At 38.0% G+C, this 72,089-nt stretch overlaps 1 protein-coding gene across 1 annotated transcript; it reads left to right on the top strand.

The window, feature by feature from the left end:
- Nucleotides 1–24,804: 24,804 nt before the first annotated feature.
- LOC132557818 (large subunit GTPase 1 homolog) lies at nt 24,805–50,536 on the top strand. Its single transcript, XM_060222345.1, has 15 exons — nt 24,805–24,984; nt 25,774–25,900; nt 27,561–27,681; nt 28,559–28,645; nt 29,985–30,071; nt 32,449–32,592; nt 33,027–33,111; nt 33,388–33,849; nt 34,633–34,734; nt 42,937–43,080; nt 44,951–45,074; nt 45,286–45,365; nt 46,028–46,126; nt 48,398–48,445; nt 49,489–50,536. The coding sequence occupies exons 1-15, from the start codon at nt 24,883–24,885 to the stop codon at nt 49,711–49,713; spliced, it is 2,037 nt and encodes a 678-aa protein (XP_060078328.1). The 5' UTR covers nt 24,805–24,882; the 3' UTR covers nt 49,714–50,536.
- Nucleotides 50,537–72,089: the final 21,553 nt, after the last annotated feature.

Genomic DNA, 72,089 nt, shown 5'->3' with positions numbered 1-72,089 from the left:
AGCAGATGCCGCATTGAATTTGGAATCGAGTCAACTTTATGTACCTTAGTCTAAATACGCCCATGAGGAAAAATGATGTGTTATGAAAACATTATCTACATGTTATCTGTGTATTAATTGTAGTGACGTATACAATGCATGGCATATTGGTAGATCTCGTCAGAAAAGAACTTACTTGTCCTGAAAGAGATATCGGATCTAAATGTCGATTACAAACGCAACCTCGACAAGAAATCAGAGGGATGTTGGTGCCTGTCACGATCTTTATGGTTCTGTGCAGTACTTATCTTTTCGTTTTGATAACAAGGGTATCTTACTTACTTACAAAGATCAACAGAGTCTTTGGGAGAAAAAATCCAACAACACATTTAGGCTGTTGGAACCCTGATCAGACACAAACTAATACAACTAGCGACAATGGGAAGTATGAACATCACGTGCTTCTCACGAGAGCGATAATACAGACCAGGGAAACATGTAAATAGAAATCTAAGAAGGTCCATACTGTTTCCTCAAGTAAAAGCGATAACAAGAATTGTTGAAGGACAAATCGAGGACGTTTTTGACACAGCACACCGTGTGATGACAGGATTTATCCATACCTAAAGGCCCTTAGTTTTAAAACTCTTAACTTTAGTTTTGGTTATATATAGGTTAACGACCTATCGACATTTTTGTTCCTTTAATGACGGCATCCCGTTGCATGCGAAATCGTAACAAATAATTTTAGCATCTATCCTTAAGGATTTAAAAGAAAATTCGAAATATACTTGCTTTTCCAACTCTAACAGCATACAATACATAATGTAACATAACGTTGGATTGGTCAAGAATAATATAGGAGTATAACGACAGGTCAACAGCACCATAATCCAAACTCAAATCAAATAAAACGAAGGCAAAATATAAACAAAGGAAAGATTTATACACAGCTTCCAGAAAAAATACAAGGATAATAAGACCAGGTGTTTCAGAGGAGTAAGCAGGTTCTCCTTCATCAAAGACATCTGCTGTGTAAATCTAGACCAATCAAAGTAAGTAAATTCACGTTCCAAAACCAGGACGGTTAACAACAACGGAACAGAACTGAGTTACGGCCCTTTAATAAGTTTTGTTTGTTTTCAAAATACATTATCATAGGTGGACTTACTTAGGAAGGCTTCCTATGTATGCCAGCGAGTACGAGTGTTTGTTTAAGGCTCTGTTTTGTTCATGTAAGCACAAATCCTGAACTTTTTTATTTGACCTTATTATTTCGAAACTTTTCTGCAACTAGATGTATAAAAATGTCACTTCTCATGTCGAACAAAGGTTTTTTTCCAACACAGATTTCAATAGAATATAAGCTAGTTTAAGTGGTATAAACACTAGTGCTTTCATTCACACCAAGACACTTGCAATAAAATGGTTACTTTATGGGTCAGATGACCTAAGAAGATTCCGACAGGAAAATCTGTTCAACAAGGAACATCAAGAAAATCCTGACGCTGAGCACAAAATTGATAATGCCATGCACGCTTTAGGGCCAATAAGAATACAGACTGCACCGCATCTACATGTATTTCCATAACTGTGTGCCGTCCTTGATGCTTCAAAGACGTAGCTGCACCTTCCTCAAAACATGTATGTATTCCTATTTGTTTTACTTACCTTGTATAAACAAAAATATTTAATGTCCAGACAACAAATGAAGTATTTTAATGCACCACAGGAGAAAGATTTACCAGTAGAAACGTGTTTAGTCACTGGTTAGTTTTATCTCATATACATTGCTGACATAATTGTACATGATGGATACTCCAACAAAGATGTTCATTTCATTCTGAAGGACCAATATAGTTTATTGTGTCTATATAGTTTTTGTACACTTACTGTTGAATTATAATCGATAAACCAATCCAACTAAATGTCATGTGGGTGTGTTTTATAAACCTAAGGGAAAATTGTCACGTGAAGGTGTCATTCCAACAATTAGCAATTATTTCCAAGGATTTCTGTAGTCGTGCAATCTATACTTCCGTATAATTTGTACTCACAAATTTATGTACAGTTTGCTGGTTACAGATGTGCATTAGATAAGTTGAACGAGAGATTACTGGGAGTGACAGCATCTCAAGTCTGCTGCATGTGACAGACAACTGTTGGTATATATCTTTTAATGTATATTCTTCAGAGCAATAAAATGAATACTAATTTTACTTCAGGGATAGTTGTTATAACTGGTAATCTAGATATTCATCACGCTATCTACTTTTATTTGCTTTTTAATCTATCAAAAGTGTTATTAAAAATGCTCAGTTGTCTCCTAGGTTACAAAATTTAGGCACTAAGTATTATTGAAAAGTTCTAGAAATGCGAAGCAGCTGTATGAAGCAGTTCAATACATTGGGTTATAACTAGGATTTTTTGGTAAAAAGATCTATTGTTATTGTAATGTTTCTTATTATTCTGTTTATTCTTCATCTTATTTCTCCAACTCATTTGATCGATAAGAGACAAATTTCTAGTCTATTGTATATTGAAAGTATGCATCTGAAGGTGTCAAAACCACTTTTGAGTAGGTCAAATATCCAATATGGCTGTCGTGACGTCATATTGTCCAGAGTTCGTGCAATTACATAATTTGTAGATTTTTTCCATGTCTAAATTTTTCCCAGGAAATATATTTTTTGATATGAACTTCCGGTTCAAATTGGATATTTTGTGAAACAAACTTTAAAAGAATATTCTCAAATTTTAGATAGCCTAGAGGCAAAATAGTTTAAACTTAAGATGTTCATGTCATTCTGGTTTTCGTAGGGGTTAAATTTGGAAATTTCTATTTTTGGTAACACATTTAGATACTTTCAATTTTGCCTGTGGTGAATTTTCTATTTCTGGATAGCAACAACCCTGATTTGCCCGCGATCATTTCAATTTGCCAAGGTCAAAATGTCCTGCTGGGTAAAGTCGGCAGTGTACTGCTGTGTTGTAGCACTATAAAGCAGGATTCAGTTCCGTACAGACAGGAGACCTGGACAAACATATCACAGCCTCCTACAAACACGTGTACGCAACACCTGCACCCGTCTCACATCTGTTTTCTGTCCTTAAAAACACTTAGATGTTGATAGGACGTTAAACAATGTAAACTAAGGACAGCATGGATCTTCTAATTTTACGAGGAAATGCGCCTTCGTGCTCATTTGATTTAAGGACTTGTCATAAAAACAAAAAGGCCGACAGGTGGCCATACAAGATTATTTTTGTTGGTTATCCTGGTTAACGTACATTTTAATGGTTTGATAAAAAATAAGTCCCCCTTGCTGAACCCCATCTCTCTGCCCCCTATTGGTCCTCGCCAATGTCCATCAAGTGAGGTTATACGTCTCCGTTTATACACGCTTAATACACGCTTGGTTAACTGGTCCAACTGGATATTTTTATTGTTGTAACTTCTGTATGTAACAACAATAAATTAAAAACATAATTTTGAAACGCTTTAATGCATAATTTGTTTATTTCTAAATGATTCGTCGATTACTGCGGGAAAAAATGAAACGACATGCCAGAAACGAACGATTTTTGATCTGCCAGTTCGAATAACCAACGCACTAAATAGAATATATCCATTGCGTTCATGTCATTAGTGAATGCAATAAAAACGTTGTTTAATCTTTATTAGCAATCACTAAGCCCAAGTGTGACATACGCTAAATTCGGATGGAATCCTTCATCCCTCCAGTGGAAGGATATTTAAAGGTTTTTACACTATAGCTCATACCTTAATTCCCTCTAATGGGTCTCTCCCCTCTGAGGAAAGACTCTTCCGCAGTCAAATATCAAGTCTAAGCCCTTCGGTTTTCCAGAAGAAGTTGTTTTGACATATTTGATCCAAGTGTCCATGAAAGTCTGTAAACGTCATTTTTATTCATAAACATTATTTGATTCATGGAAGCTACCAGTCCAATATTACCTATCTAGATATGTTGGTATTTTAGATGCCATCGTCTGAAGGGTTTGATGTATGTGACCATTGTTCTTAAACTTTGACCGAAGTCATTTCTTTCACAAACTTTCAGCCTCCATCCAAGGAAGCCATCAAACAAATCTCAAAACTGTATGCTGGTTCTTTAGAAGTCGTTTAAAGAAAATTTTAAAGACACCACACCATGACATCAGCTGTCATTCGGCCACGTGACTTGAGATACGATATTAAGAATTTAGAAAGGAGAGGGAAAATGAAATGTATTCGTTTCTTACTAACAATGAAATAGGCACAACATGTACATTACGCTCACCTCGCGTGCATAGGGAAGCTGTCCTTTGATGACCATTGCTGATGGTATAACTTTAAGCCATGTGAAGCCATGTCCACTACCTAAATCGGATAAGAAAGGGACTTCTATTCTTGGTATGGTATCCGTGTTCTTGTCATATTACACTGACCGTGTATGTCTCCTGTATCGCGGTTCTAGAGTAACGGAAACAACTGATCTCAGGACAAACCATGAGAGTTGAAAATAAAGATGGACTACTTTTTCTGATGGACCTCACAAACTGCGGTCAAACATGAACATCTGGTGACATTCAGTAAGCATTGACGGTCAATCATATGGGCAAGTATTCAGGAAAACGTTTACTTCATACGGGACCTGACATAACGTGTGTAAATCTATTGATGACAAAGGAAATGACGACTAGCACCTGCCATCTGTCAGTAATTATCCGCTACATTTAATCCACAGACAGGAAGGTCGTCTCAAGGCGTGTTCAGTGCAACAAACAAAACAAACTGAAGCTCGCCACGAGGACTGTAACCATATAGCATTACAAGACACATGTAAATGCGTTACTGCTTGTTGAACGAGGGAGTGTTTGCCATCGTTCATAAATATTTAACCTTCGAACTATTAATACTCGTGTAACGAAAGTCCAGCAAGGGCCACCCCAGGTAAGTTAGCAGTCATTTCATTTCTGACATCTATATGCCATATCCATCAATTAACAGTGATAATATCTCCAAAATAAATAAGCTTTGTCACTTAATAACACTGATGATGAGAGATGAGTACTAAACTAGTCATCAGTGACTCCGAAACTTATACCTTATCTATTGTGTAGATAGAGATGTGAGATCAACATCCTAGAATGTCATCACACATCGCCGTTCTCTATTGTGTAGATAGAGATGTGAGATCAACATCCTAGAATGTCATCACACATCGCCGTTCTCTAATGTGTAGATAGACATCCTAGAATGTCATCAAACATCGCCGTTCTCTAATGTGTAGATAGACATCCCAGAATGTCATCACACATCGCTGTCCTCTATTGTGTAGATAGAAATGTGATATCAACATCCTAGAATAGCATCACACATCGCCGTCCTCTATTGTGTAGATAGAAATGTGAGATCAACATCCTAGAATAGCATCACACATCGCCGTCCTCTATTGTGTAGATAGAAATGTGAGATAAACATCCTAGAATGTCATCACACATCGCCGTTCTCTAATATGTAGATAAACATCCTAGAATGTCATCACACATCGCCGTTCTCTAATGTGTGCATAAACATCCTAGAATGTCATCACACTTCGCCGTTCTCTAATATGTAGATAGAAATGTGAGATCAACATCCTAGAATGTCATCACACATCGCCGTTCTCTAATGTGTATATAGCCATCCTAGAATATCATCACGCATCGCCGTTCTTTAATATGTAGATAGAATTGTGTGATCAACATCCTAGAATGTCATCACACATCGCCGTTCTCTATTGTGTAGATAGAAATGTGAGATCAACATCCTAGAATATCATCACACATCGCCGTCCTCTAATATGTAGATAGAAATGTGAGATCAACATCCTAGAATGTCATCACACATCGCCGTTCTCTAATGTGTAGATAGACATCCTAGAATGTCATCACACATCGCCGTTCTCTATTGTGTAGATAGAAATGTGAGATCAACATCCTAGAATGTCATCTTAGAATAGCATCACACATCGAAGTTCTCTAATGTGTAGATAGACATCCTAGAATGTCATCAAACATCGCCGTTCTCTCATATGTAGATAAACATCCTAGAATGTCATCAAACATCGCCGTTCTCTAATGTGTAGATAAACATCCTACAATGTCATCACACATCGCCGTTCTCTAATGTGTAGATAAACATCCTAGAATGTCATCACAAATCGCCGTTCTCTAATGTGTAGATAAACATCCTAGAATGTCATCACACATCGCCGTTCACTAATGTGTAGATAAACATCCTAGAATGTCATCAAACATCGCCGTTCTCTAATGTGTAGATAAACATCCTAGAATGTCATCACAAATCGCCGTTCTCTAATGTGTAGATAAACATCCTAGAATGTCATCACACATCGCCGTTCACTAATGTGTAGATAAACATCCTAGAATGTCATCAAACATCGCCGTTCTCTAATGTGTAGATAAACATCCTAGAATGTCATCACACATCGCCGTTCTTTAATGTGTAGATAGAAATGTGAGATCAACATCCTAGAATGTCATCACACATCGCCGTTCTCTAATGTGTAGATAGACATCCTAGAATGTCATCACACATCGCCGTTCTCTAATGTGTAGATAGACATCCTAGAATGTCATCACACATCGCCGTTCTTTAATGTGTAGATAGAAATGTGAGATCAACATCCTAGAATGTCATCACACATCGCCGTTCTCTAATGTGTAGATAGACATCCTAGAATGTCATCACACATCGCCGTTCTCTATTGTGTAGATAGAAATGTGAGATCAACATCCTAGAATATCATCACACATCGTGAGATCAACATCCTAGAATGTCATCACACATCGCCGTTCTCTAATGTGTAGATAGACATCCTAGAATATCATTACACATCGCCGTTCTCTAAAATGTAGATAGAAATGTGAGATCAACATCCTAGAATGTCATCACACATCGCCGTTCTCTAATGTGTAGATAGACATCCTAGAATATCATTACACATCGCCGTTCTCTAAAATGTATATAGAAATGTGAGATCAACATCCTAGAATGTCATCACACATCGCCGTTCTCTAATGTGTAGATAGACATCCTAGAATGTCATCACACATCGCCGTTCTCTATTGTGTAGATAGAAATGTGAGATCAACATCCTAGAATGTCATCACACATCGCCGTTCTCTATTGTGTAGATAGAAATGTGAGATCAACATCCTAGAATGCCGTCCTCTATTGTGTAGATAGAAATGTGAGATCAACATCCTAGAATGTCATCACACATCGCCGTTCTCTAATGTGTGCATAAACATCCTAGAATGTCATCACACATCGCCAATCTCTAACGTGTAGATAGACATCCTAGAATGTCATCACACTTCGCCGTTCTCTAATATGTAGATAGAAATGTGAGATCAACATCCTAGAATGTCATCACACATCGCCGTTCTCTAATGTGTAGATAGACATCCTAGAATGTCATCACACATCGCCGTTCTCTATTGTGTATATAGAAATGTGAGATCAACATCCTAGAATGTCATCACACATCGCCGTTCTCTATTGTGTAGATAGAAATGTGAGATCAACATCCTAGAATGTCATCACACATCGCCGTTCTCTAATATGTAGATAGAAATGTGAGATCAACATCCTAGAATGTCATCACACATCGCCGTTCTCTAATGTGTTCATACAAGTGTGTGTAGTTCATCTAATGTGTAGATAGAAATGTGAGATCAATATCCTAGAATATCACACATCGCCGTTCTCTAATATGTAGATCAACATCCTAGAATGTCATCACACATCGCCGTTCTCTATTGTGTATATAGAAATGTGAGATCAACATCCTAGAATGTCATCACACATCGCCGTTCTCTATTGTGTATATAGAAATGTGAGATCAACATCTTAGAATGTCATCACACATCGCCGTTCACCGTTCTCACCGTTCTCTAATGTAGTACAGATAACATACATCCTAGAATGTCATCACACATCGCCGTTCTCTATTGTGTAGATAGAGATGTGAGATCAACATCCTAGAATGTCATCACACATCGCCGTTCTCTATTGTGTAGATAGAGATGTGAGATCAACATCCTAGAATGTCATCACACATCGCCGTTCTCTAATGTGTAGATAGAGATGTGAGATCAACATCCTAGAATGTCATCACACATCGCCGTTCTCTAATGTGTAGATAGACATCCTAGAATGTCATCACACATCGCCGTTCTCTATTGTGTAGATAGAGATGTGAGATCAACATCCTAGAATGTCATCACACATCGCCAATCTCTAACGTGTAGATAGACATCCTAGAATGTCATCACACTTCGCCGTTCTCTAATATGTAGATAGAAATGTGAGATCAACATCCTAGAATGTCATCACACATCGCCGTTCTCTAATGTGTAGATAAACATCCTAGAATGTCATCACACATCGCCGTTCTCTAATATGTTGATAGATAGGATCAACATCCTAGAATGTCATCACACATCGCCGTTCTCTAATATGTAGATAGATAGGATCAACATCCTAGAATGTCATCACACATCACCGTTCTCTAATATGTAGATAGATAGGATCAACATCCTAGAATGTCATCACACATCGCCGTTCTCTAATATGTAGATAGAAATGTGAGATCAACATCCTAGAATGTCATCACACATCGGCTTTCTCTAATATGTAGATAGAAATGTGAGATCAACATCCTAGAATATCATCACACATCGCCGTTCTCTAATATGTAGGTAGAAATGTGAGATCAACATCCTAGAATGTCATCACACATCGCCGTTCTCTAATATGTAGATAGGCATCCTATAATTTCATCACACATCGCCGTTCTCTAATGTGTAGATAGATGGGATCAACATCCTAGAATAGCATCACACATCGCCGTCCTCTATTGTGTAGATAGAAATGTGAGATAAACATCCTAGAATGTCATCACACATCGCCGTTCTCTAATGTGTAGATAGAAATGTGATCAACATCCTAGAATGTCATCACACATCGCCGTTCTCTATTGTGTATAGACATAGAATGTCATCACACATCGCCGTTCTTTAATGTGTAGATAGACATCCTAGAATGTCATCACACATCGCCGTTCTCTATTGTGTATATAGAAATGTGAGATCAACATCTTAGAATGTCATCACACATCGCCGTTCTCTAATGTGTAGATAGACATCCTAGAATGTCATCACACATCGCCGTTCTCTAATGTGTAGATAGACATCTTAGAATGTCATCACACATCGCCGTTCTCTAATATGTAGATAAACATCCTAGAATGTCATCACACATCGCCGTTCTCTAATATGTAGATAGACATCCTAGAATATCATCAGACATCGCCGTTCTCTAATATGTAGATAGAAATGTGAGATCAATATCCTAGAATGTCATCACACATCTAAGTTCTCTAATGTGTAGACAGACATCCTAGAATGTCATCACACATCGCCGTCCTCTATTGTGTAGATATAAATGTGTGATCAACATCCTAGAATGTCATCACACATCGCCGTTCTCTAAGGTGTAGATATACATCAGAATGTCATCACACATCGCCGTTCTCTATTGTGTATATAGAAATGTGAGATCAACATCTTAGAATAGCATCACACATCGCCGTTCTTTAATGTGTAGATAGACATCCTAGAATGTCATCACACATCGCCGTTCTTTAATGTGTAGATAACATTGTGTGATCAACATAATGGAATATCATCACACATCGCCGTCCTCTATTGTGTAAATATAAATGTGTGATCAACATCCTAGAATGTCATCACACATCGCCGTTCTTTAATATGTAGATAGAATTGTGTGATCAACATCCTTGAATAGCATCACACATCGCCGTCCTCTATTGTGTAGATATAAATGTGTGATCAACATCCTAGAATGTCATCACACATCGCCGTTCTTTAATATGTAGATAGAATTGTGTGATCAACATCCTTGAATATCATCACACATCGCCGTCCTCTATTCTGTAGTTCTATTTGTGTGATCAACATCATAGAATTACATCACGCATCGCCGTTCTTTAATATGTAGATAGAATTGTGTGATCAACATCCTTGAATATCATCACACATCGCGGTCCTCTATTGTGTAGATATAAATGTGTGATCAACATCCTAGAATGTCATCACACATCGCCGTTCTCTAATGTGTAGATAGACATCCTAGAATATCATCACGCATCGCCGTTCTTTAATATGTAGATAGAATTGTGTGATCAACATCCTTGAATATCATCACACATCGCCGTCCTCTATTGTGTAGATATAAATGTGTGATCAACATCCTTGAATATCATCACGCATCGCCGTTCTCTAATATGTAGATAGATAGACACCCTAAAATGTCATCACACACCGCCGGTCTCTGATATGTAGATAGGCATCCTATAATTTCATCACACATCGCCGTTCTCTAATGTGTAGATAGATGGGATCAACATCTTAGAATAGCATCACACATCGCCGTTCTTTAATGTGTAGATAGACATCCTAGAATGTCATCACACATCGCCGTTCTCTCATATGTAGATAGAAATGTGAGATTAACATCCTAGAATGTCATCACACATCGCCGTTCTCTATTGTGTAGATAGACATCCTAGAATGTCATCACACATCGCCGTTCTCTAATGTGTAGATAGACATCCTAGAATGTCATCACACATCGCCGTTCTCTAATGTGTAGATATAAATGTGTGATCAACATCCTAGAATGTCATCACACATCGCCGTCCTCTATTGTGTAGATATAAATGTGTGATCAACATCCTAGAATATCATCACGCATCGCCGTTCTCTAATGTGTAGATAGAAATGTGAGATCAACACCCTAGAATGTCATCACACATCGCCGTTCTTTAATGTGTAGATAGACATCCTAGAATGTCATCACACATCGCCGTTCTTTAATGTGTAGATAGACATCCTAGAATGTCATCACACATCGCCGTTCTCTATTGTGTAGATAGAAATGTGAGATCAACATCCTAGAATATCAGTGAGATCAACATCCTAGAATGTCATCACACATCGCCGTTCTCTATTGTGTATATAGACATCCTAGAATATCATCTCACATCGCCGTCCTCTAATATGTAGATAGAAATGTGAGATCAACATCCTAGAATATCATCACACATCGCCGTCCTCTATTATGTAGATATAAATGTGTGATCAACATCCTAGAATATCATCACACATCGCCGTTCTCTAATATGTAGATAGAAATGTGAGATCAACATCCTAGAATGTCATCACACATCGCCGTTCTCTAATGTGTAGATAGACATCCTAGAATGTCATCACACATCGCCGTTTTCTAATGTGTAGATAGACACCCTAGAATGTCATCACACATCGCCGGTCTCTAATATGTAGATAGACATCCTATAATATCATCAGACATCGCCGTTCTCTAATGTGTAGACAGAAATGTGAGATCAAAATCCTAGAATGTCATCACACATCGCCGTTCTCTAATGTGTAGAGAGATGGGATCAACATCCTAGAATGTCATCACACATCGCCGTTCTCTAATATGTAGATAGAAATGTGAGATCAACATCCTAGAATGTCATCACACATCGCCGTTCTCTAATATGTAGATAGAAATGTGAGATCAACATCCTAGAATGTCATCACACATCGCCGTTCTCTAATGTGTAGATAGACATCCTAGAATGCCATCACACATCGCCGTTCACTAATGTGTAGATAGAATTGTGTGATCAACATCATAGAATACCATCACACATCGCCGTCCTCTATTGTGTAGATATAAATGTGTGATCAACATCCTAGAATGTCATCACACATCGCCGTTCTTTAATATGTAGATAGAATTGTGTGATCAATATCCTAGAATGTCATCACACATCTAAGTTCTCTAATGTGTAGACAGACATCCTAGAATGTCATCACACATCGCCGTCCTCTATTGTGTAGATATAAATGTGTGATCAACATCCTAGAATGTCATCACACATCGCCGTTCTCTAATGTGTAGATATACATCCTAGAATGTCATCACACATCGCCGTTCTCTATTGTGTAGATAGAAATGTGAGATCAACATCTTAGAATAGCATCACACATCGCCGTTCTTTAATGTGTAGATAGACATCCTAGAATATCATCACGCATCGCCGTTCTTTAATATGTAGATAGAATTGTGTGATCAACATAATGGAATATCATCACACATCGCCGTCCTCTATTGTGTAGATATAAATGTGTGATCAACATCCTAGAATGTCATCACACATCGCCGTTCTTTAATATGTAGATAGAATTGTGTGATCAACATCCTTGAATAGCATCACACATCGCCGTCCTCTATTGTGTAGATATAAATGTGTGATCAACATCCTAGAATGTCATCCCACATCGCCGTTCTTTAATATGTAGATAGAATTGTGTGATCAACATCCTTGAATATCATCACACATCGCCGTCCTCTATTGTGTAGATATAAATGTGTGATCAACATCATAGAATATCATCACGCATCGCCGTTCTTTAATATGTAGATAGAATTGTGTGATCAACATCCTTGAATATCATCACACATCGCTGTCCTCTATTGTGTAGATATAAATGTGTGATCAACATCCTAGAATGTCATCACACATCGCCGTTCTCTAATGTGTAGATAGACATCCTAGAATATCATCACGCATCGCCGTTCTTTAATATGTAGATAGAATTGTGTGATCAACATCCTTGAATATCATCACACATCGCCGTCCTCTATTGTGTAGATATAAATGTGTGATCAACATCCTTGAATATCATCACGCATCGCCGTTCTCTAATATGTAGATAGACACCCTAAAATGTCATCACACACCGCCGGTCTCTGATATGTAGATAGGCATCCTATAATTTCATCACACATCGCCGTTCTCTAATGTGTAGATAGATGGGATCAACATCCTAGAATAGCATCACACATCGCCGTTCTATAATGTGTAGATAGACATCCTAGAATGTCATCACACATCGCCGTTCTCTAATATGTAGATAGATAGGATCAACATCCTAGAATGTCATCACACATCGCCGTTCTCTATTGTGTAGATAGACATCCTAGAATGTCATCACACATCGCCGTTCTCTAATGTGTAGATAGACATCCTAGAATGTCATCACACATCGCCGTTCTCTAATGTGTAGATATAAATGTGTGATCAACATCCTAGAATGTCATCACACATCGCCGTCCTCTATTGTGTAGATATAAATGTGTGATCAACATCCTAGAATATCATCACACATCGCCGTTCTCTAATGTGTAGATAGAATTGTGAGATCAACATCCTAGAATGTCATCACACATCGCCGTTCTATAATGTGTAGATAGACATCCTAGAATGTCATCACACATCGCCATTCTCTAATGTGTAGATAGACATCCTAGAATGTCATCACACATCGCCGTTCTCTAATATGTAGATCGAAATGTGAGATCAATATCCTAGAATGTCATCACACATCGCCGTTCTCTAATGTGTAGATAGAATTGTGAGATCAACATCCTAGAATGTCATCACACATCGCCGTTCTCTAATGTGTAGATAGACATCCTAGAATATCATCACGCATCGCCGTTCTTTAATATGTAGATAGAAATGTGTGATCAACATCCTTGAATATCATCACACATCGCCGTCCTTTATTGTGTAGATATAAATGTGTGATCAACATCCTAGAATATCATCACACATCGCCGTTCTCTAATGTGTAGATAGAAATGTGAGATCAACATCCTAGAATGTCATCACACATCGCCGTTCTCTAATGTGTAGATAGACATCCTAGAATGTCATCACACATCGCCGTTTTCTAATGTGTAGATAGACACCCTAGAATGTCATCACACATCGCCGGTCTCTAATATGTAGATAGACATCCTATAATATCATCAGACATCGCCGTTCTCTAATGTGTAGACAGAAATGTGAGATCAAAATCCTAGAATGTCATCACACATCGCCGTTCTCTAATGTGTAGAGAGATGGGATCAACATCCTAGAATGTCATCACACATCGCGGTTCTCTAATATGTAGATAGAAATGTGAGATCAACATCCTAGAATGTCATCACACATCGCCGTTCTCTAATATGTAGATAGAAATGTGAGATCAACATCCTAGAATGTCATCACACATCGCCGTTCTCTAAGGTGTAGATAGACATCCTAGAATATCATCACACATCGCCGTCCTCTAATATGTAGATAGAAATGTGAGATCAAAATCCTAGAATATCATCACACATCGCCGTCCTCTAAATATGTAGATAGAAATGTGAGATCAAAATCCTAGAATATCATCACACATCGCCGTTCTCTAATATGTAGATAGACATCCTAGAATGTCATCACACATCGCCGTTCTTTAATGTGTAGATAGACATCCTAGAATGTCATCGCATCGTCAATAACATAATTTTTCACAGAAAATGAATTGATTAATCTTTAGTTGTCATGTTGTCGGTTTATAATTAATTATTGATTTTATATAAGCTGTACAATGTGTGATACGTGAAAACGACATTGAATATTTTAATGTATTTTTAAAGCTAACGTAAAGAACCTTTTATGATCTTTAAGCTGTTGGTTATTTATAGATACAGTATATACCCTATACTTTAGACCAGATAGACTAAGCCGAGACCTTATTAACAACATCTCGTATTGTAGAACCATGTTTACCCAGGTCAAGCAATTATAGATGTAATGACAAATCATATCCAATAACATTCCAAGTTCCTATAGCAACCTATTTCAAAACCGTTAGGCAATAAAGCAGAAAGTCCGCGTGAGAATGTAACAGAGGTCGTTATGTATTTCAATGCCTCCGCTAAGATTCGAACCTGGGACCCCAGACTCACTAGTCTAAACGATCGTAAATGAAAATATAATTTGTTCTATCAAAGATCGATATTTTTCTCATCTCTCATCTTCTTTGCTATTGATTTCATTAAATTTGAGAATTGGCTATTCTAAAACTAGATACTGTCAAATCAAAGACGGCCGCTTTTGAGCATTTTTTTTTTTTTTTTTTTACTTTTGTTTTTATCTACTTATTTCATTGTTATGACGTCAGTCAGTTTATTGCATCCCTCACGATAGAGCTATTTACTGACCGACTGTCACCAATAACCAACGATTTTCGAACAACTCCAAAGAGGTTTTGGCCAATCTGCAACATCTTCTACTGAGAACATTTCTTCTGTACTAGATTTCTTCAGTCTGTACAAAACGCTTTCATTGCCCTGTCATGAAAGCTGTCTTCCCTACAAAACGTGAAGAGCGGTTCAAATGTATGGTTGTAAACTATACAAAAGAGGATTTCGTGAATTATACGTCCGAATTAAAGGAGAAATATATGGAGGACGAAATCATAAAAAATTATCAAGTTTCTGGTTGACAACATCTTAACGGAGTTACGCGGTAAGATCTCCCAACAGACTATTGGCATACCTATGGGGACCGACTGATTTGGTTTTGTTTTCGTACCAGGCTGAATTCATTGAAGAGCTAATTAAACCACTTCCACCGCATATACCCGTCAGAATTGGAAATACTTTCCTACCAGGTAGCCTACATATAAGCTTTCCAGTAAGCTGTTTGATAAGCGTGATGATTTAAATTTTCGTTTTAAATTTTCCATTTCTGGATAGCTTCCAAAAGATTCGATATCCATCGGTCTGTTCCAGTTATCACGATTTTCGTGCAAGAGGTCGTCAACTGACAGATCAATGTTGGTGAAAATAATGGGGAAGTTCTACAGTCGTCGTAGTGATTTTAGTGGGAAATATTCTATTTCTTAGTGTGATATGAAGCTCGACGTGTTTGATGTCCGTTAGTTTGCAGGTAGGTTCCGTTGTGTGATATGAAGGTAGACGTGTTTGATGCTCGTTAGTTTGCAGGTAGGTTCCGTTGTGTGATATGAAGGTAGACGTGTTTGATGCTCGTTAGTTTGCAGGTAGGTTCCGTTGTGTGATATGAAGGTAGACGTGTTTGATGCTCGTTAGTTTGCAGGTAGGTTCCGTTGTGTGATATGAAGCTGGCTGTGTTTGATGTTCGTTAGGTTGCCGATAGGTTCCGTTGTTGTATACGGATCGAGAATGTGACATTACGTACTTGGATGGACCAAGATTTAAATGGCGGAGTCGTCGATAAAGCAGAAGACGCTTACTCTTCCGGAACACTTGGTACTTGTACTTTTTCAGAAATCTCCGTGTATCTTTCTTTTGTTCACATCTTTTCCTAGATTTATTGAATTTGAGTTTGGATTAAGGTTTTGTTAACATATTGGTGTTATACATCATTGTCCCTTTCAAACCATGGCTTTGTCCAGAATGTTTGTTGTTTTCTTTTGAAAATTTTGGAGCATCTGCTCGTATCAATAATTAATTTGTAATTTATTTTTTATTTCAAGAGCAAGAATGAGTGTAGTGGCAGTTTCTTGTTTCGTATTTTACTGAATGAACATCAAGAATACATATTTGTTTCGAAACCAGCAGCATTCATGTTTTCATTCGATTTGCTGTGAACAAATAAGCAACAGCTCGAAATGATTTGGTTGATGATACTGTAAACAAGAAGCCATGATGCAATACACCATGATTTGATATAGTACAGCGTCTGTGATTACGCCCCTCTACCTGACAATATGACGCATCATGAAATCGATTTTCTACCTCTACAGTACACACTCTCTAACTATAGAAGTTCATTACTTACAATACGGTGCAGAGGAAGCCTGTTAATCTACCAGTGTAATTCTCCTAAAAGACCAGATCCCCGAGCTGTTGACACTATTTCGCAGTCTTTTACCAAGCTTTGTTAAATATATAAAGACTTGATAAATAACATGCACGCTCGATTATACATATGTGCACAGTTAAATGGCAACAGTAGCTCGAATGATGGAGCCGAGGTTGGGAACTGAGTATCAAATGCAGTTCGGACAGACAGGGATCATTCTTTATCGATGATGTAAAGCCGACATCGAAAATACACAGAGAAATTAAGTTGTGGTAAAACGAATGATGTGACAACGGTCTTCCCTTGATCAACTACCAATATCTTCGAACATAGTGTATGTGGCAGAGGATGATAGGGTTTGTATATGAACATTTGTAATATTTAATCGGAATTAACATTTTTTATGAGTGAATATTACAACATGTCAGATGGTTCATATACGTTGTCGTTTTTGATCAAATGATACGAAAAAGATGTGAAAATTCACCTTTTGGTCAGCCATCGTTTCTATTTTATATGGAAGCGGTAAACCACTACCTCGTTGATTCTGTACCATATTCACGGCCAAAGAAGCTACGGTACAGAAACATGTAAAACATTCAAATTAAAAAGGTTACCAAGTACAAAAGATTTCACTCTGATAAGGCACACACAGCGACATTTTTTCTCGCACAGAATGTACTGCATGTTAAAATGGGGTATGCAGCAATACTGATAGGGGTAGTACACTACAGCCCCCACACCAAGCTCTCAAAAGCACGGTATACTGCAGACCCCACACCAAGCTCTCAAAAACACGGTATACTACAGACCCCACACTAAGCTATCAAAAACACAGTATACTGCAGACCCCACACCAAGCTCTAAAAACACGGTATACTACAGACCCCACACTAAGCTATCAAAAACACGGTATACTAAAGACCCCACACTAAGCTATCAAAAACACGGTATACTACAGACCCCACACTAAGCTCTAAAAACACAGTATACTACAGACCCCACACAAAGCTCTCAAAAACACAGTATACTACAGCCCCCACACCAAGATCTAAAAACACGGTATACTACAGACCCAACACCAAGCTCTCAAAAACACGGTATACTACAGACCCCACACTAAGCTTCAAAAACACAGTATACTACAGACCCCACACCAACCTTTAAAAACACGTCACCACACCAAGCTCTAAAAACACAGTATACTACAGTCCCCACACCAAGCTCTCAAAAACACAGTATACTACAGACCCCACACCAAGCTCTCAAAAACACGGTATGCTACAGACCCCACACCAAGCTCTCAAAAACACAGTATACTACAGACCCACACCAAGCTTTAAAAACACGGTATACTACAGTCCCCACACCAAGCTCTCAAAAACACGGTATACTACAGTCCCCACACCAAGCTCTCAAAACACAGTATACTACAGCCCCCACACCAAGCTCTAAAAACACAGTATACTACAGACCCCACACTACGCTCTAAAAACACAGTATACTACAGACCCCACACCAAGCTCTAAAAACACAGTATACTACAGACCCCACACCAAGCTCTCAAAAACACGGTATACTACAGACCCCACACCAAGCTCTAAAAACACAGTATACTACAGACCCCACACAAAGCTCTAAAAAAACACAGTATATTACAGCCCCAACACCAAACTCTCAAAAACACGGTATACTACAGACTCAACACCAAGCTCTAAAAACACAGTATACTACAGACCCCACACTAAGCAGTCACCACACCAAGCTCTAAAAACACAGTATACTACAGTCCCCACACCAAGCTCTCAAAAACACAGTATACTACAGACCCCACACCAAGCTCTCAAAAACACAGTATACTACAGACCCCACACCAAGCTCTCAAAAACACAGTATACTACAGACCCCACACCAAGCTCTCAAAAACACAGTATACTACAGTCCCAACACCAAGCTGTCAAAAACACAGTAAACTACAGACCCCACACCAAGCTCTCAAAAACACAGTATACTACAAACCCCACACCAAGCTCTCAAAACACGGTATACTACAAACCCACACCAAGCTCTCAAAAACACGATATACTACAGACCCCACACCAAGCTCTAAAAACACAGTATACTACAGACCCCACACCAAGCCCTCAAAATCACGGTATACTACAGTCCCCACACCAAGCTCTCAAAAACACAGTATACTACAGACCCCACACAAAGCTCTAAAAAAACACAGTATATTACTCTCAAAAACACAGTATACTACAGACCCCACACCAAGCTCTAAAAACACAGTAAACTACAGCCCCCACACCAAGCTCTCAAAAACACAGTATACTACAGACCCCACACCAAGCTCTCAAAAACACAGTATACTACAGACCCCACACCAAGCTCTCAAAAACACAGTAAAAACACAGTACTAAAGACCCCACACCAAGCTCTCAAAAACACAGTATACTACAGACCCCACACCAAGCTCTCAAAAACACAGTATACTACAGACCCCACACCAAGCTCTCAAAAACACGGTATACTACAGACCCCACACCAAGCTCTAAAAACACAGTATACTACAGACCCCACACCAAGCTCTCAAAAACACAGTATACTACAGACCCCACACCAAGCTCTAAAAACACAGTATACTACAGACCCCACACCAAGCTCTCAAAAACACAGTATACTACAGACCCCACACTAAGCTCTAAAAACACAGTATACTACAGACCCCACACCAAGCTCTAAAAACACGGTATACTACAGTCCCCACACCAAGCTCTCAAAAACACAGTATACTACAGTCCCCACACCAAGCTCCCAAAAACACACTATACTACAGCCCCCACACCAAGCTCTAAAAACACAGTATACTACAGACCCCACACTAAGCAGTCACCACACCAAGCTCTAAAAACACACTATACTACAGACCCCACACCAAGCTCTCAAAAACACAGTATACTACAGACCCCACACCAAGCTCTCCCACAGTATACACACCAAGCTCACACCAACACAGTATACTACAGACCCCACACCAAGCTCTCAAAAACAGTATACTACAACCCCACACCAAGCTCTCAAAAACACCCACACCACCAAGCTCTAAAAACGCGGTATACTACAGACCCCACGCTAAGATCTAAAAACACAGTATACTACAGCCCCCACACCAAGCTCTCAAAAACACAGTATACTACAGACCCCACACCAAGCTCTCAAAACACAGTATACTACAGACCCCACACCAAGCTCTCAAAAACACGGTATACTACAGACCCCACACCAAGCTCTCAAAACACAGTATACTACACACACCAAGCTCTCAAAACACAGTATACTACACACCCCACACCAAGCTCTACAAAACACAGAAACACAGTATACACCAAGCTCCAGAAACACAGTATACTACACAAAACACAGTATACTCACAGACCCCACACCAAGCTCTAAAAACACGGTATACTACAGACCCCACACTACCAATAACACAAACACAGTATACTACAGACCCACAAACCTCCAGAAACACAGTATACTACACAAACCCCACACCAAGCTCTATCAGTATACATACTACACAAACCTCCAGAAATACACTACACAAACCTCCAGAAACACAGTATACTACACAAACCTCCAGAAACATAGTATACTACACACACACCCAGAAACATAGTATACTACACACACACCCAGAAACATAGTATACTACACACACACCCAGAAACATAGTATACTACACAAACCTCCAGAAATACAGTATACTACACAAACCTCCAGAAACATAGTATACTACACAAACCTCCAGAAACATAGTATACTACACAAACCCCCAGAAACATAGTATACTACACAAACCTCCAGAAACATAGTATACTACAAACCCCCAGAAACACATTATACTACAAACCTCCAGAAACACAGTATATTACAAACCTCCAGAAACACAGTATACTACAAACCTCCAGAAACATAGTATACTACACAAACCTCCAGAAACATAGTATACTACACAAACCTCCAGAAACATAGTATACTACACAAACCTCCAGAAACATAGTATACTACACAAACCCCCAGAAACATAGTATACTACACAAACCTCCAGAAACATAGTATACTACACAAACCTCCAGAAACATAGTATACTACACAAACCTCCAGAAACATAGTATACTACACAAACCTCCAGAAACATAGTATACTACACAAACCTCCAGAAACATAGTATACTACACAAACCTCCAGAAACATAGTATACTACACAAACCTCTAGAAACATAGTATACTACACAAACCTCTAGAAACATAGTATACTACACAAACCTCCAGAAACATAGTATACTACACAAACCTCCAGAAACATAGTATACTACACAAAGCCCCAGAAACATAGTGTACTACACAAACCTCCAGAATAATAGTATACTACACAAACCTCCAGAAATACAGTATACTACACAAACCTCCAGAAACATAGTATACTACACAAACCTCCAGAAACATAGTATACTACACAAACCCCCAGTTACATAGTATACTACACAAACCTGCAAAAACATAGTATACTACACAAACCTCCAGAAACATAGTATACTACACAAACCTCCAGAAACAAAGTATACTACACAAACCTCCAGAAACATAGTATACTACACAAACCTCCAGAAACATAGTATACTACACAAACCTCCAGAAACATAGTATACTACACAAACCTCCAGAAACATAGTATACTAAACAAACCTCCAGAAACATAGTATACTACACAAACCTCCAGAAACATAGTATACTACACAAACCTCCAGAAACATAGTATACTACACAAAGCCCCAGAAACATAGTATACTACACAAACCTCCAGAAACATAGTATACTACACAAACCTCCAGAAACATAGTATACTACACAAACCTCCAGAAACATAGTATACTACACAAACCTCCAGAAACATAGTATACTACACAAACCTCCAGAAACATAGTATACTACACAAAGCCCCAGAAACATAGTATACTACACAAACCTCCAGAAACATAGTATACTACACAAACCTCCAGAAACATAGTATACTACACAAACCTCCAGAAACATAGTATACTACACAAACCTCCAGAAACATAGTATACTACACAAACCTCCAGAAACATAGTATACTACACACACACCCAGAAACATAGTATACTACACAAACCTCTAGAAACATAGTATACTACACACACACCCAGAAACATAGTATACTACACAAACCTCCAGAAACATAGTATACTACACAAACCTCTAGAAACATAGTATACTACACAAACCTCCAGAAACATAGTATACTACACAAACCTCCAGAAACATAGTTTACTACACAAACCTCCAGAAACATAGCATACTACACAAACCCCCAGAAATACAGTATACTACACAAACCTCCAGAAACATAGTATACTACACAAACCTCCAGAAACATAGTATACTACACAAACCTCCAGAAACATAGTATACTACACAAACCTCCAGAAATACAGTATACTACACAAACCTCCAGAAATACAGTATACTACACAAACCTCCAGAAACACAGTATACTACACAAACCTCCAGAAACATAGTATACTACACAAACCTCCAGAAACATAGTATACTACACAAACCTCCAGAAACATAGTATACTACACAAACCTCCAGAAACATAGTATACTACACAAACCTCCAGAAACATAGTTTACTACACAAACCTCCAGAAACATAGTATACTACACAAACCTCCAGAAACATAGTATACTACACAAACCTCCAGAAACATAGTATACTACACAAACCTCCAGAAACATAGTATACTACACAAACCTCCAGAAACATAGTATACTACACAAACCTCCAGAAACATAGTATACTACACAAACCTCCAGAAACATAGTATACTACACAAACCTCCAGAAACATAGTATACTACACAAACCACCAGAAACATAGTATACTACACAAACCTCCAGAAACATAGTATACTACACAAACCTCCAGAAACATAGTATACTACACAAACCTCCAGAAACATAGTATACTACACAAACCTCCAGAAACATATTATACTACACAAACCTCCAGAAACATAGTATACTACACAAACCTCCAGAAACATATTATACTACACAAACCTCCAGAAATACAGTATACTACACAAACCTCCAGAAACATAGTATACTACACAAACCTCCAGAAACATAGTATACTACACAAACCTCCAGAAACATAGTATACTACACAACCCTCCAGAAACATAGTATACTACACAAACCTCCAAAAACATAGTATACTACACACACACCCAGAAACATAGTATACTACACAACCCTCCAGAAACATAGTATACTACACACACACCCAGAAATACAGTATACTACACAAACCTCCAGAAACATATTATACTACACAAACCTCCAGAAACATAGTATACTACACAAACCTCCAGAAACATATTATACTACACAAACCTCCAGATACATAATTTAATACACAAACCTCCAGAAATACAGTATTCTACACAAACCTCCAGAAATACAGTATACTACACAAACCTCCAGAAACATCGTCACATTTGAGTAAGGAGAACCGGAATGTAGATATATTGATGAATTATTTCAGAAAAAAAATTAGTACATGTATTAACCGAGATATGCTTTGTTTGTTTGTGTATGTATCACGCTTATGCACATTACATGATCGGATCCAAATGTGACAATGATACATATTCAATTTGATACAACATCTCACGATAAAAAACTGTGCCGTTTTATACTTTAAGATTATATATGTATTTGAGAAACATGACGGCCATGATCCGGAAGTTTATAAATACAACAGGAATATCGAAAATTTACCGATGTTTTCTCAGCTCTTTAATGAACCCAAGGCGAGCCCCGATACTCACAATTCTAATTAACTCTGTTTTCATCTGATTAACGAAACTCGCATCTTGTTTTGACGTTGTAATTAGAGATTTACTATGCAGGGTCATTTCCTGTCCTTTTACAATTTTTCTACAGCTCTACACTTTTTAGATATATAGTATTACTTATTTACTTATTGCATCACTGATGACAGAAAAACTGTGAAAAAGTGTAACGCTGCAAAGGAATACATTTTTGACGTATATATTGGTATCATCAGTGATACAGAAAGATAGGTAAAAGTATACCACAGAACAAAAGGCACTTAATTCCATATGAAACTCCTTATAACAATTCGTACCATGTGTATCACATACTAAAAAAATCTTAAAATTTTAGTCATTCTTCCGGCAGATGTCAGTTGTGGGTAGCCTACATATGTGAAAGTAAACGTTGTTTTGCCAACGTTATCTACTGTTAATGTACCAAATATGATACGAAATAACGATTTTTCATATTTTTTTCACATAATACATAGAACATAGTCTACAGTACAAAAAGATAAAAGATTTGAATTTTCAGAAAATTCGCACTCCATATAAAATTGTATCGCAGTACAAAATATATATATATTGTCGGGCTCTTGTCTGCCATCAAAATAGAGACTAAAGGGGTGACCAGATAGTGTCAGAGCATTTTAAGGGACTTGACACGAATTCCCAAACCACCCCGGCCCTACATTGTATACATGTATAAGGCAGCAATCTGGCATTTTCTTTTTCCTTTATATATACCTGCTTAATCGTTAATGTTGAACATCACTACTGACACTAATTTCAAGTACTGTTGGGACGATGTACATCATTAAAGCGGCCACGGCGATCCACTGAAAAGAGAGTTCCAGATTAAACTAAACGTCACACCTCTCTCACGATTTTATTTACATCGATAAATCTAAATTAAAAAAATCCGGCCGGACAATATTCCGACTCGACGCTTGTTAAGAACAAGAAGGGGTATGGTCGGTCAAACGCTTCTTTTTAATATATATGATTATGAAGTACGGAAGCATTTGCATAACCTTGACATTATTGTGAAATTCACGTGTTGGTGTAGACAAGTAGCTGCTGATGACATGAGAGCCTTGGTGTACTTGGTGGAAATACACTGACGGCCTTGAAATGGGAAAGAAGAAACAAGCAGGGAATCTGGGAAAGAGTCTAATCAGCGATAGATTTGGTAAACGCAAAACTGTATCCCGAGGGACCGATCGAGAAAACTTTGTAAGATTTCATTTTACACTCCATAGACCATACTGCTACCATATATATATATCCTTACAAGCATTATGATAAACTCTACCATATAGACCTTAGGTAGCTTCTAATGCAGGAGGTAGTCGACGCATATATAAACTGGTCCGCTTACATGCTGGACTCGCCACATGTGTTTGTGAATTGGAATAATGATAGCGTTTTAAAATGGTTTATTCTCCATTAACTTACCATATTTAATAATAAAAAATCACATTCGTGTCCACAAGCATCTGTTGAACTCGCAACAGTAGACGTGAGCTACAAGAGCAGTCTAATTTGAAGATGTTAACAATCTAGATAAAAAATAATTGAGTTTCAGTAACTTGATTAAAGGAAATGAAAAATATTACAACACTGGATGAAGTCAATGATTAATGAGAGACAACTCGTTTCTTTTTGTTTGAAAAGCTACACATTAATTGGTCAATTTAGTTATTAAAGGAAAGAATCTGTTTAGTAGGGTTTGTTCCTTCCAGATACAGCCTATTATATTTGTGCATAACAGACTAACTGTCCTGTGCATTGATAAGAGTTACCTGCCTGCAATACAAAACATGGTGCATAACCGTGGTCGTACCCAACATGTTACTTTGGGAAGAAAAGTTCATGATAAGTAACATTCAGTAGTTAAGTTTTAGGGAGTCCATTTAATTTGTTTATTACTTTGTGTGGGTCTAAACTAAAACTAGGAATTGTCTTGATCACATGAAGATTCCATTATCAGACATCATATTTATATGTGTTTTTGTTTTCTAGCTACATACTAGTGAGCTTCAAGATGGGTATGATTGGGGTCGTCTTAATCTCCAGTCTGTCACAGAACAGAGTAACCTAGAGGATTTCCTCAGCACAGCAGAACTTGCTGGAACAGAGTTCACTGCAGGTAATTTGGATTTGTTATTTTTCATCCACTTTTTCAGATGTTATTACTTCAATAGTTCACCAAATATTCTTCTATCCAGCAGTTTGCTCAGGTTTGTAATGAATGATACGTAGCATTTAGTTAAAGTAAAATGTTTCACTGTCAATCAAGGATATAGCAAAAAATCCTGATTTTATGTGAAATGTCTGTCTTTACTACTGTTTGTATATTAGACATGGCCAATCAACACTTTGACATCACATGTAGCATGTGACCATTCATCTCATTAAGTTTGACATGTATGCATAACAATGATATTAAACTGCCTAAGATTAGGTATGGTGGCTTATTTCAGCAGTGACATATTGGTGGTAAAGCTATTTGGATTATATGTAACAGAATTTACTTAAAGCTGAAAATGTGGCCAAAACCCTTTCAATGCTTAGCTTTTGGCTTTCTTGTGCATTTCATTTCGATGAATGTTGGAATACTTGAAATTTACCTATTTGCAGAACGATATATATTACTCTCTTTATTAAAGTTGGCAAAGATTGTCAGCATTCAACTCTAACTAATCACCACTTAGTTATAAGTTTGATAAAACTATTGATTGAACAAGTATGATATGCCATATTTAATGGGTTATAAGTCGCAGATCCAGTTTTTATTGATTTTTTTTATTTTATTTCATCCTGATATAAGCTGCACAGGAATATAAACAACACCTTTCCTTGACTGTAGTGGCCACTATTGTTGATGTTTAATGTAGTGGCAACAGATAACGCAATATGCATCTAACAAACCTTGATCACAATGGCTCAGTGTTTTGAAAATTAATTAGAAAGTTTCATTTTTCACTCAGGATTAGCGATCTTAGAGAATTTCCTTCTTGTGTCATGTTCTTAGTAAATAAACCATGCATGTTAATTACTGTAACCAATTTAACCCAACAAATCTAAATATTTGCAAGCCTCTGCATACATTCATGTAATGCAGTATCTGTTAAGGAGTTTGTCATTATAATATAAAAAGATGTAAAACTGATTATTATCAGATGGTGGGCTATTCAAATGGCCCTTTGTCCATGGTCTGTCCATCAATAAACAATTCTTTCATTGCTATTTCTTGAAAATAACTGAATAGATGTTTCTTAGATTTCATATATAGGTTTCCCTTGGTCCCTAGTTGTGCCCATTTGATATTGAAACTGATCAGAAAAATTACATGGCCAGCAGGCAACAGGTTGCTATCTTGGATTTTCACAATGAAAGTTTTTTATTACTATTTCTTGCGAAGGAACAAATGGATCTCTCTCGAATTTCATATGTAGGTTCACCATGATCCCTAGTTATGGTTGTCTGATTTTGGACCAAATGGATGGCAGGTGGCCATCTTGGAGTTCAACAATGAAAGTTTGTTTTTGCTATATCTTCAGAGGAATGTTGAAATTTCATATAATTGAAAGCAATAACAGAGAGAGGAGGAAAAAAGGAAAAACTTTTAAAGAACAAATAAAGATCAAACAATGGTGGGCACCAAGATCCCTCTGATATCTCTTGCTTATTTCACCCTAGTTTTCTTATTGCATGATGTGTTTGATATGTATGAAGTACTGTAACAGTATCCTTTCAAACTTGGTACAATAGTGATTTTATAAATAACTTTTTTTACTTGATTTCAGAGAAGCTGAATATAACATTTGTAGATAAGAACAAACATTCAGGATTATTAACGACAGAACAGCAACTAGAAGTTGACGAATTACAACAGAAACATAGAAATGTGCTCAAAATCCCAAGAAGGTAAACAATAATTATTATCATCAATATCACAGAAAACAGGAATTAAATGCATACATTTGTCATGGTTTCTTTGTTTCTGATTCAAACATACAATTATTGTAGTTGCCATTCATCAGTGCCTGGTTGTCTCTCCGTAAACAGTTCTTGTTATCACTATTTCTCCATGATGTACTGTCAGAATCTTTCTCAAATTCCCCTTTGTCCGTAGTCTGTTTTTTGGTTTTGTGACTAATTTGAGAAACGAAATGGCTGACAGGTTGCCATCTTGCATTTTGAAATTGAAAGTTTGTGATCACTATTTCTGGAGAAGTATTGGAGGGATGTTTCTCATATTGCATAGTAGGTTTCCTTGATCTCGAATTGTGCCCTTTTGATTTTGGGACTGATAAAAAAAACAAAATGGCTGACAGGCAACCATGTAGTATTTGACTAATGTTATTGCTCTTTCTGTTGAAATTTTCAAATTTCTTACAATGAAAACTTAGAACAAAGGACAGAATGAAAAGAGAAATGATCCAACTTGAAAAGACCAAATGAAGACTAAGCAATGGTGGATCTGACTGGGATTTCTTGCTATGCAGTGAATTCTGATGAACTATCATTACTGTAGAAATTTGTCTTTTGAATGTTATCATCATGCTACTCAGATTGACACTATGAAAACATCCTGGATACTATTGTCTTTGGTGCACAGAAAAGTTCTTGTTTACAAGCAAACATGCTTGAAATTTTATATTTGACAAAATTATTGAAGAAACAACTCACAACAGAAAGATATAAGGAATATTAACTCCTTGTTTTAAAATCATTTCTGTAAAATGCTCCACATTTAACTTAATATTTCTTCTTGGCAATACTTTGGTTTTTCTGTTTTAAGACCTGCGTGGAACAGCACCACAACACCGGAAGAGTTGGATCGCCAGGAAAAAGATGCATTCCTAGAGTGGAGAAGGACATTAGCAAGGTACAGTAATGAATTTTAGGAATTACAAAAAAAAAACATATCAAGAACATTTTGAATCAAAAGTAAAATGGGTCCTAAATGCTCCAGGGATTTCAATCTTTTTCCCTCTCTGCACCCCTGGACTGGAACATGTCATGGCAAAATTGAAGGTTCCCTGTGCGACACATTGTGGACAAGACTAGTTTGATCCTTTGATGTAAATAGAATGAACCTGAAGGTCATATAATGGTATATTGGAATGGCTTTGAAGTTAGGTGCCTCTCCTTTGTACCTTCAAAAGGAGCATATCAGGATGTCATTGGTCAGGTTTTTAGCTCACCTGGCCCAAAATGCCCTGGGGCGAGAGGGATGGGGCCCCAAAATGCCCAGGGGCGAGAGGGATGGGGCCCCAAAATGCCCTGGGGCGAGAGGGATGGGGCCCAACATGGGAAATAGAGCAAATTCTATAAAATCCTACTCCTCCGGTATGAATGGTAAGATTATGCTCTGATTTGGTCTGAAGCACTGTTTGGTGAATCAAATTTGTATAAACGATGGGTCTCGTTTCTCCTGAAACTGTTACTTTGCTTGTGCCTTCAAATATGCCATGACATGCTCCAGGGTTGCAGAGAGCAAAAGTGACCATAACCCCTGGAGTATCGAGGAAAGAATAAAATGTTGCTCTTGTTAAAAACTGGTTTCAGAAAGTTTGATGACTATGAATTGATGTGATTTGAAACTTATATTATTTGACAAGGTATTTGATTCTTTTTAACATCAAGTAGGTAAGACTATTTATTATATATACAATTCGAGTTGAACACATTTGATTATTTGGCAAGACAATAAAACTGAATGGTTGTCCATAAAAAGTCTGAGTATTCTTATTTTTTTAAGGCTATGGAAAGCTCTGATTTGAGTTACCACATGTTAACTTTATTTGCTTTGAGAGACTGTAGTCACCCCTTTTGCCCCTCCTCCCACTATCATTTCTAGGCTCAATTGTCTACACTACTTGTCACTAGAACTCCATACTTGGGGTATGGGTTCACATTGTTTTTCAATGAAATATGATTTATTGACGTTGATACATTTTGGGTATGAATTTTAAAATATTTTCATCTTTCATACACATGCTTACAAATTGCATGAATGTGATAGTCTTTAAATAAGATTTACTGCCACAAGGATCAAGTTCAACTTAAAATATTTCACATTTTTAGAAATTTATTATGTTGATGTGACAGTTCTTATTGATGTTTAAAAGTAATTCTTTTTTATAAAAGAAGTTTGGTCATGCTGTAGCTGTTGTCTGTTTCCCACTTTTGTTGATTAACCATGCATGTCATGTGACTTTCAGCCTACAAGAAGTGGAAGGTATAGAACTTACGCCATATGAGAAAAATCTTGACTTCTGGCGGCAGCTTTGGAGGGTTATTGAAAGAAGGTAATAGTTAATTGCTGGTAAAGTTAACCCAGTATTACACACTATATGCAAACATGAGTTTCCAGTTGTTTTTGTGCTATGATCTTTCAGATGGCGAGAGTTTTCAGCAGAGTTTCATTACACTTTGACATTCAATAGTTTGATTTTTATTCACTTTTTTAGTATGTTTAGGAATTGGCAAATAAAGATACACAGTGAGACTGTGATTTACTTACATGACTTTGAGTTTACTTTGAGTTTACTGACATGACTTTGTGTTTACTTACATGACATTGAGTTTACTTACATGACTTTGAGTTTACTTACATGACTTTGTGTTTACTTACATGACTTTGAGTTTACTTACATGACATTGAGCTTACTTACATGACTTTGAGTTTACTTACATGACATTGAGTTTACTTACATGACTTTGAGTTTACTTACATGACTTTGTGTTTACTTACATGACTTTGAGTTTACTTACATGACATTGAGCTTACTTACATGACTTTGAGTTTACTTACATGACATTGAGTTTACTTACATGACTTTGAGTTTACTTACATGACTTTGAGTTTACTTTGAGTTTACTTACATGACTTGGAGTTTACTTACATGACTTTGAGTTTACTTACATGACTTTGAGTTTACTTTGAGTTTACTGACATGACTTTGAGTTTACTTACATGACTTTGTGTTTACTTACATGGCTTTGAGTTTACTTACATGGCTTTGAGTTTACTTTGAGTTTACTTACATGACTTTGGGTTTACTGACATGACTTTGAGTTTACTTTGAGTTTACTTACATGACTTTGTGTTTACTTACATGACTTTGTGTTTACTTACATGACTTTGGATTTACTTACATGACTTTGGATTTACTGACATGGCTTTGAGTTTACTTTGAGTTTACTGACATGACTTTGGATTTACTTACATGACTTTGGGTTTACTTACATGACTTTGAGTTTACTTACATGACTTTGGGTTTACTTACATGACTTTGAGTTTACTGACATGACTTTGAGTTTACTTACATGACTTTGAGTTTACTTACATGACTTTGGGTTTACTTACATGACTTTGAGTTTACTGACATGACTTTGGGTTTACTGACATGACTTTGAGTTTACTGACATGACTTTGTGTTTACTTACATGACATTGAGTTTACTTACATGACTTTGAGTTTACTGACATGGCTTTGAGTTTACTTTGAGTTTACTTACATGACTTTGAGCTTACTTACATGACTTTGAGTTTACTTACATGACTTTGAGTTTACTGACATGACTTTGAGTTTACTTTGAGTTTACTGACATGACTTTGGATTTACTGACATGACTTTGGGTTTACTTACATGACTTTGAGTTTACTTACATGACTTTGGGTTTACTGACATGACTTTGAGTTTACTTTGAGTTTACTGACATGACTTTGAGTTTACTGACATGACTTTGAGTTTACTTACATGACTTTGAGTTTACTTACATGACTTTGGGTTTACTGACATGACTTTGGGTTTACTTACATGACTTTGAGTTTACTTACATGACTTTGGGTTTACTTACATGACTTTGAGTTTACTGACATGACTTTGAGTTTACTTACATGACTTTGGGTTTACTTACATGACTTTGGGTTTACTGACATGGCTTTGAGTTTACTTACATGACTTTGAGTTTACTTACATGACTTTGGGTTTACTTACATGACTTTGAGTTTACTTACATGACTTTGGGTTTACTTACATGACTTTGAGTTTACTGACATGACTTTGGGTTTACTTACATGACTTTGAGTTTACTGACATGGCTTTGAGTTTACTTACATGGCTTTGAGTTTACTTACATGACTTTGGGTTTACTTACATGACTTTGGGTTTACTTACATGACTTTGAGTTTACTTACATGACTTTGAGTTTACTGACATGACTTTGAGTTTACTTACATGACTTTGAGTTTACTTACATGACTTTGAGTTTACTTACATGACTTTGAGTTTACTTACATGACTTTGAGTTTACTGACATGACTTTGAGTTTACTTACATGACTTTGAGTTTACTTACATGACTTTGAGTTTACTTATAGGACTTTGAGTACAAAAAGAAACACAATGATTGGTCAACATTGTTTGTTATATCACGTGAGAGTCCAACTACTTTATGTCAGAGAACCACTGGAATGTTAAGAGAAGAAAGTTCTGGTGGTTGGTATTTAGCAGAGAGGAGTGCCAATTTTATGGAGAGTTCTGGGAAACATTGAACTTCAATATATACGTTTAAATAATACTACATGATAATAGTGTTATTATTATATGTAAGTGTTGAACTACTGTCTAGTATCTTTGCATATGATTATGTAGATATTAATTTTGTATACTCTGTTGTAGTGATTTGGTGGTACAGATTGTAGATGCCAGAAACCCGCTGTTATTTCGTTGTGAAGATCTAGAAGCTTATGTCCAGGAGGTAGATCCAAGCAAGAGAAGTTTAATCCTTATTAACAAGGCAGACTACCTCACTGCATTACAAAGGTCAGAAAAGTGATTATACTGAAAATGAAACAAAAACAAAAATAATTAAAAAACATTCTAACATTTAAGGTATTTAGCCAAATTTGAAGTTGTTGATGAAATATCCATGATACAGCAAGGCCGTAAACTTTTCAATGTGAAATTCCTCACCATTTTTAAAACTCAAATGATGAAAATGAATTTAGTGATGGAGCCATAACCTTACAGAGTAAATCAGTTATACAAATTGAACAAATTATGGCTGTATGTGGTATGTGGACATGTACTTCAGTAACTGTAGGAGTGAGTAGTTTCTATAACTTTTTATAATGATGTATGGAATAAAATTTATCAATAGGAATTTGTTTCCCCAGTTGTATGTAGAATTACATATCATTGTGATGTATTTCCCTCAAATCGCAATCTGTTATACAAAACTAATATTTGCTTTTCAGAGACTTGTGGTTCAAGTATTTCAAAGAAAGAGGAGTTGAAGTGGCATTCTGGTCAGCTCTGGAGGAGACAGCACGACAAAATGAGGTCAGATAGGAGATATAGACTTTGTAAAGAGAATCTGAGCTTCTATATTTCTTTATGAATTTTCTTTTGTTGATATTAATCAGACAACCAACATCAGATCTGTTGAAATCACAATTTGTTGGTGACTCAACTATCCTTAAACAATTACAGCTTTTACCATTCATTGAAGTAGTGAATGGATTTCTCTCAGATTTCCTTGGCAGGTTTCTTTTTATAACTAGATTTGCATGGTTTGTGTTGGGATTGATTGAAAGATGGCTGTTGTTCTATGTTAAGGAGAAAGAAGAGGAAGGTAAAAGTGTAATGGATGAATTGGAAGAAGAAGTTGATGACAGTGATGATTATGAAGACGAGGATATAAATGATAATGATAAGCAAAGAAATGAAGTAGGTAATGAAATGACGGACAGACTACAAGCAGATTGTGTTGTGAGTGACGAGAACATGCAGAAAGAACATGTATTGGTTGAAACAGAAAAGGATATAGATACAGTTACTGGTGATAATGACAGTAAAACTTCCCAAACACAGCTCAACACTGATAGAGCTACAACAGACAGTGAACAGGCTGCAGACAATACACAGGATGGTGCTATAGGTGGGGTAGGTGAAGATATGGAATTCTTAACATATCCAGAAAGTGGAGGTAAAATTCTGAATGGATTAGAGTTACTGGAAATGTTCAGATCTCTGCATACAGGGAAAAAGTGCCAGGAAGGACAAACAACTATTGGAATGGTAATTTTGTTTTGAAAATTAAAGTTTTAAATGTTCACAGTAAATGTTCAGCATTCACAATAAGTGTAAAACATTAAAATACACAAATTTAAATAGGAATACATGTTTTGTTTATTTTATTATGTATTTAGATTTACAAATTAAATAGTTTATATGAATTTCATGTTGATGATTATTTGATTCTGCGAAGGAAACTCACAACATCTACAATTAGCATTGGACAAATGTCAAAATATTAAACCTTCATTATTATATAACAATGTATGACACCATCTTTGTAATTGATCTTAATCACTGGTGTTGGTCCTGACTGAAGCGCCCAGGTGATATTAGTAAGGGAGGTAACTAGGTTACATAGAGAAGACTGTCATGGTCAGGTGATCCCACACCTCTCAGTTTTCATCAGGAAAGTGATACTAGAATACTGAATGTTGCTATCTACCTTACTATCTAATTACTGTTGTGAGGATGTTAAACACTGTAATAACACAATCAGTTGTATTGTAGATGTTGTTTAATCTTTATATTGCCCAGAATGATGAATACCGTCTATAGCAATAAGACAAATATTTATGTCCACCCATGTCTTTCGTAGTTTTGTAAAGCATTAAGCAAATACTAACTTGTCCTGTAATTAGCCCAGTCCTTGCTTTGACAGCCCCCATCCTAGCCTTAGAGTAGTCATTGCAGAGCAGATTTCAGAATTTTCACTGGTGAAACATAATTATTTGATTTACTTCTGAATTCGTGATTAAGACTGTTTTCTCTGGTCTTGGCCGACAGGTTGGTTATCCCAATGTTGGAAAGAGTTCTAGCATCAATGCTATCCTGAGAAGTAAGAAGGTTCCTGTGTCTGCTACTCCAGGAAGGACAAAACATTTTCAGGTTAGAATTTGGAGACATTTGTTCTTAATGGAATGCATGCATTAATTTAGAATATAATTTTATGTTCATGTCCATATGATAGCATAGATTGTTAGGTTATGATTTTTTGCTTGTAGAATATGGAGTTGTGTTGGATGTAATTATATATGTTATCATTTCAAAAAAGTTTCATTAGAATAGCTACATAATATGAAAAATTCTGAATTAGAAAAAAAAATGCAGTATTAGAAAAAGCAAAATTAAGAAGTTGTGTTGTACTCAAGCTTAATTACATTATAAGTATCAGCATGTTTTTAGCGTCTTGATACAAATAAGGTGTATCATAGACTTATAAGCTGCTCTGCTGTGGACAGTTCTGCTTTTAGCTCACCTGGGCTGAAGTTTGTGTTATTGTCAAGCCCTGGGAATAGGAAATAATTTGAATTTATGAACCTCCATTACTTAACTATATTAGTGTAATAGAACAGGAAAATGCACGTTCCTCTGTTCTGATAATCCACACCTCTACCAATTGCAACGGAGCCAAAATAAAATTCAACACTGCCATACTGACCGGCTCCTTTTACACTACTCCCTGTGGTTTTTTATTGTAATTTCAAAAATATCAAGTCTGGACTTTAAATACTGCAATCTGTGGAATTTTGTTTAAATTTTAAATGGACACTGGAATTTTGAGGCCTAAGAGGCAAAACTGAGGAAAATCTAAAGTGACCAAAACAAAAGTCAAAGTTTAAATAGACACCTTCTGACTAGCCCCATGATTCAATCAATTTCATAATGTTCATATATCTGATAACAATGTCAAGAACATGGGAGAAGAGGACAGTTTAAGTGAATTACACATTTTAATATCAATTTTGCATTAGATAACGTGGAACCAAACAATAAGTTTAACTGCATCTTACAGCTGTTTTGTAGGTTATTAGAGCACTTGTGACAAGGGGCGTTGCTCGAATTGCAAAATTGACTCAATTTTACAGTGTGAAGGAAAATGACATCCCAAAATAGTAAAGTGTCCAAGAGATGATGACTGTATAGTATAATCCAACAACAGCTGTAATTGTCATCATTCCGTAACCAATTCCTATGGAGTTGACAGAAAGTGTACACACATGTTCAGAATTTTTAGACTCCACCAGCAAAAGTGAATGGATTGTTGAAAAACTGGCTTCCTTGTACAAATACAAATGTATGTATAGAAATCAGAATACATATCCCCTATCACACCTGACTGGACAAACAAATCTGTGTGAATTGTTAGTGATGATTCACATTAAATGATGATTGCTAGGAATGGGAATTGAGCTGGTTATTTTCGCATTTCTAATAAGAAAACAAATTGTGCTGGATTTTTGTTGTTACAATTTAAAAACCCTTTCTTGTGAGTTTGTTGTATCCTTTCTATATCTGGCAGTGATGAAACGTTTGATACTCAGAATCCTGTATATCGGATACAAACTGTACACATGCATATACGTTTATTTGAAAGGTATGCAATTTGGTCTTTCACACTTCGATCATGGAGTTGTCTCTCTTTGATCTGATTTCATAATTTGTTATGGGATTTTGATGTTTTTTAAGATATCTCTGTTCTGTCAGTGAAATTGTTACTAGATTGTTAGCACTTCCTGAGAACTAGAAAGGTATGATCTACAAAGCAGCTGATAATTAAATATATTAGTTTGGGGTTTGATCGTGCATGCTCACATAGGTATTTTGCTGTTTCTGTTGACAGAGGTAAAGTCTCCCATGTAATTGATACACACAGAAAACACACCACAGCCCCTTTTGTATTCTGTCTCCCTTCACGCTTAGTAATAAGTGGAAGCCATTTCCCTTGCTTGAACAGGGGTAGTCTGTAGTAGATAATAGAATTGTTTATGAAATGGGTCTGTTCCATGGGTTTTGATATCTCAACCTTTATGTAAGAATTTGGCTGGTCAGCATGAGAGTTATGCTGTCTGACCATCCAAATTCTTATCTTTCTCCTTGCCCATACAACAAGTTTTTGTTTAAGTAGTTTTCTCATATATGGTCATATATCACAAATGACCCTTGAAATATACTGCAATGATAAAGAAATGCAGGGTGACATTATTTGCAATATCTTGCAAATGTGTTGTTAAAAAAAAATGAGAATCTGTCAAGCAACTCTCTATGTTACAGTGCGCGTTGTCCTGTATCAAATGTTGCATTATTTAATTGCTTGACCCTGTCCTCCTGGGAAAGCATGAAACAGGAAAATTTTGTGCACAGCAGTGTTGTGAAATGGAGTTAAACTGCTCGTCATACCATTAGGTAGTCTTCATAGAGACACATTACTTTCCGATATTTTGATTAATTTCTGATAGCATTAATCAATGACACGGCTGACGGAAGTTCAGAGGGGTCAGGCCATTGCGATGATTATGCAAGGTCAAAGGCAAATACAGGTTGCCAAACATTTTCGTGTCCATATTTGTGCTATAGAATGCCTTGTTATACGTCTAAAGGAAACAGGGTGGGCTGCTGACAGGCCTAGGTCTGGGCGTCCGCATGAACGTCACAGCGTCAGGACAGGTTTATACATCTCACACATTTGCTCAATCGGCACCTTACTGCTCTTCATAGATACTCGTCATCATCCTGTCCATGAGAAAACTGTAAGGAAACAATGGTGGGAAGTTGGTCTGTAGGCATGTTACCTGTTTGTAGGTCTTCCCCTTACAACTGCTTGTCGCCAGTGTCGTATCACTTGGGTGACGCACATGCCCCCAGTATATCCCTATTGAGACAGTGGAAAGGGGTCTTGTTTACTGATAAGTCCTGGTTCACCCTGTTTCAAGCAGACGGTCGAGTATACTGACGTTATGGAAAACGATTTGCTGACTGCTGTGTATCAGAGACAGATATTTTTTGGGGTGGATTAGTGATAATGTGGGTAGGAATCTTACATGGAATTAAATCACCATTGATTGTGGTAGCGGGTAATTTAACTGCCGCCAGCCCCTGTTACTCTGGCCAAACTGAGAGTAGCTCTCTTGGAAGAATGGGCCAACATTCCAATGAGGAGGATAAACTCACTCATTAACTCCATGCCTAGGAGAATCAGGGCTGTGGAGAGAGCCAATGGGGAACATACCGGTACCTGGTATTGACTAGCCCACTGCCACAATCAGTCCATTTCGATTTCAGATTACAGATTTCTCTTTCTATTCTCATCAATTACTCCTAAGTCACTTATAAGATACAAATTGTTGATTTTGAAGTTTGTTCTGTATGGATTAATCTTCATTCTTACTAAAGAAATATTGAACATTATACTTGACGTCTTGCCTAGAATCATCTTCAAAGTTTAACCCTGTGTTTATTTATCCCTTGAGTATATGTGTTAATATTGATGATACTGTTCATACAATCTATTGTTACATGTGTGATGTTGGGGTTGGGGGAAGTGGCAACATATCTGTCCCTAGCTAGAAGGCAATGGGGAAATTGAAAAATAATCAGTCATCATTTGATTGGTGATCACAAGAGATAGGGCATCCTGTGGGAAAGCTTATCTAGATGCTGGCGATTACCAAATTAACACAACCCACTGACTCTGTATTACACAAACAATTAGGTTTTAATTATATTGATTAAATGTACTCCCCACCAAGGCATTTCCATGATAAAATTTTATGTGTACGTGTCAGCTGACAGTGGTACATGTAACAAACATGTTGTGTTCAAAGGACACAAAAAGGCAGTTTTAAAGTCACCTTGTCTTTGTGTGGTAATGCTTCAATTTGTTGTTGTAAGCTTTTTAGAATGGCCTAATAAAGAGTGTATCAAATACCTCGACATATCATTAAAAATGTAACACTTTTACTGAGGAACTGATCCATCTTGTCATATACAGGTAATTTAAAAAAGTTTAGGAGACCAACCAGAATCACACATTTTACGTATCACACCTGGTACTGGTGGACAGGAGAGCATTCTGATTTTTTTCCTTTTTTTCTTTCACACCTGACACTGTCATCACACTTGGGTTGTTTTACCTACTATTTCATTGACTTTGGTATGCATTATTAGCATTATTGATTGAAGTCTCACATGATTTACTTGACTGTCCTTATATAAGGTCACGCCTCAATGATTATGTACATAAAATTTCCTAAACAGGAACTTTATGGTCCAGTCTGACTCTACCTAATAAAATATTCATCTCATTGTTCAAAACCAGATGAATGCATACATTAAAATGATTAGAAATGTTCATGGTTCAGTAACTTCTGTAACAAAATGTTGTAAACAATTCTAAAACAGGCTATGCAAGTGCGAATGTTCCTCTAGAAGAAAACAAGGTCTCGGTTAGGTCATTTGTGATAATTGACATATGTTGTTGTGAAATAACAAATTAACAAAGAATTTTGAGATAAACTACAGAAGTTAAGATAAGGTGTTTATTGGAATTATTGTTGAGAATTAAAATGTTTACAAATTGTTTTGCTTACTTATAATGGTATAATATGCTGAGTAATGACTGGGACACGCTTTCCGAAGTCCTAAAACTTGCATGTGCTTCTACTAACATGCCAGATACAAACACGGGAGGCAACTGTTGGTCAGGAAATAAGTTGCACTTTCAGGTATTTGTTACCAGATTAGCAGTAAGAAAAGGTATGTCTACATAGAAAAGAACATGTTTAGCAAAAATCTAGTTTGTCTGGTACCATTGAGCTGGAAATTGGTGGCGATGTTTCACCAGTTGAATTCAGATCCTACTTACTTCAAATGACCCTGAGATGGACCTTGCTAAGAGTTTTACTGCTTGCCATTATGATCTTTATCTTGAAAAACAAATGAACATTCCCACAACCACTTCTGTTATTATATCAATGACGTGTCGTTATAGTATGATGACTATTATGGCCTATTGAGTGTTTTGTTGTAATAACAGACAATGTTTGTGGACTCTGACCTAAACGTGTGTAAATGTCCAGTAAAATAAATCTAGATAAGTATTTAAATATTCTCGGATAAATCAGAATTAGATGTGTATGAACAGTGAATTCTGGCCCCTAGTGTGGTGGGGGCAGGACCCTTTTTGGGAAATAGAGCAAATTCCTTAAGATTCTACTCCTTCTTTATTATATTTGATATCATCAAATTTGGTCAGAAGTATTCTTGGGTTTAGGGGAGCAAAGTTTGTATTAAGATTCGTGCTCAGGTCATAGGGGCCTTAGGAGCAGAGGCAAAAAGAGGAAATTGTTCAAATTCTTCAAAATCTTACTTTCCCTATTAAAATAACTGGATAGTGCCCAGATTTGGTCTGAAGTATTTCTGTGTGAAGGGGACTAATTTCTGTATAAATGGTGTATCCCGGCCCACTTTTCTTTTTTTCCTTGGGAGAGATATAAATTTAATAAAAAAAAACACATGCTATGATTTTGTCATTACAGACACTGTATGTGGACTCTGAACTAATGCTGTGTGACTGTCCAGGACTAACACATGCTATGATTTTATCATTACAGACACTGTATGTCGACTCTGACCTAATGCTGTGTGACTGTCCAGGACTAACACATGCTATGATTTTATCATTACAGACGCTGTATGTGGACTCTGACCTAATGCAGTGTGACTGTCCAGGACTAACACATGCTATGATTTTATCATTACAGACACTGTATGTCGACTCTGACCTAATGCTGTGTGACTGTCCAGGACTAACACATGCTATGATTTTATCATTACAGACACTGTATGTGGACTCTGACCTAACATCATGTGACTGTCCAGTACTATCACAAGCTATGATTTTATCATTACAGACACTGTATGTGGACTCTGACCTAACATCATGTGACTGTCCAGTACTATCACAAGCTATGATTTTATCATTACAGACACTGTATGTGGACTCTGACCTAATGCTGTGTGACTGTCCAGGACTACCACATGCTATGATTTTATCATTACAGACACTGTATGTGGACTCTGACCTAATGCTGTGTGACTGTCCAGGACTAACACATGCTATGATTTTATCATTACAGACACTGTATGTGGACTCTGACCTAACATTATGTGACTGTCCAGGACTATCACATGCTATGATTTTGTCATTACAGACACTGTATGTGGACTCTGACCTAATGCAGTGTGACTGTCCAGGACTAACACATGCTATGATTTTGTCATTACAGACACTGTATGTGGACTCTGACCTAATGCTGTGTGACTGTCCAGGACTATCACATGCTATGATTTTATCATTACAGACACTGTATGTGGACTCTGACCTAATGCAGTGTGACTGTCCAGGACTAACACATGCTATGATTTTATCATTACAGACACTGTATGTGGACTCTGACCTGATGCAGTGTGACTGTCCAGGACTATCACATGCTATGATTTTATTATTACAGACACTGTATGTGGACTCTGACCTGATGCTGTGTGACTGTCCAGGACTAACACATGCATGATTTTATCATTACAGACACTGTATGTGGACTCTGACCTAACATTATGTGACTGTCCAGGACTTACACATGCTATGATTTTATCATTACAGACACTGTATGTGGACTCTGACCTGATGCAGTGTGACTGTCCAGGACTATCACATGCTATGATTTTATTATTACAGACACTGTATGTGGACTCTGACCTGATGCTGTGTGACTGTCCAGTACTATCACATGCTATGATTTTATCATTACAGACACTGTATGTGGACTCTGACCTAATGCTGTGTGACTGTCCAGGACTATCACATGCTATGATTTTATCATTACAGACACTGTATGTGGACTCTGACCTAATGCTGTGTGACTGTCCAGGACTATCACATGCTATGATTTTATCATTACAGACACTGTATGTGGACTCTGACCTAATGCTGTGTGACTGTCCAGTACTAACACATGCTATGATTTTATCATTACAGACACTGTATGTGGACTCTGACCTGATGCTGTGTGACTGTCCAGGACTAACACATGCTATAATTTTATTGTTACAGACACTGTATGTGGACTCTGACCTAATGCTGTGTGACTGTCCAGGACTAACACATGCTATAATTTTATCATTACAGACACTGTATGTGGACTCTGACCTAATGCTGTGTGACTGTCCAGTACTAACACATGCTATGATTTTATCATTACAGACACTGTATGTGGACTCTGACCTGATGCTGTGTGACTGTCCAGGACTAACACATGCTATAATTTTATTGTTACAGACACTGTATGTGGACTCTGACCTAACATTATGTTACTGTCCAGGACTAACACATGCTATGATTTTGTCATTACAGACACTGTATGTGGACTCTGACCTAATGCTGTGTGACTGTCCAGGACTACCACATGCTATGATTTTATCATTACAGACACTGTATGTGGACTCTGACCTAATGCTGTGTGACTGTCCAGGACTACCACATGCTATGATTTTATCATTACAGACACTGCATGAAGACTCTGACCTAATGCTGTGTGACTGTCCAGGACTACCACATGCTATGATTTTATCATTACAGACACTGTATGTGGACTCTGACCTAATGCTGTGTGACTGTCCAGGACTAACACATGCTATGATTTTATCATTACAGACACTGTATGTGGACTCTGACCTGATGCTGTGTGACTGTCCAGGACTAACACATGCTATGATTTTGTCATTACAGACACTGTATGTGGACTCTGACCTAATGCTGTGTGACTGTCCAGGACTACCACATGCTATGATTTTATCATTACAGACACTGTATGTGGACTCTGACCTAATGCTGTGTGACTGTCCAGGACTAACACATGCTATGATTTTGTCATTACAGACACTGTATGTGGACTCTGACCTAATGCTGTGTGACTGTCCAGGACTTACACATGCTATGATTTTATCATTACAGACGCTGTATGTGGACTCTGACCTAATGCAGTGTGACTGTCCAGGACTACCACATGCTATGATTTTATCATTACAGACACTGTATGTGGACTCTGACTTAATGCTGTGTGACTGTCCAGGACTTACACATGCTATGATTTTATCATTACAGACACTGTATGTGGACTCTGACCTAATGCTGTGTGACTGTCCAGGACTAACACATGCATGATTTTATTATTACAGATGCTGTATGTGGACTCTGACCTAATGCTGTGTGACTGTCCAGGACTATCACATGCTATGATTTTATCATTACAGACGCTGTATGTGGACTCTGACCTAATGCTGTGTGACTGTCCAGGACTTGTCTTCCCTTCGTTTGTTTCTACAAAGGCAGAATTAGTGGTAAATGGAATTCTGCCTATTGATCAGATGCGTGACCATGTACCTCCTACCTCTCTTGTATCCTTGTGAAAGTCAGCATCCCTGAGTGATGAAACATCTCGTTAGATCAGTCATTAGGCCTAAAATCATTATTGATGACAATATAACAGAACTTCCCAGCGACCATTGTAAGGAATTTACCTATACATGCATATATATGTTGTAAGACCAACTAGAGTTATGACTGGCTAAATGTTACTGTTGTTTCCAGGGTGAAGACCTTATGGGGTTTAATGTAATTGTGATGCCTCCAAAGTGATACTTAAGGTAGCCTTAACAGTATTGCTAAATTAGATCCTTTATCAGTCTAATAAATTGCTATTTTCAGTTAAGTTTGCAAATGTGAATAAAATAATCTTGAAGTCATTACCATAAGCATATGAAATTTATGAAATTCTTCTCATATTTCTATCAAACTTGCCAGAGGTTTAATTAAATATAAAAATGGAAGACTTGTTTCATCAATTTTACATGAATGAATTGAATATTGTGTGTGATCCTGATTAAAGCACATAGCTGTTGTATGTGTGATTACTTTCATACCTTAATATTGTTTAAGCATATAATTTGTATTTGTTTTTGCAAGGTTTAACATCCTTGCAACAGCCAGTATCATATTTGTGAACATTAATTTTTTTTCTTTTTTAAATCTTGTCTTTTTAGTTTTTTTTAACACTAAGTTTAACCTTTTTTGCAACAGCCAGTGTCATATGTGGACATTGCATATAAACTCATTTAATATGACCTATTTAGACACCAGGAGATGGTCAAACAAATGATATCATGTAAACAGGATAAATGCTTTATGATTCCACAATAAAGACATTTAAGGTGAGGTAGAGCTAATATTTCTGAAGGGAAGACATGTTGTACTGTAGAAACTTAAAAATAACAAGCAACTTTTTTTTCTTCAATGGTAAGCAATTTCAGGTTTATTTAGCAAGAAAAATGATAACTCATGTCCTGAATAACATAGTATGTATACTGTATCCATGTAATACGTAATTACATAGATTACAAGGGAAGGCACATTTTTTCATTAATTTTCTAGCTCACCAGAGGCTTGCTAAAATGAAACAGTTATCAATTTTATATGAAATTTGAAATCTTTTTAATTGGCTTTGAAAGCTTGCAAGTCAGCATTAATTTAATGATCAAACATTTTGTTCTTAAATCTTATAAATAACTTAATCGTATGAACCAGTATACTCTGATAAATGATGTTTTATCTTTCACTTTGACCCCAAATATTACATTACAGTGCAGTAGAAATGTTTTCGTAATCCAGTGATAAGCCCACCCCATTTCTTTGAATAAAAAACAGAAGTATATAGGCTTCCTAGGGCATATTGTAGGGGAAATATGGTATACATTTTAAGGAGTTTTCTTAAAATTGTAATAATCAAATATTGAATGGAATCTTGTATCTGCAGCATCAAATCTTATTTTAAAATCCTGAGGATCCTGAAATCTAAAAGTACATTGTATTGGGAAACTAAGTAATATCCCTGAATGGCATAAAGTTGTTTCTCTAATGATTAGAGGTGATTAGAAGTGAAATGTATTGGAAGGTGATTTGTCACGAATATTTTATTTCTGATCGAAGATGACTTAGCCAGAAGTCTCTAGTTTGTTTTTACTTTAAATGACCATCAAAACATGCTCCAATTATATCTGTATATTTTATGGTGTTGAGATAACAGATATCACAATATTTCAAAATGAGCTTCATTGTTTAAAATGTTTCCAAAAATGTATTAAGAAAAATGGGCATATTGAGACTGTCATTTTCAGTGTTTTCATCTGACATTCTAATCCTAAAACATCAATGTTCAGTTTTATGAACATGTTGAGAAATACATTATTCAATATCCTTGACTAAAGCAAGGTTTGTCAACTGATCCCAAAACAAATACTGGAAGAGACCTACTCCATTAACCTGCCTGAACCAGCAGAAGGGGAGGACCCAAACCGATGTCCAACAGCTGGAGAACTCCTCAATGTTTATGGATGTAAGTCCCTCTGTTAGCTTTTTATCAGGTCTGTAGATTCAGGATTTTTGCAGAGTTGCTCAATCAATATCTATCAGAATTTAACTGATGTGATCATCAATTATGTCACTATATATATATTGTATAAACTACTTTATATAACTTGCTAATTCATTTTGTGCTAACTATTTGCTGTTTTAAAAAATCAACCATTTCCTAATCTCTATAATAGACATGCGAGGCTACATGACCGCCAATGGACTCCCCGACTGTCCCAGAACATCAAGATATATCCTGAAGGATTTTGTCAATGTAAGTAAGCAGATGGAACTTGCTGATCTAATGTTGGTTATGACCATTATGATTCCGAGTGTAACACAAGAACATGAAAATTCTGTGTCTTATCTTGATGTAAACCTGAAAATGTACCTTAATTAGAAATTTATGTGAACACTTTAATACATTGAGGCATTTAGATTGAGAACAGGTGTGACTCTGATTGAAAATTTATTCATGCGGCCAATTTTTATTCAAAAGTACATGACAGTATAGTGTGTTACATTGTGAGTTACTGTCTACAACAGATAATATGCTATAGAAACACTAACACATATCAATTTTTTGCTCTAACATAACGTCTGAGGCCACAAGACACCTACGGAAATTCCAAATATCCAGGCAGTGCATAAAACATTTCTTACATTTTAAAAAAGATATGATGAAACAAACTAATTGTTTTTATCTAAGATCTACTCACATTAATGTTTTTTTTTACTCAAGAAGGATTTTGTGTTGATAAAAAAGAGTTAGGATCATATGTGCTTTGACATAGGGTAATGGTATTGTTGTATTTTGTAATAATGTCAAATGATTCTTCAAAATATGAGATTTAGCTTTTTGAAATATCTAGATAAATTAAAATCACGCTTAATTAAATGTCTTGTTCATTTTTGACATTACTTGTTTGTATACAGGGAAAGCTTCTCTACTGCAATCCTCCACCAGATGTAGATGTTGAGACATTCAAGCCGACTCGCACGACCTTTATCGCAACGAAAAGAGCCCCAGATAGTGTAAGACAGATCTAACTTTGATAATTCATGTTTGTAAACTATTAAATCTGTCCAAGAGAAGGAAATATTAAGAATGGTTTTCCTATACAGACAAATGATAGATATAGTAATCTTTCTAATACATTGTCAGTCTATAAGTCCTGATGAAAAATTCAACACAGTCACAAAAACAATTAGACACGTAGTAGTTACCATGGTATCAATGTAAAATGAAGAATTGATGTGATTTTTATTTCATGACATCCCAAAGTATCATTTGAAATTTATGGACCATTCCTAATGGCTGTAATAGGTCTGATATATAATGAAAAATTAAATTGACTACATGCGAATCCAGTATGAACCCAACTAGTAATGCACTCTTGTCTAATTAGATGTGCCACTTTACAAATCAATATGGAATCTTCTACTTCTTTCTCTAATTTCAAGTTACCTCCTAATTGACCCCCCTGGGGCTAAAGGACCGGACCCAATGGGGAAAGTCTATCAATTTCTTTAAGAATCTATTTTGTTATTCAGAAAATCCATAATAATGTCCAGATTTGGTCTGAAGCATGCTTGGGTGGTGGAAAATCAGTTTTTTTGTAAATAGTGGGTCTGACCACCTGCTGGGTTCAGAGGGTTGGGTCCAAAGGAGAAATCTTTTTTGTTTCTTTAAAATATATCATGTTCTTCTTGAAATGCAGGATATTGTACAATATTTAGTCTGCAGCATGCTTATGTGAAGAGAAATCATATTTGTATAAACAGTTGGTCTTGGGTTCCTGGGACAGGAAGTGCAGGGCCCTATAGTGAAAATCAATGAATTTCTTTGTAATTTGTCTTGTTCTTCAGAAATCTCAGAATAATAGCCAAAAATTAACCTGAAGTGTGATTGGGTGAAAGGGAAATCAGTTTTGTATAAATGGAGAGTGTGAACCCCTCTTTGGATTTTGCAAATATTTGGTCTAAAACATTCGTGGATGAAAAGGAATCAGTTTTGTATAAATGGTGGGTCCCAGGGCCCCTTAAGACAAAAGGGCCAGACCCAATGGGGGAAATAGAGTAATTCTTCAAAGTCCTACTCCTTCTGTAGGAATCATTGGATTTTACTTATGTTTGGTTTGAAGCATCGTTTGGTGAAGAGAATTCAGTTTTGTATAAATCTAGGGTGTCTGTCCTTTGAGGAAATAGAGCAAATTCTTTAAAATCCTTCTTCTGTAGTAATATCTGGGTGCTATCCCCATTTGGCCTGAAGCATGTTTGGGTGAAATTTTTTTTATAATTTTTTTATAAATAGTAGATCTCAGCCCCCTAGGGTTGAAGGGGTAGGGCCCAATAGCAGAAATAGGGCAAATTCTTTAAGATCATTCATTTTACATGTATGTAGGAATACTTTGATTCTTTTCCAAAATGATCTGAGACATGCTTGGAAGATGGGGATCAATTTTGTATTAACAGTGAGTTCCAACTGTTTGGGGCAGGAGGGGTGTGGACAGATAGTGTAAATAGAGCAAGTTCTTTAAAATCCTTCTTCTCTTGCAATTGAAGACATTCTTGGTGACGTGAACTTTTTGGTACAAACATCTTATCTCCTTTTGGAGGAGAGTCTGTTACAGGGAAATGGATGAAAGTTATTTTGCCTTTAGTTTCGATTGATCAATTTCAGCAAACTAAACCAGGTATTCGATGCAGGTCCAATGGGCCTCTTGTTTAATGAAACAACATCTAAATAACCTAAACCATATTTGGCTGAAAGGCTCCTTGGAAAAAGCCTGACATACTTTGTGAAAAAATGACCTTGACACTTATTCAAGGTCACATTTGTAAATACCTTCAAATGACAATTTTTGAGTAGCCAAAAGTCCTAGTTTTATGATATTTGGCTAATACGTTTCTGGGACAAAGCCTGACAAATTTTGCACAACAGAAATTACCTTGACCTATCCACAGGTGTGAAGATTTTCCAAACCATCATTCAATTTCTGGCAGATAAAAGAATAGACTTTAAAGTTTATCAATTAGAATGAGGATATTTGCTTGGTAAGTTACTGGGACGAAGCCCAATAAAGTTACACCTTGACACATGTTCAAGGTGACGAGTCAAAAATGGAAATCCCTTCAGATAGTTTCTGATTTACCAACACTGTCATGTAAAAGGACTTATTTTGAAAAGTATTGAATACCAGGTGAGTAATGTAGAACCTTTGGACCTTTTGTTGTCATTTCAGTTATAAATTTGATTCCGGTACTAAATTCTTTTACACTGAATATAGTTTATTTTCTTTTCAGACACCACTGTCAGTTCCCAACAGACTGGACAGGGAGTTTTTTGCCAAAGTAAGTGTATAAACACAGCAATCAGGTTTTTGTTTTTCAAATGGAATTTTTTCATCTAGTTTGTTGTTGTACAGAGGAATATAGTAATCTATAGAACAGACAACATCAGTAGTCAAATCTTTATATTGTAGATATCTAAAAATCATTTCATTTGAAAATAAATCAGATTAACTTGTAGTTTACTGGTTTTATTTTATGTTTTTTTTTCATTTAAATTACTCTAATTTTTCTACTCTTGTCATTAATTTGTGACATAGAATTTTATTGTGTTGTCCACAAAAACTTTATTGTCCTAAGATCTCCTTCCACATTTTGCTTCTTTCAAACTTGGTAAACTTAATTTCCATGACAGGAACTTGTATTTCCCTGAGGAGTTTGATTTGCATGACTTTATCTAAAAGAGTTACAGTCCTCAAGTTTTTAAACAGTTAATCTTATTTTTTTTTGTACATATCATCAAAACATTAATATAACATTGTTTCTAGAATTTTCACTCAATATTATCATTTCCATATTTATTTTTGTTTTTACCATAGTAAGTCGTAAGTATTGTTCACCCTACTCTCCTGTTATGTTGACAATTATATAATCTTACTTTTCTCCAGAAATTAGATTATAATGCTGGATACCGTAACTATTGAATTTTGTGATTTTGATGTACAAATTGATGTTCAATTTTTGTACCATATATATGGTGAGATCAAAGGTCATAACTTTGTCTCTTGATCTTTTTATTAAAATATGGAATTTCTGCTTAGTCTTTAAAATGAGTGGCAGTGTAGTGACTTCATCACACAAAACACAGAGCTTTTAGTAATTAAATCGTTTTAGACTACAGGACTATCAGATGTGTTGTAAAAACAGGCCGTCCAAGTCATTAGACATTGTGTTACTGGACTGTTGTACAAGTTATTGGGGTTGATAAATTAGGTTTCCATTTTTCATTGATCATTTTCAAGCATCCTGGAAGTTTTAGTGGTGAAACGTATTTTTATTATAATTTTGCTTTTTACATTTGATTGATTTGCTTATCAAAATTTCAGGCTGAACCAAAGATTCATGCTAAAGGCAGCAGCACTGTGAGAAACTATGTACGGATTGAAGGTCTAACACAAGTAGGAGCTGGTGAGTCGAGTCGCACCTCTTCTCCGTATGGCAGCATGCAGACTCTGGTGGTGGAAAAACCATGGAAAAAACATCACAATAGAGGAAAAAAGGAGAAACTACGTAAAACCTTCAGTCATCTTGATGATGTGGGAAAATACTAAAACAAAAGACTGAAATGGAGAGAGTAATTAATGATGCTGAAAAGATTGGGCAGTCCGAGTCATTCACATAGTAATCTACTTTTTACCTGGCTGATGAAGACAGATTTATACTTGGCAGTCTTGTAGGGTTGATGGGTCAAACACCTGTAGTAAGATTGCTGGTACCATTTTTTTCTAAAACTGGACCATTTCTGACACTTTAAATTCAAATATATTTTTTGTTTTGTAGTCAGTAAATTTACTTCTATTTTGCGATCTAAATTAATGATCAACTTTCTGATGATGGCCTTGTGTTATGTGGCAGCCTTAATGAGTGCCAAGACCTGGTGGATAAAGAATTAACAATGATAACATACAGTGTGTAATGTGAAAAATGAATGTTGTTTATTGCTGTTGTAATTTTAAGTCCATCAGGTCCAAAGACCTGATAAGCTTATGCCATACTGCAGATATTCATTGCATGTCCATCCATTAACTTTTTCTACAAATTGCTAATGGTCATGGACTATTGATCAGATTATGCCCAAATTTGGTCTGAAACACTAGGTCTCTGGCCCCTTGGTAAAGAGTGGCAGGGTGCAAAATGGGAAATTTCAATTTTCTAAAATCCTTTGCTCCTGCAGGAATGGTTGAATTTCGCAAAAAACAATAATTTGATCTGAAACATTTTTGTATGAAGGTGAATCAGTTTTGCCCAAGGAGTTGGTCTCTGCCTCCTGAGACAGGAGAGACTGGTCCAATCGCGGGAAATAGAGCAGATTCTGTCACTATTTGATAGAAAGCATGATTGATGTGGCTGATCCATCTGAGGACAGAGGAGTGGGTCCCATTACACATTGTACATGTGTGTAAGTGTGTGTGTTATATAACTCCCTTTCAGAACATACGTCTGTTGGTTGGTATAAGTTGACTCTCAAACAACAGTTCTAGTATCTGGTAAAATTGATTGTTATGTTTATATAACTAAACATACGTATGGTCTGTATAACACTAAAAAGTCATAGTGTTTATGTAACTTGTTTCATCTGGTTGAGTGTGTGTTTATATAACTCCCCAACATACGTCCGGTTGAGTGTGTGTTTATATAACTCCCCAACATACGTCTGGTTGAGTGTGTGTTTATATAACTCCCCAATATACATCTGGTTGAGTATGTATTTATATAACTCCCCAACATACGTCTGGTTGAGTGTGTGTTTATATAACTCCCCAACATACGTCTGGTTGAGTGTGTGTTTATATAACTCCCCAACATACGTCTGGTTGAGTGTGTGTTTATATAACTCCCCAACATACGTCTGGTTGAGTGTGTGTTTATATAACTCCCCAACATACGTCTGGTTGAGTGTGTGTTTATATAACTCCCCAACATACGTCTGGTTGAGTGTGTGTTTATATAACTCCCCAACATACGTCTGGTTGAGTGTGTGTTTATATAACTCCCCAACATACGTCTGGTTGAGTGTGTTTATATAACTCCCCAACATACGTCTGGTTGAGTGTGTGTTTATATAACTCCCCAACATACGTCTGGTTGAGTGTGTGTTTATATAACTCCCCAACATACGTCTGGTTGAGTGTGTGTTTATATAACTCCCCAACATACGTCTGGTTGAGTGTTTATATAACTCCCCAACATACGTCTGGTTGAGTGTGTGTTTATATAACTCCCCAACATACGTCCGGTTGAGTGTATGTTTATATAACTCCCCAACATACGTCTGGTTGAGTATTTATGTAACTCCCCAACATACGTCTGGTTGAGTGTGTGTTTATGTAACTCCCCAACATACGTCTGGTTGAGTGTATGTTTATATAACTCCCCAACATACGTCTGGTTGAGTGTGTGTTTATATAACTCCCCAACATACGTCTGGTTGAGTGTGTGTTTATATAACTCCCCAACATACGTCTGGTTGAGTGTGTGTTTATATAACTCCCCAACATACTGGTCTGTGTGTTATATAACTGTCTGGTGTGTGTTTATATAACTCCCCAACATACGTCTGGTTGAGTGTGTGTTTATATAACTCCCCAACATACGTCTGGTTGAGTGTGTGTTTATATAACTCCCCAACATACGTCTGGTTGAGTGTGTGTTTATATAACTCCCCAACATACGTCTGGTTGAGTGTGTGTTTATATAACTCCCCAACATACGTCTGGTTGAGTGTTTATATAACTCCCCAACATACGTCTGGTTGAGTATGTGTTGATATAACTCCCCAACATACGTCTGGTTGAGTGTTTATATAACTCCCCAACATACGTCTGGTTGAGTGTGTGTTTATATAACTCCCCAACATACGTCTGGTTGAGTGTTTATATAACTCCCCAACATACGTCTGGTTGAGTGTGTGTTTATATAACTCCCCAACATACGTCTGGTTGAGTGTGTGTTTATATAACTCCCCAACATACGTCTGGTTGAGTGAGTATTTATGTAACTCCCCAACATACGTCTGGTTGAGTGAGTATTTATGTAACTCCCCAACATACGTCTGGTTGAGTGTGTGTTTATATAACTCCCCAACATACGTCTGGTTGAGTGTATGTTTATATAACTCCCCAACATACGTCTGGTTGAGTGTGTGTTTATATAACTCCCCAACATACGTCTGGTTGAGTGTGTGTTTATATAACTCCCCAACATACGTCTGGTTGAGTGTGTGTTTATATAACTCCCCAACATACGTCTGGTTGAGTGTGTGTTTATATAACTCCCCAACATACGTCTGGTTGAGTGTGTGTTTATATAACTCCCCAACATACGTCTGGTTGAGTGTGTGTTTATATAACTCCCCAACATACGTCTGGTTGAGTGTGTGTTTATTTAACTCCTCAACATACGTCTGGTTGAGTGTTTATATAACTCCCCAACATACGTCTGGTTGAGTGTGTGTTTATATAACTCCCCAACATACGTCTGGTTGAGTGTGTGTTTATATAACTCCCCAACATACGTCTGGTTGAGTGTGTGTTTATATAACTCCCCAACATACGTCTGGTTGAGTGTGTGTTTATATAACTCCCCAACATACGTCTGGTTGAGTGTGTGTTTATATAACTCCCCAACATACGTCTGGTTGAGTGTGTGTTTATATAACTCCCCAACATACGTCTGGTTGAGTGTGTGTTTATATAACTCCCCAACATACGTCTGGTTGAGTGTGTGTTTATATAACTCCCCAACATACGTCTGGTTGAGTGTGTGTTTATATAACTCCCCAACATACGTCTGGTTGAGTGTGTGTTTATATAACTCCCCAACATACGTCTGGTTGAGTGTGTGTTTATATAACTCCCCAACATACGTCTGGTTGAGTGTGTGTTTATATAACTCCCCAACATACGTCTGGTTGAGTGTGTGTTTATATAACTCCCCAACATACGTCTGGTTGAGTGTGTGTTTATATAACTCCCCAACATACGTCTGGTTGAGTGTGTGTTTATATAACTCCCCAACATACGTCTGGTTGAGTGTGTGTTTATATAACTCCCCAACATACGTCTGGTTGAGTGTGTGTTTATATAACTCCCCAACATACGTCTGGTTGAGTGTGTGTTTATATAACTCCCCAACATACGTCCGGTTGGGTGTATGTTTATATAACTCCCCAACATACGTCCGGTTGGGTGTTTATATAACTCCCCAACATACGTCTGGTTGAATGTATGTTTATATAACTTCCCAACATACGTCCGGTTGAGTGTATGTTTATATAACTCCCCAACATACGTCCGGTTGAGTGTGTGTTTATATAACTCCCTAATATACGTCTGGTTGAGTGTATGTTTATTTAACTCCCCAACATACGTCTGGTTGAGTATGTGTTTATATAACTCCCCAACATACGTCTGGTTGAGTGTGTGTTTATATAACTCCCCAACATACGTCTGGTTGAGTGTGTGTTTATATAACTCCCCAACATACGTCTGGTTGAGTGTGTGTTTATAGAACTCCCCAACATACGTCTGGTTGAGTGTGTGTTTATATAACTCCCCAACATACGTCTGGTTGAGTGTGTGTTTATATAACTCCCCAACATACGTCTGGTTGAGTGTGTGTTTATATAACTCCCCAACATACGTCTGGTTGAGTGTGTGTTTATATAACTCCCCAACATACGTCTGGTTGAGTGTGTGTTTATATAACTCCCCAACATACGTCTGGTTGAGTGTGTGTTTATATAACTCCCCAACATACGTCTGGTTGAGTGTGTGTTTATATAACTCCCCAACATACGTCTGGTTGAGTGTGTGTTTATATAACTCCCCAACATACGTCTGGTTGAGTGTGTGTTTATATAACTCCCCAACATACGTCTGGTTGAGTGTTTATTTAACTTCCCAACATACGTCCAGTTGAGTGTTTATATAACTCCCCAACATACGTCTGGTTGAGTGTGTGTTTATATAACTCCCCAACATACGTCTGGTTGTGTGTTTATTTAACTCCCCAACATACGTCTGGTTGAGTGTGTGTTTATATAACTCCCCAACATACGTCTGGTTGAGTGTTTATATAACTCCCCAACATACGTCCGGTTGAGTGTATGTTTATATAACTCCCCAACATACGTCTGGTTGAGTGTTTATATAACTCCCCAACATACGTCTGGTTGAGTGTGTGTTTATATAACTCCCCAACATACGTCTGGTTGAGTGTGTGTTTATATAACTCCCCAACATACGTCTGGTTGAGTGTGTGTTTATATAACTCCCCAACATACGTCTGGTTGAGTGTGTGTTTATATAACTCCCCAACATACGTCTGGTTGAGTGTGTGTTTATTTAACTCCTCAACATACGTCTGGTTGAGTGTGTGTTTATATAACTCCCCAACATACGTCTGGTTGAGTGTGTGTTTATATAACTCCCCAACATACGTCTGGTTGAGTGTGTGTTTATATAACTCCCCAACATACGTCTGGTTGAGTGTGTGTTTATTTAACTCCCCAACATACGTCTGGTTGAGTGTGTGTTTATATAACTCCCCAACATACGTCTGGTTGAGTGTGTGTTTATATAACTCCCCAACATACGTCTGGTTGAGTGTGTGTTTATATAACTCCCCAACATACGTCTGGTTGAGTGTGTGTTTATATAACTCCCCAACATACGTCTGGTTGAGTGTGTGTTTATATAACTCCCCAACATACGTCTGGTTGAGTGTGTGTTTATATAACTCCCCAACATACGTCTGGTTGAGTGTGTGTTTATATAACTCCCCAACATACGTCTGGTTGAGTGTTTATATAACTCCCCAACATACGTCTGGTTGAGTATGTGTTTATTTAACTCCTCAACATACGTCTGGTTTAGTGTATGTTTATATAACTCCCCAATATACATCTGGTTGAGTATGTATTTATGTAACTCCCCAACATACGTCTGGTTGAGTGTTTATTTAACTCCCCAACATACGTCTGGTTGAGTGTGTGTTTATATAACTCCTCAACATACGTCTGGTTGAGTGTGTGTTTATATAACTCCCCAACATACGTCTGGTTGAGTGTGTGTTTATATAACTCCCCAACATACGTCTGTGTTAACTCCCCAACATACGAGTGTGTGTTTATAACTCCCCAACATACGTCTGGTTGAGTGTGTGTTTATATAACTCCCCAACATACGTCTGGTTGAGTGTGTGTTTATATAACTCCCCAACATACGTCTGGTTGAGTGTGTGTTTATATAACTCCCCAACATACGTCTGGTTGAGTGTGTGTTTATATAACTCCCCAACATACGTCTGGTTGAGTGTGTGTTTATATAACTCCCCAACATACGTCTGGTTGAGTGTGTGTTTATATAACTCCCCAACATACGTCTGGTTGAGTGTGTGTTTATATAACTCCCCAACATACGTCTGGTTGAGTGTGTGTTTATTTAACTCCCCAACATCCGTCTGGTTGAGTGTGTCTTTATATAACCCCCCAACATACGTCTGGTTGAGTGTGTGTTTATTTAACTCCCCAACATACGTCTGGTGGAGTGTGTGTTTTTATAACTCCCCAACATACGTCTGGTTGAGTGTCTTTATATAACTCCCCAACATACGTCTGGTTGAGTGTGTGTTTATTTAACTCCTCAACATACGTTTTGTTGAGTATGTGTATCTATATAACTCCCCAACATACGTCTGGTTGAGTGTGTGTTGACCTGTGTAATTGTGTTTCCTGTTTAAAGTTCTTACTACTGTGTGACCTGTAACTTGAGATCCTAACTGTGTGGCATGTTACTTGAGATGCTACCTGTGTGACCTGTTACTTGAGATCCTACCTGTGTGACCTGTAACTTGAGATCCTACCTGTGTGACCTGTTACTTGAGATCCTACCTGTGTGACCTGTTACTTGAGATCCTACCTGTGTGACCTGTTACTTGAGATTCTACCTGTGTGACCTGTTAGTTGAGATACTACCTGTGTGACCTGTTACTTGAGATCCTACCTGTGTGACCTGTTACTTGATATCTTAATTGTGTGACTTGTTACTTGAGATCCTACCTGTGTTACTTGAGATCCTACCTGTGTGACCTGTAACTTGAGATCCTACCTGTGTGTCCTGTTACTTGAGATCCTACCTGTGTGACCTGTTACTTGAGATCCTGCCTGTGTGACCTGTTACTTGAGATTCTACCTGTGTGACCTGTTACTTGAGATGCTACCTGTGTGACCTGTTACTTGAGATCCTACCTGTGTGACCTGTTACTTGAGATCCTACCTGTGGTGCCTGTTAATGGAGATCCTACCTGTGTGACCTGGTACTTGAGATCCTAACTTTGTGACCTGGTACTTGAGATCTTACCTGTGTGACTTGTTACTTGAGATCCTACCTGTGTGACCTGTAACTTGAGATCCTACCTGTGTGACCTGTTACTTGAGATGCTACCTGTGTGACCTGTTACTTGAGATCCTACCTGTGTGACCTGTTACTTCAGATCCTACCTGTGTGACCTGTTTCTTGAGATGCTACCTGTGTGACCTGTTACTTGAGATCCTACCTGTGTGACCTGTTACTTGAGATGCTACCTGTGTGACCTGTTACTTGAGATCCTACCTGTGTGGCATGTAACTTGAGATCCTACCTACGTGACCTGTTACTTGAGATCCTACCTGTGTGACCTGTAACTTGAGATCCTACCTGTGTGACCTGTTACTTGAGATGCTACCTGTGTGACCTGTTACTTGATATCTTAATTGTGTGACTTGTTACTTGAGATCCTACCTGTGTTACTTGAGATCCTACCTGTGTAACCTGTTACTTGAGATCCTACCTGTGTGACCTGTTACTTGAGATCCTACCTGTGTGACCTGTTACTTGAGATCCTACCTGTGTGACCTGTTACTTGAGATCCTACCTGTGTGACCTGTTACTTGAGATGCTACCTGTGTGACCTGTTACTTGAGATCCTACCTGTGTGACCTGTTACTTGAGATGCTACCTGTGTGACCTGTTACTTGAGATCCTACCTGTGTGACCTGTAACTTGAGATCCTAAATGTGACCTGTAACTTGAGATCCTACCTGTGTGACCTGTTACTTGAGATCCTACCTATGTGACCTAATACTTTCGATCCTACCTGTGTGACCTGTTACTTGAGATCCTACCTGTGTGACCTGTTACTTGAGATCCTACCTGTGTGACCTGTTACTTGAGATCCTACCTGTGTGACCTGTTACTTGAGATCCTACCTGTGTGACCTGTAACTTGAGATCCTACCTGTGTGACCTGTTACTTGTGACCTGTTACTTGAGATACTACCTGTGTGACCTGTTACTCGAGATCCTACCTGTGTGACCTCTTAGTTGAGATACTACCTGTGTGACCTGTTACTTGAGATCCTACCTGTGTGACCTGTTACTTGAGATCCTACCTGTGTGACCTGTTACTTGAGATCCTACCTGTGTGACCTGTTACTTGAGATCCTACCTGTGTGACCTGTTACTTGAGATCCTACCTGTGTGACCTGTTACTTGAGATCCTACCTGTGTGTCCTGTTACTTGAGATCCTAAATGTGACCTGTTACTTGAGATGCTACCGGTGTGACCTGTTACTTGAGATCCTACCTGTGTGACCTGTTACTTGAGATCCTACCTGTGTGACCTGTTACTTGAGATGCTACCTGTGTGACCTGTTACTTGAGATCCTACCTGTGTGACCGGTTTCGTGAGATCCTACCTGTGTGACCTGTTACTTGAGATCCTACCTGTGTGACCTGTTACTTGAGATCCTACCTGTGTGACCTGTTACTTGAGATCCTACCTGTGTGACCTGTTACTTGAGATCCTACCTATGTGACCTAATACTTTCGATCCTACCTGTGTGTCCTGTTACTTGAGATCCTACCTGTGTGACCTGTTACTTGAGATCCTACCTGTGTGACCTGTTACTTGAGATCCTACCTGTGTGACCTGTTACTTGAGATCCTACCTATGTCACCTGTTACTTGAGATCCTACCTGTGTGACCTGTTACTTGAGATCCTACCTGTGTGACCTGTTACTTGAGATCCTACCTGTGTGACCTGTTACTTGAGATCCTACCTGTGTAACCTGTTACTTGAGATGCTACCTGTGTGACCTGTTACTTGAGATCCTACCTGTGTGGCATGTAACTTGAGATCCTAATTATGTGACCTGTTACTTGAGATCCTACCTGTGTGACCTGTTACTTGAGATCCTACCTGTGTGACCTGTTACTTGAGATCCTACCTGTGTGACCTGTTACTTGAGATCCTACCTGTGTGACCTGTTACTTGAGATCCTACCTGTGTGACCTGTTACTTGAGATCCTACCTGTGTGACCTGTTACTTGAGATCCTACCTGTGTGACCTCTTACTTGAGATCCTACCTGTGTGACCTGTTACTTGAGATCCTACCTGTGTGACCTGTTACTTGAGATCCTACCTGTGTGACCTGTTACTTGAGATCCTACCTGTGTGACCTGTTACTTGAGATACTACCTGTGTGACCTGTTACTTGAGATCCTACCTGTGTGACCTGTTACTTGAGATCCTACCTGTGTGACCTGTTACTTGAGATCCTACCTGTGTAACCTGTTACTTGAGATCCTACCTGTGTGACCTGTTACTTGAGATCCTACCTGTGTGACCTCTTACTTGAGATTGTACCTGTGTGACCTCTTAGTTGAGATACTACCTGTGTGACCTGTTACTTGAGATCCTACCTGTGTGACCTCTTAGTTGAGATCCTACCTGTGTGACCTTGAGATCCTACCTGTGTGACCTGTTACTTGAGATGCTACCTGTGTGACCTGTTACTTGAGATCCTACCTGTGTGACCTGTTACTTGAGATCCTACCTGTGTGACCAGTTACTTGAGATCCTACCTGTGTGACCTGTTACTTGAGATCCTACCTGTGTGACCTTTTACTTGAGATCCTACCTGTGTTACCTGTTACTTGAGATGCTACCTGTGTGACCTGTTACTTGAGATCCTACCTGTGTGACCTGTTACTTGAGATCCTACCTGTGTGACCTGTTACTTGAGATCCTACCTGTGTGACCTGTTACTTGAGATCCTACCTGTGTGACCTGTTACTTGAGATCCTACCTGTGTGACCTATTACTTGAGATCCTACCTGTGTAACCTGTTACTTGAGATGCTACCTGTGTGACCTGTTACTTGAGATCCTACCTGTGTGACCTGTTACTTGAGATCCTACCTGTGTGACCTGTTACTTGAGATCCTACCTGTGTGACCTGTTACTTGAGATCCTACCTGTGTGACCTGTTACTTGAGATCCTACCTGTGTGACCTGTTACTTGAGATCCTACCTGTGTGACCTGTTACTTGAGATTCTACCTGTGTGACCTGTTACTTGAGATCCTACCTGTGTGACCTGTTACTTGAGATCCTACCTGTGTGACCTGTTACTTCAGATCCTACCTGTGTGACCTGTTACTTGAGATCCTACCTTTGTGACCTGTTACTTTAGATCCTACCTGTGTGACCTGTTACTTGAGATCCTACCTGTGTGACCTGTTACTTGAGATCCTACCTGTGTGACCTGTTACTTGAGATCCTACCTGTGTGACCAGTTACTTGAGATCCTACCTGTGTGACCTGTTACTTGAGATCCTACCTGTGTGACCAGTTACTTGAGATCCTACCTGTGTGACCTGTTACTTGAGATCCTACCTGTGTGACCTGTTACTTGAGATCCTACCTGTGTGACCTGTTACTTGAGATCCTACCTGTGTGACCTGTTACTTGAGATCCTACCTGTGTGACCTGTTACTTGAGATGCTACCTGTGTGACCTGTTACTTGATATCTTAATTGTGTGACTTGTTACTTGAGATCCTACCTGTGTTACTTGAGATCCTACCTGTGTGACCTAATACTTTCGATCCTACCTGTGTGTCCTGTTACTTGAGATCCTACCTGTGTGACCTGTTACTTGAGATCCTACCTGTGTGACCTGTTACTTGAGATCATACCTGTGTGTCCTGTTACTTGAGATCCTACCTGTGTGACCTGTTACTTGAGATCCTACCTGTGTGACCTCTTAGTTGAGATCCTACCTGTGTGACCTGTTACTTGAGATCCTACCTGTGTGACCTGTTACTTGAGATCCTACCTGTGTGACCTGTTACTTGAGATCCTACCTGTGTGACCTGTTAGTTGAGATACTACCTGTGTGACCAGTTACTTGAGATCCTACCTGTGTGACCTGTTACTTGAGATCCTACCTGTGTGACCTGTTACTTGAGATGCTACCTGTGTGACCTGTTACTTGAGATCCTACCTGTGTGACCTGTTACTTGAGATCCTACCTGTGTTACTTGAGATCCTAAATGTGACCTGTTACTTGAGATCCTACCTGTGTGACCTGTTACTTGAGATCCTACCTGTGTGACCTGTTACTTGAGATCCTACCTGTGTGACCTGTTACTTGAGATCCTACCTGTGTGACCTGTTAGTTGAGATACTACCTGTGTGACCAATTACTTGAGATCCTACCTGTGTGACCTGTTACTTGAGATCCTACCTGTGTGACCTGTTACTTGAGATCCTACCTGTGTGACCTGTTACTTGAGATCCTACCTGTGTGACCTGTTACTTGAGATGCTACCTGTGTGACCTGTTACTTGAGATCCTACCTGTGTGACCTGTTACTTGAGATCCTACCTGTGTGACCTGTTACTTGAGATCCTACCTGTGTGACCTGTTACTTGAGATCCTACCTGTGTGACCTGTTACTTGAGATCCTACCTGTGTGACCTGTTACTTGAGATCCTACCTGTGTGACCTGTTACGTGAGATGCTACCTGTGTGACCTGTTACTTGAGATCCTACCTGTGTGACCTGTTACTTGAGATCCTACCTGTGTGACCTGTTACTTGAGATCCTACCTGTGTGACCTGTTACTTGAGATGCTACCTGTGTGACCTGTTACTTGAGATCCTACCTGTGTGACCTGTTACTTGAGATCCTACCTGTGTGACCTGTTACTTGAGATCCTACCTGTGTGACCTGTTACTTGAGATCCTACCTGTGTGGCATGTAACTTGAGATCCTAATTATGTGACCTGTTACTTGAGATCCTACCTGTGTGACCTGTTACTTGAGATCCTACCTGTGTGACCTGTTACTTGAGATCCTACCTGTGTGACCTGTTACTTGAGATCCTACCTGTGTGACCTGTTACTTGAGATCCTACCTGTGTGACCTGTTACTTGAGATCCTACCTGTGTGACCTGTTACTTGAGATCCTACCTGTGTGACCTGTTACTTGAGATCCTACCTGTGTGACCTGTTACTTGAGATCCTACCTGTGTGACCTGTTACTTGAGATCCTACCTGTGTGACCTGTTTCTTGAGATGCTACCTGTGTGACCTGTTACTTGAGATCCTACCTGTGTGACCTGTTACTTGAGATCCTACCTGTGTGACCAGTTACTTGAGATCCTACCTGTGTGACCTGTTACTTGAGATTTCACCTGTGTGACCTGTTACTTGAGATCCTACCTGTGTGACCTGTTACTTGAGATCCTACCTGTGTGACCTGTTACTTGAGATCCTACCTATGTAACCTGTTACTTGAGATGCTACCTGTGTGACCTGTTACTTGAGATCCTACCTGTGTGACCTGTAACTTGAGATCCTACCTGTGTGACCTGTTACTTGTAACCTGATTACTACCTGTGTGTGACCTGTTACTTGAGATGCTACCTGTGTGACCTGTTACTTGAGATCCTACCTGTGTGACCTGTTACTTGAGATCCTACCTGTGTGACCAGTTACTTGAGATCCTACCTGTGTGACCTGTTAGTTGAGATACTACCTGTGTGACCAGTTACTTGAGATCCTACCTGTGTGACCTGTTACTTGAGATCCTACCTGTGTGACCTGTTACTTGAGATCCTACCTGTGTGACCTGTTACTTGAGATCCTACCTATGTGACCTGTTACTTGAGATCCTACCTGTGTGACCTGTTACTTGAGATCCTACCTGTGTGACCTGTTACTTGAGATCCTACCTGTGTGACCTGTTAGTTGAGATACTACCTGTGTGACCAGTTACTTGAGATCCTACCTGTGTGACCTGTTACTTGAGATCCTACCTGTGTGACCTGTTACTTGAGATCCTACCTGTGTGACCTGTTACTTGAGATCCTACCTGTGTGACCTGTTACTTGAGATCCTACCTGTGTGACCTGTTACTTGAGATCCTACCTGTGTGACCTGTTACTTGAGATCCTACCTGTGTGACCTGTTACTTGAGATCCTACCTGTGTGACCTGTTAGTTGAGATCCTACCTGTGTGACCTGTTACTTGAGATCCTACCTGTGTGACCTGTTACTTGAGATCCTACCTGTGTGACCTGTGTGACCTGAGATCCTACCTGTGTGACCTGTTACTTGAGATCCTACCTGTGTGACCTGTTACTTGAGATCCTACCTGTGTGACCTGTGACTTGAGATGCGACCTGTGTTACCAGTTACTTGAGATCCTACCTGTGTGACCTGTTACTTGAGATCCTACCTGTGTGACCTGTTACTTGAGATCCTACCTGTGTGACCTGTTACTTGAGATCCTACCTGTGTGACCTGTTACTTGAGATCCTACCTGTGTGACCTGTTACTTGAGATCCTACCTGTGTGACCTGTTACTTGAGATCCTACCTGTGTGACCTGTTACTTGAAATCCTACCTATCTGACCTAATACTTTCGATCCTACCTGTGTGTCCTGTTACTTGAGATCCTACCTGTGTGACCTGTTACTTGAGATCCTACCTGTGTGACCTGTTACTTGAGATCCTACCTGTGTGACCTGTTACTTGAGATCCTACCTGTGGTGCCTGTTAATGGAGATCCTACCTGTGTGACCTATTAATTGAGATGCTACCTGTGTGACCTAATACTTTCGATCCTACCTGTGTGGCCTGTTAATGGAGATCCTACCTGTGTGACCTGTTACTTGAGATCCTACCTGTGTGACCTGTTAATTGAGATCCTACCTGTGTGACCTGTTACTTGAGATCCTACCTGTGTGACCTGTTACTTGAGATCCTGTGTGACCTGTGTGTGACCTGTTACTTGAGATGTGACCTGTTACCTACCTGTGTGACCTGTTACTTGAGATCCTACCTGTGTGACCTGTTACTTGAGTGACCTGTTACTTGAGATCCTACCTGTGTGACCTGTTACTTGAGATCCTACCTGTGTGACCTGTTACTTGAGATCCTACCTGTGTGACCTGTTACTTCAGATCCTACCTGTGTGACCTGTTACTTGAGATCCTACCTGTGTGACCTGTTACTTGAGATCCTACCTGTGTGACCTGTTACTTGAGATCCTACCTGTGTGACCTCTTACTTGAGATTCTACCTGTGTGACCTCTTAGTTGAGATCCTACCTGTGTGACCTGTAACTTGAGATCCTACCTGTGTGACCTGTTACTTGAGATTACCTGTGTGACCTGTTACTTGAGATCTACCTGTGTGACCTGTTACTTGAGATCCTACCTGTGTGTGACCTGTAACTTGAGATCCTACCTGTGTGTCCTGTTACTTGAGATCCTACCTGTGTGACCTGTTACTTGAGATCCTGCCTGTGTGACCTGTTACTTGAGATTCTACCTGTGTGACCTGTTACTTGAGATCCTGCCTGTGTGACCTGTTACTTGAGATTTCACCTGTGTGACCTGTTACTTGAGATGCTACCTGTGTGACCTGTTACTTGAGATCCTACCTGTGTGACCTGTTACTTGAGATCCTACCTGTGTAACCTGTTACTTGAGATGGGTGTATATACATACAATGTATGTCGATATCGTTCAGAGGACCAGTACATTTGGAACTGTTCCCGGAAAAGTTATATTAAAATTGAATCTAAGGTTGTGGCACATTCTTCTTACAAACTGCCTTTATGATGTTAAAAAATGATAAAATATGGACAAGGTCTGCTATCACGACGAACGCAAAGACCACCACTAACAAAGCAACCCCCATCGACCCGATTCCTACAGCGCTCACCCTTTTGTCCTCGGCGCTTATCAGGGTTCGTTGATATTTTTGGGTTTGATTTTTATTAATAGAGAGTTTGCCTTTTAAATCCATAAGCTTTTCCATGAGCTCTAACATGATCTCCTTCGATACATTTGTCGGTGGATTCCAGTTGATGTCTAGTGCACACGTGCATGGAATTTCTCGAGTCGAGGTTGACACTGCAACAACAATGGAATTGCCTGTTTAGGTGATATTCAATAGGAAACCATTATTTATAATGTACGATTAAATGAGAATATAAAGTCTGGAAATGTCCTACGGGAAATGATTGAGTGCTTCAAATTTGGTTTCCAATCTTAGATATTATGTATGTATGTCTTATATCGTTGAATTGTTGAAAAAAAACTTGTCCTGTTGTTCAAGAGGAAATGCCCCTCAAACTTAAACTTACTGATCAGTATAATTAACCAACCCTTGTGTAATATAGGAAAGGTACAAATAAAATACACAAACACGAGAAAAAACGAGTACAAAAAGCCAAGCTTTTGTTCTTTAACTTAAACAACCTAGATAGATCTGTTCTTACCCTAGGGACATAGTGTACATATATCTCAAACACGTTGTGTTTACCTTGTGTTTTTAGGAAGATCACAGCACCAGCCAGTGATACCATGACAGAGGGATCACGTAACTTTGACGGGCCATCAATATAGTATAAAACACACTGGTCAGAACCTGTCAGCATTACTACTGCCCAACATTGGAACGAGTTCCTCTCCGTCTCTATACATGTTTGTTTACAGCTCTGTACTGTTCCTGTTGTAGTAAGTGCAGTAGGCCTTGCAACACTTGATACAAGCCCTGTATCAATGACAGTTTTTCCTTGGTGTTCCTCAAACCAAACAACTCCATCTGGAAAATATCAATATATAGTTACGAAAATAATTTGTTGATATTTAGCGAGTATAGGCAGTTAAGCAGAAAACGCTTTCTCCTTCATATTTGCCCTTCGACTTATCTAGCTAAACATTCCAGAATTAAAAGATGGCAAGATTTAGTTTGTAGTACTTCTAATTTTAAATTTGTATTGTTTGTACCGTGGTAGCATATACTGACGCTAACTAGCCTTTGTATGATTTATCATCTTATATTAGTTACATGCACACGACATAATGGGAAGGCGGTGACTCAAAAACTTTATATTTATGAAAAATTTTACAAAGGTCTGGTAGACACATTTTGTCCAATAAAAATTATTAACACTTCCTTCGATTAATAACTCTCCGTTTTGTCCCAGAAGCTAAATAACCAAATACGATATCATAACATGACAAAGAAGTTCCCATAAACCGCAAAGTCAAACATGGAGCACTCGGTACAAAATATTTCTGTAGATAAAGGATTAGTTATGTATTAACAATGTAACCGTTTCGAGCATATATATATAAATAACCAGTCTCCTCCATAACGCTTATAAAACATTAACACACACCCTCCATAACACTTATATTCGATGATAAAAGTATTCATGAATATGATTTTAGAGTGATATTACACGAGAGAGCCAAACAGAGAACGATACAGAGTATGAACCAGCCATCTTCCTTCTTTTCGTCTCTGAGTCCGTCAAAACACGTTTTCTTCCCCGCTAAAGAAATAGTTTGTTCGGTATGATATTTTTCTGTCCACTAATAGTTAGTTTGTTCAGTAGGATATTGGCTGTCCGCTAAAGAAATAGTTTGTTGGGGAGGATATTTGTCTGTCTGCTAGAGAAATAGTTTGTTGGGGGGGATATTTGTCTAACCGCCAGAGAAATAGTTTGTTCGCTAAGATATTTGTCTGTCCGCTAGAGAAATAGTTTGTTCGATAGGACATTTGTCTGTTCACTAAAGAAATAGTTTGTTCGGTAAGATATTTGTCTGTCCGCTAAAGAAAAAGTTTGTTCGGTAAGATATTTGTCTGTCCGCTAGAGAAATGGTTGGTTCGGTAAGATATTTGTCTGTCCGCTAGAGAAATGGTTTGTTCGGTAAGATATTTGTCTGTCCGCTAGAGAAATAGTTTGTTCTGTAAGATATTTGTCTCTCCGCTAGAGAAATAGTTTGTTCGGTAAGATATTTGTCTGTCCGCTAAAGAAATAGTTTGTTCGGTAAGATATTTGTCTGTCCGCTAGAGAAATGGTTTGTTCGGTAAGATATTTGTCTGTCCGCTAAAGAAATAGTTTGTTCGGTAAGATATTTGTCTGTCCGCTAGAGGAATAGTTTGTTCGGTAAGATATTTGTCTCTCCACTAGAGAAATAGTTTGTTCGCTAAGATATTTGTCTGTCCGCTAGAGAAATAGTTTGTTCGGTAAGATATTTGTCTCTCCGCTAGAGAAATGGTTTGTTCGGTAAGATATTTGTCTGTCCGCTAAAGAAATAGTTTGTTCGGTAAGATATTTGTCTGTCCGCTAGAGAAATGGTTTGTTCGGTAAGATATTTGTCTGTCCGCTAGAGAAATGGTTGGTTCGCTAAGATATTTGTCTCTCCGCTAGAGAAATGGTATATTTTGGAGGATATTTGTCTGTCCGCTAGAGAAATAGTTTGTTCGGTAAGATATTTGTCTGCTAGGTAAAATATTGTAGGTAATCATAAACATGCCGTTTGTCGAGATTTTGATATCATAAAGAGTACCTTGTGATGTAGATATCGCTGATTGCATCGGTATTCTGGTTGTTTCAACTACACCGACAGTGACACTGAGCGCAGAAGATGGCAGAACAGTACTGGCCTCAATGCCACTGGAAGATCCATCTACGGGAGTCTGTAGAACAGTACTGGTTTCAATGCCACTGGAAGATCCATCTACGGGAGTCTGTAGAACAGTACTGGTTTCAATGCCATTGGAAGATCCATCTATGGGAGTCTCTAGTACCGTACTTGAGGTAGAATTCTGTAGTAGAGAAGCACTCGACCCTGTGGGAACGGTGTCAGTTCTATGGGTGACCTCGGTCATAGTATATGAAATAAAAGGTTCATTGCTTCCTCCAGAAGAGAGCTCTGCAGTCGTGTTTGTCAATATAGTGGCTGTCTCTTCTGTTCCTGTTGTTGCCTCTCCGGTTTCTGTAGTTGCCTCTCCGGTTTTTGTAGTTGCATCACCGATTCCTGTAGTTGCATCTCCGGTTTCTGTAGTTGCCTCTCCGGTTCTTGTAGTTGCCTCTCCGATTCCTGTAGTTGCATCTCCGGTTTCTGTAGTTGTCTCTCCGGTTCCTGTAGTTGCCTCTCCGATTCCTGTAGTTGCATCTCCGGTTTCTGTAGTTGCCTCTCCGGTTCCTGTAGTTGCCTCTCCGGTTTCTGTAGTTGCCTCTCCGGTTTCTGTAGTTGCCTCTCCGGTTCCTGTAGTTGCCTCTCCGGTTCCTGTAGTAGCCTCTCCGGTTTCTCCTGGGGGCTGTTGTTCCGGACACAATCCATTTGTTACTATGTAAAAAAGCATCACAGGAAAGACTGATGAATTAGCTTCTGAATGCAATTAGATAAAAAGAATTGGATATCTACAAGTTTTAAGTTAGTAATTGTATTTGTGTTTATGATCGTATTCTTTTGTCATCAACAATATCTAATGTTATCTGATTTCATATATTACCAAATAATTAAATCCTATGAACATTTTGCCGTCTTTGATAAAAAAATTATTTTCTCCCGAGTCATGAGTCTGAACTTTTTACATATTTTACAGTACCCATGATTAGCTGTGACTATTTGATGACTTACTGGTTTCACACATGAATGGCATCTGCTTGGAACATAATTCTGTCACCCATTTTCCTCCTTCAATTTTGCCACATTGATTTTCACGACAATTGGCGGGTTGACTTGGTTTCCAGTTTGTCCACAAACACACATTGACCCAACCACCCCATGTGTATTCCGTGCAGTCCACGCTGTATGTCCGCAGGCCAGTCCAACAAGCTGTCATATTGCTGGTGACAAATAACACATTTATCTCGGATATCTGTCTTCTTTAAATAGTTTTTAGTTGCAGGTATGTTAGTCTCAAGATTGTACACTTATTTAGCCCACGGAATGGTAGTCATATCAACATTTTATAAATCATCTTTTGATGTACTCGAAAATGTACTACATCTATTGTGATAAATCACAATGGAAATATGTGAAGATGTATTGCTGAAGGAACCACCACAACCAGTTGTCTTTGCTAGAGGTTAAAATAATACGGATTCGGAAAATGGAAATGACTCTGAATTTAGATGTACTCTTCGGCATCCAATTATTCATTTCTTATCTAAATTAGATTCGTCAATAAGGTTAAGAAAATGTGTATTTTTGATAATGTGTATATTTCGAACTGGTGTCATGAGAATAAACGTTAAGTAATGAAAAAAATTGGAGAGCACTGACTAGTGATTTATACAATACCAGTATCAACTGTGATTGTTCTAGAACAGGAATCATTAAAGCTTATGTATGTCTAGGTACGTAATATTAGTTATTACTTAAATGTCAGCAATAACCTGAAAGTAATGCACAAGAAAGTTAAATCCGTACTCACAAAAACTTGTAAAATTCACTGATAGCTGTAAGGTCATTCCATTTCTTCAAAGTTTCTACACGTAACAATTTTCTTGTTTCACTTTCACATGTTTTCCTTGCCTCATCCCAAGTAAGACGGTTGAAGTGGATAGTGAAATCCTCTTTTTGCAACAAATACACGATGCCTACAAATAAAATGTAAACTGTCATTTAAAAGTCAATATAGCGTGAAAGATTGTAAAAAAAATATAGCACCTTTTGATGATTTAGAGTAGGATACATAGAGACAAGCAATAGACTTTACACGGCAATACATAAATTCATATTAAAAGATTAAATAGATAAATTTTCAACAACACACCAACAAACATTATAATTTTACGCCCAGAGTTGTATAATCATAAAATATATCTTCATAGCTCACTCAACATAGTGGTTGAATAATGATAGCTGTGGGTAATAATGGTTTATGTTAAAACATTGATAATGATACTCACCAAAAGAATGAAAAATAAAATACACAAAAGGAAGGTTCATACCGGCGGCTGTCCACATCACACTTCCTCTTCGCATTTCACTGAAACTGCGCATAGCAGCTATACATCTTTGTCTTTGTAGACAGACGAGGGTCTGATGGAGTGCCTGGGTAGACAATGTTATTAATAAGGATGTATTGTGTTTTCTCTCTGTGTGTCTCTGTCTCTCTCTCTCTCTCTGAAACAATTTCAAATGACTATCTTTACAGAACAGTTATATACCATGATTGCACAATAAAGATTCATTTCCTTCACTTATAAGATTTTTTGTTGTTGAAAATCACCTTCATGGACCTCGTTGTAAAGAGTCTGTTCCCGTGTAATCATTGTCATGGTTCTGTTTACCGGCAGTATGTTCCCTTACCATCAATATTACATATTGTGTTGATAATTTTACTGTAAAATTAAGGTCCCTATGCCACGATAATAAACAGGAGAGCATATATGTGTACAGACTGTCAAGTAACGGGAGGATTATCATTATCATACGATAATGAGACAATGAATGATAAATGTCTTACATGTACAAAATCACTCATGGGCATAGCCAAAACTCCCAATCGCCTTATAAACGTTAGGGGTTGTAGAATTAGCCGCGCCTGGGTACATAAAACATTATGCATACTTTCATATGTAAGTTTTGCTAATCAAAGAGAAAGAGAAAACAATGTATCTAAATAATGAAAATAAAGGACAAGGTCATTGTAATCGATTTTGACCAATTTAGCATCCTATGAAAACAAACTGACGTCAAATATCGAACACAGTGTTTACTCATGGGCATGCTAGTAGTTTGTTAGTACAACCAGAAATTCGACCCATCTAACAATTTCAGCTCCCCTATATATAGTTTGTTAGTACAACCAGAAATTCGACCCATCTAACAATTTCATCTCCCCTATATAGAGTTTGTTAGTACAACCAGAAATTCGACCCATCTAACAATTTCAGCTCCCCTATATATAGTTTGTTAGTACAACCAGAAATTCGACCCATCTAACAATTTCAGCTCCCCTATATATGGTTTATTAATACAACCAGAAATTTGACTCATCTAACAATTTCATCTCCACTATATATAGTTTGTTAGTACAACCAGAAATTCGACCCATCTAACAATTTCATCTCCCCTATATATATTTTGTTAGTACAACCAGAAATTCGACCCATCTAACACCCATTTTTCATCTCCCCTATATATGGTTTGTTAGTACAACCAGAAATTCGACCCATCTAACAATTTCAGCTCCCCTATATATAGTTTGTTAGTACAACCAGAAATTCGACCCATCTAACAATTTCAGCTCCCCTATATATGGTTTGTTAGTACAACCAGAAATTCGACCCATCTAACAATTTCAGCTCCCCTATATATATTTTGTTAGTACAACCAGAAATTCGACCCATCTAACATTTTTATCTCCCCTATATATAGTTTGTTAGTACAACCAGAAATTCGACCCATCTAATAATTTCATCTCCCCTATATAGAGTTTGTTAGTACAACCAGAAATTCGACCCATCTAACAATTTCAGCTCCCCTATATATAGTTTGTTAGTACAACCAGAAATTCGACCCATCTAACAATTTCAGCTCTCCTATATATGTCTTGTTAGTACAACCAGAAATTCGACCCATCTAACAATTTCAACTCCCCTATATATAGTTTGTTAGTACAACCAGAAATTCGACCCATCTAATAATTTCATCTCCCCTATATAGAGTTTGTTAGTACAACCAGAAATTCGACCCATCTAACATTTTCATCTCCCCTATATAGAGTTTGTTAGTACAACCAGAAATTCGACCCATCTAACACTTTCAGCTTCCCTATATAGAGTTTGTTATATATATTACTTCTTTGATTTGGACGTATTAAATCACGAAACTGCTTCAATGTAGATCACAACCATATATCTGTATCACCGGCCTCCTTTATTTGAAACAGAATGAAAACGTTCCTTCAGTTTGGAATAGTTACCGTAGTGAACGTAGTAATAAAACAAAATATTCTTATAGAAAAAGGTGTTCGTGTTTGGTTAAAAAGCCTGTGAGTGTTCTTGAAAATCCACACACCGTTATTCCACTTCTTGAGTGACTAGACAATGTAGAGGTAGACCCCGCCTGTAAGCTATCGCACAGAGGGTTGCGGCTATGCTTGAATATTGTTTTTTAGTAAATACTTATGCTGTAGGTTTAACCTTCATAATCTTCTGCAAATTTGAATATCATCTCAGCATAAATGGTCCCTTACATATTGGCTTGAAATAATTAACACACATAAATTAACCATTGTTTTGGTTCAATATGATATTTCAAGGAGGTAATATCCAGTCAGAATTCTGATATCTGTTATTAATTGTATTTATCAACAGCACCATGGTTGTCAATACAGATAAACGGATTATATTGGTATAAGGATTGCCTGTATTCTAGACGTTAAGATCGCTATTACATGTTCATGTTCGGTTGATCAAAGTCTCTTGTCGATCGATATGGGAACCACTATGGTGAGTTGGAGCAGAATCCACACAAGTTCTCGGCAACAACACACACACTTTGTGATAATCCGTATACAACCATGACCAGAACGGCATGAACTTTGTTGTCGGATTCTTACCGACATTTGGTATGTCAAACCGACAACAAATGCACAAGTTAATGTGCAGAAAGCAAAAACGGACAGACGGACAAGCTGATTACTTCCGGGCACACGCATCGCAACGCGGGGCATAGATTGCACTGTAACACTGATTTGGCAGCGCTAAGAAAAATAGCTGCGAGAGTTGGTAACGGTTTGATTGAGCAACAAGACGATCCAGAAATAAAT

The sequence above is a fragment of the Ylistrum balloti genome, unplaced genomic scaffold, assembly GCF_031769215.1.
Source record: "Ylistrum balloti isolate Yb309-2 unplaced genomic scaffold, AGI_CSIRO_Ybal_v1 Utg370728, whole genome shotgun sequence".
NCBI lineage: Eukaryota > Metazoa > Mollusca > Bivalvia > Pectinida > Pectinidae > Ylistrum > Ylistrum balloti.
Note: the sequence above shows the minus strand (reverse complement) of the source record. Positions and strands in the feature narration are given on the sequence as shown.

Coding starts and splice junctions, on each gene's coding strand:
- LOC132557818 (XM_060222345.1), top strand. CDS start 24,883: ATGGGAAAGAAGAAACAAGCAGGGAATCTGGGAAAGAGTCTAATCAGC. Junction 33,850..34,632: donor GACAAACAACTATTGGAATG/GTAATTTTGTTT, acceptor CTTGGCCGACAG/GTTGGTTATCCCAATGTTGG. Junction 43,081..44,950: donor ATGTACCTCCTACCTCTCTT/GTATCCTTGTGA, acceptor GACTAAAGCAAG/GTTTGTCAACTGATCCCAAA.